At 44.9% G+C, this 72,089-nt stretch overlaps 1 protein-coding gene across 1 annotated transcript; it reads left to right on the top strand.

Moving 5' to 3' along the window:
- The first annotated feature begins 36,222 nt into the window (after nt 1–36,222).
- LOC306917396 (uncharacterized protein) lies at nt 36,223–44,859 on the top strand. Its single transcript, XM_079495615.1, has 2 exons — nt 36,223–36,281; nt 43,647–44,859. The coding sequence occupies exons 1-2, from the start codon at nt 36,245–36,247 to the stop codon at nt 44,831–44,833; spliced, it is 1,224 nt and encodes a 407-aa protein (XP_079351741.1). The 5' UTR covers nt 36,223–36,244; the 3' UTR covers nt 44,834–44,859.
- Nucleotides 44,860–72,089: the final 27,230 nt, after the last annotated feature.

Below are 72,089 nucleotides of genomic sequence, written 5' to 3'. Positions count from 1 at the left end.
TGAAATGACAGACGGGAAAGTGAATCAGAGATGGAGTTGAGGTGGCCGGGTATGTGTGCTGCACGGATGATGAAATTGTGGGTGACAGTGATCCATGTGAGACGCCTGAGGAGTGACATGATGGGGAGTGAGGAGGAGCGGCCTTTGTTTATTATGTCTACGGTGGCTTGGTTGTCTGAATGGATTAATATGGAGCGGCTGGTCCATTCGGATCCCCAAAGGGAAGCCGCGACCACGACGGGGTAGAGCTCGAACCTGGCCGAGGAGAGGCCGGAGTTGGATGGGGAGTCCAGCATCCAGAGACGCAGTTCCATCCTGCAGTTGGGAGATAGGTTGACCTGGTGGTGGAGTGCGGGGACGGAGGAGGCTAGTGCGAGGAGGTAGGAGATGAAGGACCGGCCCTGGGGGATGATGCGGGTGGCAAAGTTGAGGTGGCCTAGGAGTTGGAGGAGCTGTTGTTTGGTGCAGGAGTGGGTGTCGGCGAAGTTGGCTATGATTAGAGTGATTCTGTCTAACTTCTCTTGTGGGAGGGAGGCTTGGAAGGTGAGGGTGTCGAGTTTGATGCCTAAGAACTCGAGGGCTGTGGTGGGGCCTTCTGTCTTGTCCTCGGCGAGGGGGACGCCGAGGGTGGCGAAGGCAGTTTTTAGGCAGGTCAGGCTGTGGGCGGGGGGGGAGGAGGGGAAGTCGACTGTTAGAAAGTCGTCTAGCAGGTGGACTAGGAAGGGGATGCGGTAGTTGTTGAGCAGGATCCAGCATAGCAGTTCTGATAGGTTATCGAACAGCTTGGGGCTGCTTTTGCAGCCGAACGTGAGTCGGACTGCGAAATAGAAACGTTCTCTCCACTGGACCCCGAAGAGGTGCCAGGTGTCGGGATGGAGGGGGAGGACTTTGAAGGCTGATGTGATGTCGGCTTTGGCTAGCCAGGCGCCTCGACCGGCACGGTGGATGAGGGAGATGGCGTGGGATACGGTTGAGTAGTGGAGGGAAAAGTCGGAGCTGGGGATGAGGCTGTTTATGCTGGGGACTGAGGAGCCGTGGGGAGAGGAGAGGTCTATGATGAGTCTCTTTTTGCCGGAGTACTTGCGTGTGGCTATTCCTATGGGGCTGATGCGGTGTTGGGGGAAGGGGGGGAGGGGAAGGGGCCGATCATGAACTTCTGGAGGACTTCTTTGGCTATAAGGGCGTCAACGGTGTCGGGGTCGGTGAGGGCGGATTGGAGGTTGTTGCAGGAGTGGGATGCGTCTGGGAGCGTGAATAGGCCGGGGAGGAAACCGAAGTTGAGGCCGTCAATGAAGAACCGGACGAAGGAGGGGTCTGGGTGGGGGGCTAGCTCTGAGGCGAGGGCTGGGATGTTGATGGGTGTGGCCAGGTGGAATGCTAGTCAGCTGGATGACGGTTTGGTGGGGTTGTGGGGGCAGGTGGAGCGGGAGTGGGCTCCGGAACAGAACGTGCAAACGTGCAACATGGTGCACGTGGACGCGTTGCATCCCTGGTCGTTGAAGTTGTTGCAAACCATTTTGGATCCTACGAATACGAGCAGGCGGCCTCGACGGTCTCTGGTTTGGGAGGAGGCTGGGAAGTTGGTGGGGGCCTGGGTTCTGTTCTTGGTGGGGCGGGTGGCTGTGGACATTAGTGGTTGGGGGGCCGGGCGGGAGTAGGGGGCGGGGTGGCGGAAGGTGGTTTGCGGGGGGGCAGGGGGGCGGGGGGAGGGTGCAATGAGAGTGCACTCGGAGGTGGGGTGGGCGGGGCAGCCGCAGAGTGTGCAGGCGACGGCGGTCCTGCCGGCGAAGAGCCGGCAGTACAGCTCGACATCCAGCACTCCCCAGTATGTAGTGTGGTTCCACTGCTGGAGCCGAGCTGCCGCCGCCGCCGCGAACTGCCGGTGGTACTGGTAAAACAGTGCGCCACCAAAGCGGACGGCGAGGTCCATGACTATTTGGAGATAGTCGTTTAGCTCTTGCCTGCGGTGGGGGAAATGGGAGCAAATTACGTTTTGGTAAATGGCGAAGGCCAGGACGAATTCTGTTGGGGTGAGGGTGGAGGAGTGGGAGGCGGGGTGGAGGTCGCGGAGGGTGATGGACACGCCTCCGCAGTCGATGGTTCTAGCCTGGTGGGAGGAAGCGGATGGTTTGATTAAAACTGCTAGGTCGATGTCCGTACCGTGGAGGATCTGCTGGCGGATGGAGGCTGAAACGGGAAGGGGGTTAGCGGCGATGGCGGTGGACGGCGTGGGGGCGGGCGGAGCTGTGGAGAGAGTGTAGTTAGTCTGGGGCGCTGTGGAGAAAGAGTAATTAGTCTGGGGCGCTGGGGGGTGCTGGGGGGGCTGGTAGGTGGCGTAGGAGGGGTGTTGGAAGTGGGCAGGAGCTGCGTTTGCGCCTGGAATGGGCTGGAAGGGCGTGGGGGGAGCGTGGGGGGCGAAGTGGGCGGCCATGGTGGGTTGAAACGGCATGGTGGTGGGGAACGGCGTGGTGGAGGAAGTGGGGGGGGGGGCGAAGTGGGCGGCCGGAGTGAAGTGGGCGGCCGTGGTGGGTTGGAACGGCATGGTGGTGGGGAACGGCGTGGTGGAGGAAGTGGGGGGGGCGAAGTGGGCGGCCGGAGTGAAGTGGGCGGCCGTGGTGGGTTGGAACGGCATGGTGGTGGGGAACGGCGTGGTGGAGGAAGTGGAGGGGGCGAAGTGGGCGGCCGTGGTGGGTTGGTACGGCATGGTGGATTGGTACGGCATGGTGGGGTGGGGGGCGTGGGCGGCCGGGGTGTACTGGAAGGGCGTGGTGGAAGGGGGGGGAAGGGGGGCGAAGTGGACGGTGTGGGCGGCCGGAATGGATGGGAGGGGCATGGTGGGGTGGGGGGCGTGGACGGCCGAAGTATACTGGAAGGGTGTGGTGTAAGGGGGGGGAAGGGGGGCGAAGTGGGGGTCGTGGATGGCCGAAGTATACTGGGAGGGCGTGGTAGAGGGGGGGTCTTGCATGGCTGAGGTGTACTGGAAGGGCGTGGTGGGAGGGGGGGGAAGGGGGGCGAAGTGGGGGGCGTGGACGGCCGAAGTATACTGGGAGGGCGTGGTGGAGGGGGGGAGGGGAGGGTCGTAAATGGCCGAGGTGTACTGGAAGGGCGTGGTGGAAGGGGGGGGAAGGGGGGCAAAGTGGGGGGCGTGGGGGGCTGAAATGGACTGGGGGGACATGGTGGAGGGGGGAGGGAAGTGGGGGGCATGGATGGTTGAAGTGGACTGGAAAGGCATGGTGAATGGGGGGGGGAGGGGGCCGTGGGGGGGGGAAGGGGGGGCCGTGAATGGCCAGAGTGGGCTGGAAATGCTCGGAGGGGAGGGGGTGGTGGGATGGAGCTGGGGGGTTCTGGGGAGGGAGGACAGTCTGTGCATACATGCTGGCTAGGGCATTTAATGCTTGGGACATGGGGGAGGGGGCTGGAAGGGCGGGTGAGGGGACTGTGTAGGTGAAGATGGTTGTTGGTTGGGCAGTGGGTTGGCTGTGTGAAGACGTGGTGGGGGGAGGGGGAGGGAGGTGATGGCGAGACTGGACCGTAGCACGGGGAGGGGACCTTTTCTTTTGGGCTTTTCTGGGGGGCGGGTCGGTCGGCGGGACAGCCGAGCCTCCGGCTCTGACGTCACCGCCTTGCGACGTTCCCGCAGGGGAGGAGGAAACCAGCATGGCAGACGTAAACAGTTGGAACAATACTGGTTTGGTGGCGGCCCGGGAGAAAAGGACATTGCGGGAGCGGAGCGCTCTTTGGAGGCCGGCTACGGTCCAGTCTTGCATGGATAGGGTGGGGGACGTGACTGACCTGGGTGGTTGTGCTCGTGGTGTGCGTGCGCTGCGGGTAGGAGCCGCGCTGCGGGTAGGAGCCGCGCTGCGGGAGGCTCTGGAGCGGGAGTCGGGAGGTGGAGGACGGCGGGTGGACTGCGCCGTCCTTCTCGGACTGACATGGAGCTCGGCTGGTGTACACGCGAGCGAAGCCGGGAGGCGGCTGGACCTCGCTGCTATGAGAGTTTGCGGGTCGGGAGGAGGAGGTTGCGAGGACGGCGAAAAATCGTCGTCGTCGGAGGCCATCAGGGTGATGGTATCGTTGTCCGTGGACATGGTAGGTTTAAGTTTTCGTGAGTGTCACGTATGCTTTGTTTTCATGTGAAAAACTGTGCATGAATGCTGGAGCGCCCGGCTGGGTTTAAATACCGTGCTTGATTAACTAGAGAGGTGGAGATAAGGGAGGAGTTGTTATCAGGAGAATCAAGCAGGTGCGATTAGGAGTTGGCGTTGGTCGGATTGGTAGTGACGTGACGGAGGGAGATTGTTTTTGGTGTGGTCTCCCCTCCTGAACCTGCGTTGTTCCAACTTCATTTGTGGGAAACACTTCGCTCATTTGACCCACCTTAAAACACACCAGCGAATTCACACTGGAGAGAAAGCCTATGGATGTGAGCAGTGTGGACAACACCTCTCGAATTGCAAATCTTAAAAGCCACCAGAGAATTCACACTGGAGAGAAACCCTATGGATGTGATCAGTGTGGACAACACTTCTCTCAAATGTCAAGCCTTAAAAGACACCAGAGAATTCACACTGTAGAGAAACCCAAATAATTGTGATATGTGTGGAAAAGCTTTTACTAATACTATTAATTTAGAAGTTCACAGGGTGGTACACACTGGATTTATACTGTTGCCTTGTGGTCAGTGTAGGCATAATTTTACTAATTCAAGCCACCGAAAACGTGATAAACTTATGAACGATGGATCTGTTTACTCTGAACATTATGTCATTAGAGCGGGTGAGAAACATCAGCAAATCCAAATAACCAAGTGTAGCATGATGATCAAGATTAATATGATGGCAATGAAACTAATTGGTTGAGTAATTCTATATTAGACATTGTGGCACAAGTGAATATTGTGATGTATGATTAGTGTCACAGAAAATAAGGTATTTTCTGGAGAGAAACCCTATGGATGTGATCAGTGTGGACAACACTTCTCTCGAATGGACAGCCTCAAAACACACCAGAGCATCCACACTGGATAGAAACCCTATGGATGTGATCAGTGTGGCCACCACTTCTATGACAAGTCCACCCTTAGAAAACACCAGAAAACTCACACTGAAGAGAAACCCAAATTATTGTGATGTGTGTGGAAAAGCCTTTGGTATATTTTGTGACCATACAGCTGTATGTATAGATCGATTTTGTTTAACTTGGTAATGGATTTTCTTATTGGACAGCAATTAGACATGAGCACAAAATCACATTTTGTACATATTTTTAAATAAAACGTGTTACAAAATACATACTGTGTCTGTACATTCTTATATATTGTGTCTACAGCCATTTGTGAAGGGGCGCTTTGACAATATACTAATTTGTTGTCAGGCATTGACCAGTCCTGTACAGAAACCCCACCACTGTCTTCTAAAGTCGAAACAAATTGAACTTACATTGCAACTTAATAAAATAAACAAATGAAGGTACAGGGTGTGCGGTAGTATACCTGTAAAAGACAAGATGTGAAGGCTTGTGTACTATTTATGAAGAGTGTTTGCAATAATTTTAGGGGTGGGTGGCAGTTTGTGTTTTGGCAGACAAATGGTGTTTTGGAAAACTGTTTTTCTTGTTGTTTCTTCACACAGAGCTGGTTCTATGTTACTGAAAGAATGTGGAGCAATCCTATTAATGGCTCTGCTGCAGTAACAATTAATTAATTAATTAATATCAAGTAAGTACCTCAAATTAAATGTACTTAAGTACAAAAAGTACCCGGTGTAAAATGTACTTTATTATAAAAGTAAAAAGTACAACATGATTTTCAAAATGCCTACAAAGAAATTAAGTCCAAAAGTGGCTTTATTTCAACACTCGTCTCGAAACTGGCCATTCATTATAAATGGCATTTAATGTTTGTGTTGGGATAAACACTAGAAACTGGCCATTCATTATACATGGCATTTAATGTTTGTGTTGGGATAAACACTAGAAACTGGCCATTCATTATCAATGGCATTTAATGTTTGTGTTGGGATAAACACTAGAAAATGGCTATTCGTGTTTACGCAGCAAGCTCACACAAAAGTGGGGGCGATTCAGATTTTACGGGGGCCAGTTTCGAATTGCAGCCATCCGTAGGTGCCCTTTGAGAGCGGTTTTGAAGGAGTCATGGGATTCGCATGTCTTAATGACTTAGGGCGTTCCACATTTTGGTGGCATAGGAGCGAAAATAATTTAGTCCCTTGTTTGTGCCGAATCTGGGTTGTACATGGTTCGTTGCACTCCCTCTGGTGTTGTGGTTGTGGACTTCGTTAACATTAAGGAAGTATCTAGAAAGGTACATGGGTATCTTGGTGGACTATCGAATCTTGTGGACCAGACCCATTGCAAGATGCTGTACTCTGTCGTCGACCCTAAGCCATGTCTGTCAAAGGGGGGGGGGGGGGGGGGGGCGGTGGGGGGGATTCAGATTTTACGGGGGCCAGTTTCGAATTGCAGCCATCCGTAGGTGCCCTTTGAGAGCGGTTTTGAAGGAGTCATGGGATTCGCATGTCTTAATGACTTAGGGCGTTCCACATTTTGGTGGCATAGGAGCGAAAATAATTTAGTCCCTTGTTTGTGCCGAATCTGGGTTGTACATGGTTCGTTGCACTCCCTCTGGTGTTGTGGTTGTGGACTTCGTTAACATTAAGGAAGTATCTAGAAAGGTACATGGGTATCTTGGTGGACTATCGAATCTTGTGGACCAGACCCATTGCAAGATGCTGTACTCTGTCGTCGACCCTAAGCCATGTCTGTCAAAGTGGGCAGGGGTGAGGTGGGTTCGGGGGGTGAGGCCAAGTAGGAGCCTGACCAGTTTGTTTTGGGAAGTCTGGAGCCTAGTTTTAAGGGCCTTTGAGGTGCTGTGGTACCAGGAGGTGCATGCATAGTCAAAGAAGCCTTGTACGAGGGCTCCTGTTAAGGTCTTCAAGGTGTTTTTGTCGACCAGTGAGGAGATCCTGTAAAGGAATCTTGTTCTTTGGTTGACTTTTTTGATTACGTTGGTGGCCATTTTATCACCGGAAAGATTAGCCTCCAGGATGGAACCTAGGTAGGTAATTTCATCTTTACGTGTGATAACATTGTCACCCACTCTAACCAAGAAGCCATTTGCCTTGCTGAGATTACTATTAGATCCAAAGAGAATGGATTCAGTTTTTCCCAGGTGTAAAGATAGTTTGTTATCAGCGAGCCAGGTGCAGATTCTACCGAGTTCAGAGCTGAGGGCCTTTTCAACCTGCAGTTTGTTCCTGTCCGAGACTAGCAGTGCCGAGTCATCTGCGAACAGGAACAAGTTGCAGTCACAAGCTGAAGTCATGTCGTTAACATATATTAGGAACAGTAAAGGCCCTAGTATGCTCCCTTGTGGAACGCCACAGCTCTCTGGGAGGGGGGGGGACAGTGTTCCATTCACCTCCACCATCTGTTCTCTCCCCTCCAGGTAGGATTGCATCCAGCTCACTGATGTGCTATCGAAACCAATTGCCTTTAGCTTGTTAACCAGTATGGAGTGGTTCACGGTGTCAAAAGCCTTTTGGAGGTCCAGCATGACCATGCCGCAGTATTTGCCAGCATCCACCTCATGTTTGATGTGGTCGCTCAAATAGAGAAGGCATGTGTCAGTGGAGTGGGACGTTCTGAAGCCAGATTGGAACTCGTACATTCATTTATTAGTGGCAAGATACTTTTCAACCTGTTCATAGACTATTTTTTCCATCACTTTCGAGATGGAGCTAAGAATAGAAATAGGGCGGTAGTTGCCGGGGTCTAATTTACTCCCTTTCTTGTGCAAGGGGGTTACTTTGGCCAGTTTGAAATCTTGGGGGACCTGTCCCTGTTTGATGGAGAGGTTTACTATGTGGGTGATGATTGGAGCTATAGAGATGGCTGAGTCTCTGAGAAATTTGGAGGGAATATTGTCATGGCCTGTGGCCTTGTGGGGTTGGAGGGCACTCAGTTTCTTAATTACCTTATCAGTTGTTACCATAACTAGTTTAAAATCGTCTTTACAAACACCTAGGTTTCTGTAGAAGGTTGTAATGTGCTCTACACCAAAGAGCCCAGAGTGGGAGGGCAGTTTGTTAACCAGAGTTGTTGCTATGTTTGGTCCGAAAGCTGTGGGGCCTCACACCACTGCCGGTAGCGCGTATATAGAGACACACGGGGACTACAAATGTCACGCCCCCAAATGAGACAGCGGCCCCACTTCTGGTCCGTTTCAACTGTGTACTGCAGCTGCCAATGCAATCCCTATGAGAGGCATCATAAAATACCCTAATTTCACTGGTTCATTAGCCTACTGAGGCTATAGCGATTTTGTTTTGTGTTCTAATAAAGTGTCCCATCTGTTTGATTTGTCCTTTTCAATGTCACATACCTGCCATCTCAATATACATCCTACAATGTACTATAATATACTCCATCAGTTTGTGAAAAGTGCTAGCATTGTAAATCTCAAGTCAAAGTGGTCACACGGTAGGCCTATATACGTCACGGATGCATCCCTTGAGCAACAGCATCTTGCAAGACTATTATTAATACTCATCTGGAGAATTCACTAGGTAGTTGAAAATGTCAGGATGTTACTCCTCCATTTAGCTGGGTTATTATCCCATGCAACTATTCAGCAAAGTTAATTGTTGACAGTTGACAGCGGTAAAACACACCGTCGGAGCTCCGTGGTAGGTAGAACATATATAGTAAGCCCTGTGACATGTTCAAAATATAGACATGAATAACAGTCGGGATCGGGATGTATATTGAGAATTCCACTCTTCAAAGTCGGCGCTCGTAGCCTCGTAAAGGCAGTGACGTCCCGTAAAAGCGACAGGTTCTCTGTCTGCCGTCTCCCCTCTGCCCCGTTAACATTATGGGTAACTCATTCAAGTGGTAAATTAAATGTGAAATACATCCTCTATTGAGAAAACAACAATATATGTTGACAAAGACACTTCATACATTTGGAAACATATTTTTATTCAAATCAATATAGTCTTCAGTTCATTTCAACGCCCTCATCATCAGGTTAATTATTAGGAGCCGTGCGCAGCTGGCATGTAGCTGGCATTGTTTGTCTGTCTGTGCAGGGGTTGCATGCAAGAGCGTCTCGTGATTAAGGTACCGTACCTGCGCTTAGGTGTGCAATATTTATCGCTGCTTAGCGCCCTTTAAACTACTACTTTACATATACTATTACCCTAACTCTGCAGGTGCTCTCCGCAAACCCCCGCTTACCTGTTTGCCGTGCCGTGGGCACGTCTGCCCTATGTGTTTGTACTGTTTGACTGAGAGGTAAGGCAGTTGTACTGCTATATTATAGTTTTGATTTACGCTTGGCCAGTTAATAATTATTTTCTTTTTGCCGACGCATTCAGAGCTATGTGGTCCATGCCGGGTGTCATCTGCCTAACCTATATGCGTGTGTAACCTTCGATAGAGGTAAGGCAGTTGCACTGCTATATTAATGTGTTTGCTTTGAGTGTCAAGTTATTAATTATATAGTTTTGTCTTGTTAGGCGAAGCCCTGGTTTGCCTTGCTGCTGCTGTTTTTGTCCTCTTTATTTTGGTTATGATTTCGTTTTGTTTTGTTTTGTTCTCTTGTGCAAACCTAGCTTCTCATGGATTGATGCCATAAGGCTTGAACATAACGTTATATTGGGCTCTGCCTCAGTTTATAGTAGTGCCAGTAGCTAAGGGTGCTGTAGTTGTAGTCCCGACAGGTGGTGGGTCACGTGGTCCTGTAGGCTGTCTTGGGGTTTTAGCTATAGTGCATGATATTTGTTTAATGTGAAGCCAGTGATGTGTTTATAATTGTATTCTCTTTTCTTGCAGTGCTTGATGTGAAGTGTGCGCTCTTTTGGTGGCGGTGACCCTTCCCCTCACTCCCTCACTCCCTGCCTTCCTCCTGTCAGCAAGGACACCTTGGCACCCCCTGGCTACTGGTAGTTTTACAATTGTAGGCTATTGCCTTTTTAGCCCCTTTTGATATTGACCTGTGGTAATAAAGTCACTTTTAAATAGCCTTTTGTATTAAACATAATTAAATAAATACATTGTCTAAACCCTATCCTATACAGTCAATTCAAGTCCCTCATTTCAGTCTGCCATAACGTATCAATAAACCATATATATTACTTTAAACTGGAACTGCACGTCTCTGCTCCCATTCTTATATCTGCCCAGTGGGCTTGAAATCTGTATTGTGTATTATATTCTCTGGGTGAAATTCCCATTGTGGTGTAGTCTGGCTCTGTTTCCGGGCCTTAGTGCCCAGGTTACACTTTGTTGGAACGTTATGTCTCTGCGCCTGTACGCCGTACAGCCGAGATCCAAGCCAGTCTACGTATTTTTGTAAACTCGTCAATCTGGGTTCCTTGATGCTGTCTCCATGCTGGAAAGCTGAACATCTAATTCCGTTTTCTGGCTCATTTCCTCGACGCGACCTGCTGTGGCACTTATTTACTGAGCAAGTCTGCACCATTGTGAGGTCAGTTTAAAAAAAGAACGTATACAAGCACACGGATAGTCGCTCAATGTAAACAAACCAGACAAGCCAGCAAGTATGGTGGCCGCTACCATGTGACACATATGTTGACGCCCCCTCCAGGAGTTTTGGTACACCCTATAGGGCCCAATCCCAATTGCCTCCCTCAAGCCCTGAGCCCTGAACCCTCATTGACTTTAGTGACGTCAGCTGTAAGTGCTTGAGGGTAAGAGGCTGCAAGGGCGCCTCCAAATTGTTGTGAAAGAAATGGGACAGCATAAAAACTGTCCTTATTCACAGGCAGTGCCTATATACCTACATGCTTGGCCTATTTATACATGTCTATCGCGTGATTTCTTTCTACGAACGCTTTAAGACATAGACCCGCCCTTGGTGACGCCCCGCGCGTCTGATTGGCCAGAGCTCGTTATTGTCAATGTCAGAAACAGTCAGAGATGGCGGCACCCTGTGACAGATGATGACAGGCGATAGGCGTAGTATCAAGGGGCCAGTGAGGCTATTCAACGTTGAAGCTCTGGGCCCTAGTGGTGGGAGGAGGGACTACAGGCGGACCCGTGGATTCATGACCGGTAAACCCCGTGCAGCTGGGCTTTAACATTGAGCGCTCGGTTGCACTTCCGCATTTGACCACCAAAATTTGGTGATCAAATGCGGAAGTAGACGTTCTGAGACGGTACTTCCCCGGCAGTCTTCCGGGTACTTCAAAACGTCACTGAGCAACTTCCACTGACACGAATAGCTGGGGGGGGTGGAGCTTCGCGCCAGTTCAGTCTCTATCCTTTTATATACTCTATGCGTAGTATTCTAAAGGCACAGATGACGCTCCAGAATTAAAGGCAAACGAATTGCTTTGATTTAATGAATTGTGATTCAATCTGGGTGTTAATAAATAATAAAGTGTTTGTGGTGATTAGCGTGTGTCCGTATTTACTAATATTGTTTACGCGGTTTGCTTTGATTGAATTGTGATTTGATCACAATGTTGGGTGTTCTAATAAATACAGTGTGGCCGTATTCGGTCTAATACTACAAAGGATAAAGCTGAAGGGAATAGTATAACAAAGTCCCTTTTTACAGTACAATAATGTTTCATGTTTATGTTGACATCTCTAGCGTGCTTTCTTATGGATACTGTTATTGACTTTGTCATAAAGACTCATAACATAAGGGTACCGTCATGAATCATGTCATGATTATGATGATGTAGGGTTTTCTAATAAATAGGCTACAGTGTTTGTGTTGATTAGCGTGACGATGTAGGGTTTTCTAATAAATATTAGTATCGGGGACGGCGTCAGATAAATGTTGGCGTTTTAATATTATCGCTAAATCGCTAACGTTTTAATATTATTATCGCTGAGCTTCTCCCTGCGTCTCTCCCTACTTCCTCTACTCTTCTTCTGACAGCAGCAGCATAGCTAGCCAATAAGAGGGTTCGCGGCCAATCATCATGTTTCCCTTATTATTATTATTAAATATACTGTATAGTCTATCCTTCCATTCCGTCTCCCTTTGAGAACAGTGAGAAAGCACTATTGTGTTTGTTGACATTCTAACCGCGATACATAACTAATTTGCATACTTCAATGATTGACGTTCGGAGGATCCCCCTCATTCCCCTGGTAACGCTATGAACTTTGGGTAATTTCTTTGCCAAAGTCAGCCAAAGTCAGCATCGATGTTGACTTTGGCAAAGGGCACATAAAGGGGCGGGGCTGAGCCCTCACTGACTTACTGATTTCAAATGGGACATGCCTCAAGCCCTCTCAGACTTCACATGAACGCGCAGCTAAGTCAGTGAGGGCTCATTGAGTCCGAGCATAGACATGGTAACGCCCCACTTGCCTCTGATTGGCCTACCGACACTGCCAGCCTTACCAGAGTTTCCTCCGAGGTGGAAGATACAAGCTGCATAGGCCCAATCCCAATCCACTCCCTTGCTGACTCAATGAGCAGATCTGCAATAAGCTTACATCATTATAGAATTTAGCAGGGTTTTTTTTCTACCTTTTACTATAAACGTAGTACAAGGGCAATTTTTGTATTTTTCCAGTTTTTCATGTGTCTATGAGGTGACAGTACTTCATTAGACACCCTGGAGTCGTTTTATGTGCAATGGTGTATTAACTTTGTATTTAGGGTTTCTTCCTGGAGGCTGAACTCTTGACAGTCAAACGGGCCAATGAAATAAACAGTAATATAGTGACATCATGCTATCAGCCCCTCCCCTAATATCTCCCTTTATCATACAACTACAGCTGTGGGTGCGGCTTCAGTTCAGGTGGATCACCACCCATCAGGCAAACCAGGCAGGCCAGGGGCGCCTAACTTTGTTTCCAGGTGGGGGAGCACAGATTTGGACTCATGCGCGCGCGTAGCGCGCGCATGAGCACATGAGTGCATGTGCCTCGTGCACGCGCGTTTTCGCGCATTTTCACACGGAAAAGTGGCTTTTACTTTCCCTCTCCACACGCAAGTTCTATGAACAAACTGACAAAATGCATCATAAAAAGGCATAGGCCTATTTAGGCTACACATGACATTGGCAAGGCGCCGATATCAAAACAAAACATATAAATTATAGCCCTATTATACAACAGACGAGCTGACAGCGCAGCGCGCTTGGGCTCGGCGACCCCGGTGTTGTATCGTCATCATTCATCATAGATCCCTCCCCGTCAGAATCTAATATCTAACATTAAATTGCAGCAGCATTCAGCAGTTCAGTTGGCACGGCGGCCATAGTAATTAGTAAATACTATATTATTTCTCACTGCAATAGTGACTATTAGAGAAATAATATAGTTAAATTGTAAATGCTTTACCTTAAACCCCAAATGTGCTCTTGCTCTCCGGGGTGGTTAATTCCCTCATCATGGCATTTACTGTATATCCAACGTGAGTTACGTGTCCAGAATGTCATTATGTATTGTAGGCTATGGACACTGCTGCTTGTGCTGCTGCTGCTGTTGTTGTTTTTATTATTGTCCTCCTTCTCCGACGACAACGGACTCGGTGCTCATGAAGGCCAAGGGTTCATGATGAACTAGACTTGATTTGGGCTTGGACCCACCAAATAAATCACTCATTCTCTTCTGAGCCATGTTGACAACAACAACACACACATTCAGGCTGACCGGAGAAATTCAAATCCGTGCGCCCCGTGCGTAAAGGTAACCGGAAATAGCGTCAGCAGCAGAGCAGTAGCCTCGGAAACCCAGACGTTTTTATTTCCAGGGAGAAAAAGCAGAGCAGAAACGATGATAAAAAAAAAAAAAAAAAAAAAGTCACACAAATGTAGTTTAAGAATACTATTTATTTTATCCTTTTTTCCTTTTTTTTGGTAGGCTACTGCACATTCATGTCATGAATAATAATTTAAGAAATCATAGCAGATTATATGAGTTAAAAAAAAAGGATCTGTAGATGGCCACCAAAAAAAAGAAAAAGCTTATTCTGGTATTTCACACAGGTGTTACCAAATAACTAATTAACTTGCCAGTCAGATGCGGACATATCTAGGTCATATCAATTTAATCAGCAGAGCAGTGCTGCTTCTCTCTCTGAGTCTGCACACACTGACTGACCAGCTAAAATGTATGCCTACTTTAAAACATAATATGACAAACCTTGGATTAATTCTTCTGAAAACTAGCAGCAAGCACAAAGTAAGTGATTCACACAGGTGGGCAAGCCGGGCAGAATTGGATGCAATGCGCGAATTAGTAGCCTATTTATTTTTTAACACGCAGCATCCCTCTCTCTCTCCCTCTCTCTCTCTGCGCGTGCCGCGCTCACACACACATAGACAAACACCCTCTATCTCTCTCTCTCTCTCTCTCTCTCGCTGTCGCGCACCGTGCGCTTCGAGCGTGGCGGCGGCCGGGGGGGGGGGGGGGGGAAGTGGGGTCGCAATGCGACCCCACTTTTTAATGTGGTGTCGCAGCTGCTCCGTTTGCTCCATGGCTCAGGCGCGCCTGAGGCAGGCATAGGCCTACTTAATGAACTCTTGGGCGTGTCCACATAAAAGCATGATTTGAACAAATACTGCACTTTTTGGAAAATGTTCTTCCTCATATAATAATAATACCTGATGATCATGTTTTAGGGTGATACAAAATCGTGGCACTCCATCTTTAAATTAGCCTACTTTCTAAGAGCTGCATGGCTGTAGCCAGGCCTGTTGCTGCTTTTGTCCACTTGAGGGCAACACCGACCATATAGAATAAAGATACAGGCACTCTGACTCAGGGTGCCTTTATTTTTTTTATTGTGTTTGTTGACATTCTAACCGCGATACATAACTAATTTGCATACTTCAATGATTGACGTTCGGAGGATCCCCCTCATTCCCCTGGTAACGCTATGAACTTTGGGTAATTTCTTTGCCAAAGTCAGCCAAAGTCAGCATCGATGTTGACTTTGGCAAAGGGCACATAAAGGGGCGGGGCTGAGCCCTCACTGACTTACTGATTTCAAATGGGACATGCCTCAAGCCCTCTCAGACTTCACATGAACGCGCAGCTAAGTCAGTGAGGGCTCATTGAGTCCGAGCATAGACATGGTAACGCCCCACTTGCCTCTGATTGGCCTACCGACACTGCCAGCCTTACCAGAGTTTCCTCCGAGGTGGAAGATACAAGCTGCATAGGCCCAATCCCAATCCACTCCCTTGCTGACTCAATGAGCAGATCTGCAATAAGCTTACATCATTATAGAATTTAGCAGGGTTTTTTTTCTACCTTTTACTATAAACGTAGTACAAGGGCAATTTTTGTATTTTTCCAGTTTTTCATGTGTCTATGAGGTGACAGTACTTCATTAGACACCCTGGAGTCGTTTTATGTGCAATGGTGTATTAACTTTGTATTTAGGGTTTCTTCCTGGAGGCTGAACTCTTGACAGTCAAACGGGCCAATGAAATAAACAGTAATATAGTGACATCATGCTATCAGCCCCTCCCCTAATATCTCCCTTTATCATACAACTACAGCTGTGGGTGCGGCTTCAGTTCAGGTGGATCACCACCCATCAGGCAAACCAGGCAGGCCAGGGGCGCCTAACTTTGTTTCCAGGTGGGGGAGCACAGATTTGGACTCATGCGCGCGCGTAGCGCGCGCATGAGCACATGAGTGCATGTGCCTCGTGCACGCGCGTTTTCGCGCATTTTCACACGGAAAAGTGGCTTTTACTTTCCCTCTCCACACGCAAGTTCTATGAACAAACTGACAAAATGCATCATAAAAAGGCATAGGCCTATTTAGGCTACACATGACATTGGCAAGGCGCCGATATCAAAACAAAACATATAAATTATAGCCCTATTATACAACAGACGAGCTGACAGCGCAGCGCGCTTGGGCTCGGCGACCCCGGTGTTGTATCGTCATCATTCATCATAGATCCCTCCCCGTCAGAATCTAATATCTAACATTAAATTGCAGCAGCATTCAGCAGTTCAGTTGGCACGGCGGCCATAGTAATTAGTAAATACTATATTATTTCTCACTGCAATAGTGACTATTAGAGAAATAATATAGTTAAATTGTAAATGCTTTACCTTAAACCCCAAATGTGCTCTTGCTCTCCGGGGTGGTTAATTCCCTCATCATGGCATTTACTGTATATCCAACGTGAGTTACGTGTCCAGAATGTCATTATGTATTGTAGGCTATGGACACTGCTGCTTGTGCTGCTGCTGCTGTTGTTGTTTTTATTATTGTCCTCCTTCTCCGACGACAACGGACTCGGTGCTCATGAAGGCCAAGGGTTCATGATGAACTAGACTTGATTTGGGCTTGGACCCACCAAATAAATCACTCATTCTCTTCTGAGCCATGTTGACAACAACAACACACACATTCAGGCTGACCGGAGAAATTCAAATCCGTGCGCCCCGTGCGTAAAGGTAACCGGAAATAGCGTCAGCAGCAGAGCAGTAGCCTCGGAAACCCAGACGTTTTTATTTCCAGGGAGAAAAAGCAGAGCAGAAACGATGATAAAAAAAAATAAAAAAAAAAGTCACACAAATGTAGTTTAAGAATACTATTTATTTTATCCTTTTTTCCTTTTTTTTGGTAGGCTACTGCACATTCATGTCATGAATAATAATTTAAGAAATCATAGCAGATTATATGAGTTAAAAAAAAAGGATCTGTAGATGGCCACCAAAAAAAAGAAAAAGCTTATTCTGGTATTTCACACAGGTGTTACCAAATAACTAATTAACTTGCCAGTCAGATGCGGACATATCTAGGTCATATCAATTTAATCAGCAGAGCAGTGCTGCTTCTCTCTCTGAGTCTGCACACACTGACTGACCAGCTAAAATGTATGCCTACTTTAAAACATAATATGACAAACCTTGGATTAATTCTTCTGAAAACTAGCAGCAAGCACAAAGTAAGTGATTCACACAGGTGGGCAAGCCGGGCAGAATTGGATGCAATGCGCGAATTAGTAGCCTATTTATTTTTTAACACGCAGCATCCCTCTCTCTCTCCCTCTCTCTCTCTGCGCGTGCCGCGCTCACACACACATAGACAAACACCCTCTATCTCTCTCTCTCTCTCTCTCTCTCGCTGTCGCGCACCGTGCGCTTCGAGCGTGGCGGCGGCCGGGGGGGGGGGGGGGGGGGGGGAAGTGGGGTCGCAATGCGACCCCACTTTTTAATGTGGTGTCGCAGCTGCTCCGTTTGCTCCATGGCTCAGGCGCGCCTGAGGCAGGCATAGGCCTACTTAATGAACTCTTGGGCGTGTCCACATAAAAGCATGATTTGAACAAATACTGCACTTTTTGGAAAATGTTCTTCCTCATATAATAATAATACCTGATGATCATGTTTTAGGGTGATACAAAATCGTGGCACTCCATCTTTAAATTAGCCTACTTTCTAAGAGCTGCATGGCTGTAGCCAGGCCTGTTGCTGCTTTTGTCCACTTGAGGGCAACACCGACCATATAGAATAAAGATACAGGCACTCTGACTCAGGGTGCCTTTATTTTTATTACCAGCTGCAAGCTGGTCAATGAAAGCCTTCAAAATGTACGCGACATTGTCTTCAGCTAGCCTGCTGAATCCCTACTCCTAATAGCTATATCCACCTCGGAGGACTGTGGTCAAGACGGGCAGTGTCGGTAGGCCAATCAGAGGCAGGCGGGGCGTTACAATGCCTATGCTCGGACGCAAACGAGATTCACGCGTTCAAAATGGACCATTTAAAGATGGCGTCCACCACTATGCTGAAACAAATTAAATAAATATTGTACTAATATTACTAAAGGTACAAACTTGATTGAATTTCACTTTCACATGAATTCCTGTCCAGGATATCTGAAAACAGAGATTACACACAAAATAACCCAGGAAAAGTGTTTCTAGTGTCCTAAACATCATTCAAATAAGGTCAGGTGGTGTCAGGGGTGAAGTGGCCCTTTAATTCTAGTGCCTGTTTTTTTTTATTGCCTGTCATATAATTCAACATTCTGTTATTGTGTGTTCGTGTAATGGGATGATCAATTAATGAGCAATCCAAAAATATATGATGTAACAAATACAATTTTGTATTTGTTAACGGAAATTTTAATGACTGATATTGTCCTTCAAATACGTGAGGTGTCTGTGTTTTTTCGATTACTTTTTTCATTTATTTTTAATAATTATTTTTGAATTGTTTATGGATCCTTGTTCTCCCCATTTCCCCTCCAAACAAAATATATAAAAAAAGTAATCGAACTAACACGGGCACCTCACATATTAGAAAGACAACATGGATCCTGCAGTAACCACACTTCCAGCGACAGCAGTGGATTAAAGTTACCATGGAAACGATGATGTAATGATGATGAAACTTGCTCGTTAAGGTCAGCTGTAGTTGTGGAAAAGCAGTGGTTGTAAAGTAATTAAGTACATTTACTCAAGGACTGTACTTGAGTACAATTTTGAGGTATTTATCATTTGTTACTGGAATATTTTCATGTTTCTTTATGCCACTGCAATTATTAGACATTTTGAGGGTTGCTATATTCAGCTATTAGTGTAGATTTTCGTCTTACACAAACATTAAATTCCCAACAACAATAAGTGGAGAATTTACATCATATGTGGACGAGCAAATCGGCTATTTTTGTCCTACACAAATTCTCATTGACAATGAATGGATGATGTACGATGATAAGAGCGCCCCTGTTAAACAAAGCTAGCGTATCGCGTCAAACCAACAATAACTCAAAGCTAGCCGGAAACATGACGGAGGACAAACAAAGAAACTCAGAGAGACAGAAAGTTGCTTCTTAGACAATGGCTGAGAGAGCTTGTGTGTTTATTTTCACTTCCTTATATACACAGATCACATGATCACGTGATTGGTATCAGGTCACGTGCTCTCACTAAAGGTATAGATATAAATATACATACAGTGATATATATATACAGGCAATTAATGATCATACATTCCAACACCCCCACTTGATCGTGAATTGGTACACAAAGAAATAACAAAAAAAATAACCCTTGAAAGAGAAAAAAAAAAAAAAAACCTTGGACTGTATGTTATTCTCCAAACATGAAACCCTCAAAATTCCTCAATTGACACAGCCTGGCTGGTTTTGTCATAACATCGGCAACCATTTGTTCAGTTGGACAATACTCGAGAATCACTTTACCATCATTGACAGTTGATCTTACAAAGTGGTATCTTATGTCAATATGTTTTGACCTCTGTCTCTGTACAGGATTTTTAGCTAACGCTATTGTACCTTGATTGTCCTCGTAAATCTTTGGCTGCATGTAAAGAAATCCATCAATACATTGTAACAATTGAATCAAATACAAACACTCTTGTAGAGTTGCCGCTAAAGCCATGTACTCAGCTTCACAAGTTGAAAGTGCTACGGTGTATTGCTTTTTAGACCTCCATGAAATCAAAGGGCCCTCTGGGTTTAGGCTGACACAATAACCACTAGTGCTACGTCTGTCACTTGCATCTTCTGCCCAGTTTGCATCACTATATGCTATCAAGCCTAGTTCCTCACATTTCCTATAGCATAAGGATTTTTCCCTGGTTCCCTTCAGATATCTCAGCACATGTTTCACTGTGATCCACTGCTCTTCTGTTGGTTTAGAAAAATATTGTGAAAGTTTTCCCACTACAAAACTCAGATCTGGCCTGGTACAAGTAGTCAAGTATATTAGACTACCCACAACTTCCCTGTATTTTCTCACATCCCCCAATGACTCACTGCTGTCAGTGTAGTTCAGCTTTGCCTCACAGGGTGTTGTTCTTGGCTTGCAGTCCTGCATGTCAAATCTAGTCAATATTTTGTCAACATATTTCCTTTGTAACATAGTCACATAATGTTCACCTTGTTCAAAATCAATACCAATGAAATGTTTCAATTTGCCTAAGTCTTCCATTCTGAATTTTGCTGTAAGCATTTCTTTGACATCAATCATCACATTGTCATCACTTGCTTGTCATCATCGACCCAAAATAAAATGAATACCTTTTGATCCTTCATTTCCCTTGTGTAAACACAATAATCAACTGGGTTCTGAATAAATTGATTTTTAGTTAAAAAATCATGTAACATCTTGTTCCAATTTCTCCCTGATTGTTTTAAACCATACAAAGATTTATTTAGTTCACACACCAGCATGTCCCCATTCTCAGATGTAACTTCATATCCCTCTGGTTGTCTCATGTAAATCTCAAAATCTATTGGTGCATGCAAATAGGCCGTTTTGACGTCCATTTGGTGTAAGATCATATTCTCTTGTGCTGCCTTTTGCATCAATACCCTCACACTAGTCTGGTTTGCCGTTGGTGAAAAAGTCTCTTCATAATCCACACCTGCTTTTTGATTGAAACCTTTGGCTACATAACGTGCCTTGAATTGTTTAGATTCATCTGCATTTGTTTTTAAAGCATACACCCATCTACCCCCCACTATTTATTTTCCTTCTGGCAGTTTAGTCAGGGTAAACGTGTCATTTTCCTTTAGTGATTCAATTTCCTCATCCATAGCTCTTGCCCATAACTTAGTCAGGTGATGCCATTGCCTGCTTTACTGTGTGTGGCACATCACAAATGACTCTATAACAATAATCAAAGGTTATGTCATCTAGGTCATCAGATTTTACTTGACACTCATAATCCTTTAAATACTGAGGTGGTTTCACTTTTCTTCTGGGATATGTTGCACTCTGGCCACTGTCACCTGCCTGAGCACTGACCAAATCATCCATCTCCCCTGCTTCTTGTTCCTGTATCTCACTGGTTTGGCCATCTTCACCTGCCTGAACATTTGCCAAATCACTCATTTCAACCACAACCTCTTGTTCTTGTGTCTCGTTAGTTTCCCTATCTTCAGGGAGGTGGTTTACAGTCCTTCCCCCACTGCAATCATCATCCCAATCTGTTTGGGTCTGAATCTCAATGACATTCCTTTGAATGAACTTTACCAATCTGTGCTTAGTTACCTTCCCAGTGTCGGGATAAAAAACTAAATAGGCTGGGCTATTTTTATCATATCCTACAAATATCACTTTTTCACATCGTGAATCCAACTTTTTCTTATTTTGTTTATATGCATAGCATGGGGAACCAAAAGTTCTCATTCTTGAAAGGTTTGGCCTCTTTCCTGTCAGCATACAGGAAAGAGGCCAAACTATTTCCTGTATGCACTCAATCAGCATACATCTGGCCATCTCAAACAGCGTTCGCCAATTTCTTTCAGCTGTCCCATTCTGATGGGGTGAGTATGGAGCTGAGGTCTCATGTCTAATGGACTTTCCGCTTAACAATGCCTGAAAGTGACCAGAAGTATACTCAGTACCATTATCCGAACGAATACACTTAATTTTCCCATAGGGTGAAACATCGGCAATGTACTTCTCTGTAGCTTGGACTGTGTCACTCTTAGATTTCAAGAAATAAACAAAAGTAACTCCTGAATAGTCGTCAGTAAATGTTAAAGCATATTTGAATCCGTCTTTAGCCGTTGGATCAATTGGTCCAGATAAATCAGTGTGTACAAGTTCTAGTGCTGCTTTAGCTCTTTGGTCTGGTTCTCTATTTCGGCTCTGAGCAAATTTACCTTCTATACACACATCGCATGACAACTTGGAAATATCAACCTTGCCTTTAATTTCCATACCATCAGTTACATTCTGCAGTTTTAACACATCTTCGTAGTTGCAATGTCCCAGAATCTCATGCCACGTCTTGATGTCATAACACCCATGACATTCATCAACATCAATACTCTCATCAACGGTGTTTACATAAAACAACCTGTCATGTACCTTAATGTCGAATGTCGTACCGTCTCTCTGGATTAACTTGTTCTGTCCCTCTTTGAAGATGAATGTGGCTCCATTTGATGTTGCTGCGTTGACTGATAAAATGTCTTGGGGAAAGGATGGAACATACAGCGCCCCCTTCAGCATCGTTTCCACCTCTCGACCCTTGGTATCTCCCAGGTAAAACACTGCAGTACCTCTCTTCAGCGCTACACCAGAGGCCCTCACTCCATCAGCCATCTCCAGAACATTCCTCCGTGGCTCGAAATTCTCATCGAAGTTTCGGAACTTCTTCACGTCGGTCACAATATGTGACGTAGCCCCGGTGTCGACCATCAGCCCTCTGCTCAGAGTATTACTCCGACAAAGTCTCTGCTTCGGTCTCCCGGCGCCGTCCGAGTCGCGGTTCACCTGGCCCACCCCGAAGGCGAACGTGTGCTCCTCTTCATCCTGCGTCACCTTGACGTTGTCTTTTCGTCTTCTCCGTCTACAGTTGGTGTCGTTATGTGTTAGACTTCTGCAAAGACTGCACCACTGTCTCTGTTCTCTCTGACCAGCAGCATCTCCGCACTCAAACGATTTGTGCCCCCTCTGGCCGCAATTATAACAGGACAGTCTGTCTTTTCGTCTTCTCCGTCTACAGTTGGTGTCGTTATGTGTTGGACTTCTGCAAAGACTGCACCACTGTCTCTGTTCTCTCTGACCAGCAGCATCTCCGCACTCAAACGATTTGTGCCCCCTCTGGCCGCAATTATAACAGGACAGTCTCATGTCGTTGTCCTTGCTTCTTAGTCTCATCACGCTGTCATCCCCGGAACTGCTACTGAACCTTTCAGTGATCTCGTAACTCCTCAGTTTGGCCTTAAAGTCGGCAAAGGTGATCCTGTCGTCACTCTGTGCGATGTGGATGGAAAAATGGCTTACACGATTCTGGCAGCCCCTTCAGAACCATAGCTGTTAGCAAGCCATCACTCAAAGTCTCCTCCGCATTCCTCAGTGCCGTGATCAAAGTTCCTTTCATCTCCGTCAAAACGAATCCGGCTCCATTGGTTGTTGTTGTTCTTAACACTGGGCTCCATGACCTGTTAAACAAAGCTAGCGTATCGCGTCAAACCAACAATAACTCAAAGCTAGCCGGAAACATGACGGAGGACAAACAAAGAAACTCAGAGAGACAGATATACTGTTGCTTCTTAGACAATGGCTGAGAGAGCTTGTGTGTTTATTTTCACTTCCTTATATACACAGATCACATGATCACGTGACCGGTATCAGGTCATGTGCTCTCACTAAAGGTATAGATATAAATATACATACAGTGATATATATATACAGGCAATTAATGATCATACATTCCAACAGCCCCTCACTTCACACGGGTGTGATTTATTTTAGTTTTTTCCTATAAATAGATTTGGTCTCCACACGTCTCATATTTGCCACTGACAATGAAAGGAATAATCAGGTCATATGTTCCTCAAATATGACGTAAATTTGTGGCAACACAAACATTAAATGCCATTGACAATGACCGGAAAATGTATGTCATATGTAGACGAGCAAATCGGCTAATATATATTTATTGAGGGGCGCTAGCCCCTCCTATATATATATATATATATATATATATATATTGAGGGGCGCTAGCCCCTTCTATATACAGCTTTAATGTTTGTGTTTCAACGATGCTTGTTTAAGGAAACGCCTCATAGACAATAAAGAGAAATGTAATGTTTGTGTTGAGGACTAAAACAAACATTAGCACCCGTTGCTTAAACAAACATTATGTTGTAATTGATGTTGTAAGATGATAAGAGCGCCCCTCACTTTACACGGGTATGATTTTATATAATTATATATAGTTCTCTTTTACAATAATACTCACATTTATCACAGATTCTTCTCCGCATGATATGTATTTTTGAGCCCCTCGTATATGCAGCTTTTAGTGTCTGTCCACAAACTTGGTCTTAAACAAACATTAGATTCCTGTTGACAATGAATGGAGAATTTTACTCACAGTGTCTGAGCAAACAGGCATAGTGTCTATTTAATGTCATGATGATGTATGATGATAAGAGCACCCCTCACTTCACTTCAGGTGTGATTTTGTTTTGTTGTTTCATGGTGAAATGTTACAGAACAGTACCTCACATGGACCATGTGTTGTTTTGTACTTTAATATCTTTTGATTAGAAATATTGTTTATGGAATATAAAATTGTCAGGCATGCCCAAATATGGAGTCTATGCAGATGTTGTCAGAACAGGCCAGTTCCATATTTCTTAGATCTAGGGGGTGATCAGGTGTGGTCAATTGGCTAATTTGGGCCCTGTCCAGAGCCCGGCCGGGCAGAGGCTTTTGTGCTGGTTCTGGACAACCGGCTATCCGACGGACTCGACACCGGGCACTGCACTCCCTGTAGGGGTGTGGAACGCGTGTGTCAAATTTGAAGTTGTCACAGTCTGTATCCCTGTTGTATCTTTCGTGTATTCTTTGGTTTTTAGTTAAGAGTTTTACTTTTCACTTGTGTACCTTTATTTTGTAGTATTGTTTTGTGCCTTCCTGTGTTGCCCCTGTAGTTCTGTACCTGCCTTGTCTAACCTTGTGATTGGTCAGTGTTTCCACCTGTGTCCAGCCAATCACCTGTGTCCTCTTAGTCCCCCAGCCAATCCCCCAGCTGAATGATCTCCGGGGACGAGTAAAATATCAAAGAGATATTAGAAACTGTAACCTTCTATGTTTCGTGGAGACTTGGCTGACACCTGATGATCAAGATCACGCGATCAGGCCATCGGACGCGTTTAATGTGTATCGCCAGGACAGAACGGAGGAATCTGAGAGACAGACGGGAGGAGGTGTCTGTTGTATGATCAACAAGGACTGGTGTGACTCTAGAAGTGTTACAAAGCTGGCCAGCTCCTGCTCACCCGATCTGGAACAATTGTCATTAAAATGTAGACCCTTCTTTCTCCCACGGGAATTCTCATCGGTGATATTTACAGCTGTTTATATTCCACCGCACGCGAGAAAGGAGACTGCTTTATCGCTTCTCCACAACAGCTTAAGTGGGCTACAGACGAAGAACCCCGACTCCGTCTTTATCGTGGCGGGTGATTTTAATCACGTTAATTTAAAGTCAGTGTTGCCTAACTTTTATCAACACATTGACTTCGCCACACGAGGTAAAAATACCTTGGATCACTGCTATTCTCTCCTGAAGGGAGGGTATAAACCCCAAGTCCTTCCTGCTATTGGGGGGAGTGACCACGCTGCTATTATGCTGAGACCAGCGTATGTCAACAAACGCCGGGGGCGCGCACCGGTGACGCGGACGGTCTCTCGTTGGACAGACCAGTCAGAAGCTGCGCTGCAGGTTGCTCTGCATGACGCCGTCTGGAGTGAGTATAGTAGCTCAACCCCCATAAGTGACATTAATGCTTTCACTACGTCTGTACTAGACACTATTTGTAAGACAACAGAGGCTGTAATCCACAAGTCCACCATTAGGATATTTCCAAACCAGAAACCCTGGATAAATAGGAATATCCGTGAGGCTCTGAAAAAGAGAACAGCCACTCATACGTCAGGGCTGGTGACAGGCAATAAGGATGCCTATAGAGCAGCATGTTATGACGTGAGGAGAGCTGTGAAAGATGCCAAAAGGCAGTATGGAGAAAAGGTGGATCTACAGTTCCAACAGGGAGACTCTAGGAGTTTGTGGAAAGGGTTGAGGGAGATGACACCTCCCCCCTCCTTGGAAAATGCTGACATGTCTCTGGCAAATGAACTAAACACCTTTTATGCACGCTTTGAGACCCCTGGTAACAGGCAGGTCAGTGCAGATAGAGCAGAGACAGTCAGAGAGGCAGAGGATAGCCCTCTCACAGTATCTGAGCATTCGGTGAGGAGGATGTTCAGTAATCAGGAAGGCTGCAGGACCAGATGGCATTGCAGGACGAGTACTGAAAACATGTGCCGACCAACTTGCACCAGTATTCACAGCAGGGGCGCCTAACTTCGTTTTCAGGTGGTGGAGCACAGATTTGGACTCATGCGCATAGCGCGCGCAAAAATGCGCGTGCATGTGCCTCGTGCACGCGCGTTTTCGCGCATTTTCACACGGAAAAGTGGCTTTTACTTTCCCTCTCCACACGCAAGTTATATGAACAAACTGACAAAATGCATCATAAAAAGGCATAGGCCTATTTAGGCTACACATGACATTGGCAAGGCGCCGATATCAAAACAAAACATATAAATTATAGCCCTATTATACAACAGACGAGCTGACAGCGCAGCACGCTTGGGCTCGGCGACCCGGGTGTTGTATCGTCATCATTCATCATAGATCCCTCCCCGTCAGAATCTAATATCTAACATTAAATTGCAGCAGGCAGCAGCATTCAGCAGTTCAGTTGGCACGGCGGCCATAGTAATTAGTAAATACTATATTATTTCTCACTGCAATAGTGACTATTAGAGAAATAATATAGTTAAATTGTAAATGCTTTACCTTAAACCCCAAATGTGCTCTTGCGCTCCGGGGTGGTTAATTCCCTCATCATGGCATTTACTGTATATCCAACGTGAGTTACGTGTCCAGAATGACATTATGTAGGCTACGTGAGGGTAATAACCGACGGTAGTCGCCTGGCTCACGGCTGCGGGGGGCCTGGACACTGCTGCTGGTGCTGCTGCTGTTGTTGTTGTTTTTATTATTGTCCTCCTCCGGCGACGACAACGTCGTCCCCTGCTGAACACTGCTGCTGGTGCTCATTGCTCAAGGGTTCATGAACTAGACTTGATTTGGGCTTGGACCCACCAAATAAATCACTCATTCTCTTCTGAGCCATGTTGACAACAACAACACACACATTCAGGCTGACCGGAGAAATTCAAATCCGTGCGCCCCGTGCGTAAAGGTAACCGGAAATAGCGTCAGCAGCAGAGCAGTAGCCTCGGAAACCCAGACGTTTTTATTTCCAGGGAGAAAAAGCAGAGCAGAGACGATGATAAAACAAAAACCCCCAAAAAAGTCACACAAATGTAGTTTAAGAATACTATTTATTTTATCCTCCAACCAGTCCACTTTTTATTTATATAAATAATAACGTGACATTATATATTTTTTTGGTAGGCTACTGCACATTCATGTCATGAATAATAATTTAAGAAATCATAGCAGATTATATGAGTTAAAAAAAAAAGGATCTCAATTCCACAGCTGTGGAAAAAACTTCCAGCTGTAGTACAGTCATGGCCGGCCTGTAGATGGCCACCAAAAAAAAAGAAAAAGCTTATTCTGGTATTTCACACAGGTGTTGCCAAATAACTAATTATCTTGCCAGTCAGATGCCTGCGGATGCGCATATGACATATCTAGGTCATATCAATTTAATCAGCAGAGCAGTGCTGCTTCTCTCTCTGAGTCTGCACACACTGACTGACCAGCTAAAATGTATGCCTACTTTAAAACATAATATGACAAACCTTGGATTAATTCTTCTGAAAACTAGCAGCAAGCACAAAGTAAGTGATTCACACAGGTGGGCAAGCCGGGCATTATTGGATGCAATGCGCAAATTAGTAGCCTATTTATTTTTTAACACGCAGCATCCCTCTCTCTCTCCGCGCGTGCCGCGCTCACACACACATAGACAAACACCCTCTCCTCCTCTCTCTCTCTCTCTCTCTCTCTCTCTCTCGCGGCGGTGGGGGGGGGGGTGATATTAATCTGGTGTCGCAGCTGCGACGTTTGCTCCATGGCTCAGGCGCGCCTGATTCACAGCAATATTCAATCACTCTCTGGCCCAGTCTATTATTCCCACATGCTTCAAGGAGTCCATTATTATCCCGGTACCCAAGATCCCAAAACCTAGCTGTCTAAATGACTATTGCCCAGTAGCGCTAACATCAGTAGTGATGAAGTGCTTTGAAAAGCTGATAAAGGGCCACATTTCCTCCCTACTACCAGGGTCATTTGACAACCTACAGTTTGCCTATCGTCCCAATAGATCCACTGATGATGCCATTGAGCATATCCTTGAGACTGCTCTTGTCCACCTAGACGACAAGAAGAAGAAAGATACCTACGTGAGGCTATTATTTATTGATTATAGCTCCGCTTTCAATACCATCATTCCATCCAGGCTCATCAGTAAACTAAGGGACCTAGGAATCAGCAGCACACTGTGTCGATGGATTCATGACTTCCTGACAGGCAGACCACAGGCGGTGAAAGCCGGAAGACATATGTCATCAACCATGACCCTCAACACAGGAGCACCACAGGAGTACACATATGACTGTGTAGCCACCCAGGAATCCCATTCCATCGTGAAGTTTGCAGACGACACGGCTGTGATTGGCCTGATTTCCGAGGGAAATGAGTCCCACTACCTGGAGGAGGTGGAGAGACTGACTCACTGGTGTCAGGATAACAGCCTCCTCCTGAACACCAGCAAAACAAAGGAGATGATAGTGGACTTCAGGCTAAAGGGAAACAAGAACTACGCCCCCCTTAACATCAGTGGGACCACGGTGGAAAGGGTAACCTGTTTTAAATATCTAGGTGTACACCTGACTGAAGACCTGTCATGGTCAACCCAGACGACCGCTGTGGTGAAGAAGTCACGGCAGAGGCTGTACCATCTCAGACGCCTGAGATCTTTTGGAGTGTCTCCTCTTGCACTACACAACTTCTACACCTGCACCATAGAGAGCGTCCTGTCAGGTAACATCACAGCGTGGTATGGGAACTGTACGGTGCGAGACCAGCAAGCCCTGCAGAGGATGGCGGGGCGGATCACAGGAGGTAGCTTCCCGGCCCTCCAGGATATCTACACCAAGCGCTGCAGAACAAAGACCAAGCGGATCATGGAGGACAGTACCCACCCGGCTCACGGTCTGTTTGAGCTGCTGAAGTCCGGGAAGAGATACAGGATACACAAGGCTGTCCTGGAAAGACTGAGGAAAGGTTTTTCCCCCAGGCCATTAGGATCCTAAATGATGACATGGACCTTGAGAGACGACAGGGATCAGGTCATCACCCACACACTTGAGCGTGGAGAGGGGCAGTTGAGTACACGTGCACGTATGCACATACAACCCCCCCCCCCCCCTCCCTTCACAGGGACTTCACATGGACATGACACAAATGGACATTATTAGTATTGTAGTCTAACTTAATTATATTTAATTATGTATTATAGTCTTGCTAGTTTTTAGGAATGGAAGTGTTTTAAATGGTAGGATTTATTTTAGCTTTTAGTCCTCTTGTCCTGTTTTACTGCTCACTTCTGTGGGGCTGACCTACTAACATTTCACTGCATTTAAAGATACGTTTTTAAATATGTATGTGATAAATAAAGATTGATTGATTGATTGATTGATTGATTGATTGACCTGTGTCCTCTTAGTCCCTCAGCCAATCACCTGTGTCCTCTTAGTCCCCCAGTGCTGAGCCAATCCCAGTACTGATGTGTCAGTTGTTCACCTGTGTCTAGTTAGTCCGTTGTCTATAAATATGTCCTTGTGTTTTCAGTTCTTAGTTTGTTGGTAAATGTAGTCACAGTGTTGTTTAGCTCCTGGTGATTCCTTGTATATTTCCTAGTGTTATTTCTTGCTCCTAGTCATCCCTAGTTTCCTCATGTTCCCTCGTGTTTGTTCCTGTTCCTCTGGTTGTTGAGGCCGCTAGCCCCTCCTATATTCAGCTAGCCCCTCCTATATTCAGCTAGCCCTTCCTATATTCAGCTAGCCCCTCCTATATTCAGCTATAGTGTAGATTTCTGTCCTAACACAAACATTAAACGCCATTGACAATGAATGAAGAATGTTGGTCATATGTAGACGAGCAAATCGACATGTATAGGACTTATGAACAAGCAGGCCTGTCTCAGTTCTATAAGTATAGGACTTATGAACAAGCAGGCCCATCTCAGTTCTATAAGTATAGGACTTATGAACAAGCAGGCCCGTCTCAGTTCTATAAGTATAGGACTTATGAACAAGCAGGCCCCGTCTCAGTTCCGTGCATAAAGTGTGATGTGATGCCTCTTGGAACTATGACTGGTGGCCTTCTGTTGGCATTGTTTCTTTATTGTCTATGTCCTCCTGTCCACATGTCGAAGTGTCCTTGGGCAAGACACTGAACCCTACATTGCCTACAATGAGTTGGTCGGTGTGAGCTTGCCACCATTGGTGTCTGAATGTGGGAAGTGAGGACGCTGGCGTCGACTGTTCGCCGCTTCACCTCCCAATGTATGAATGAATGAACCATTGTAAAGCGCTTTGAGCACTTGGAAAAGCGCTATAAAAATGCAATTCATTATTATTATTATTATTATTATGTACTGTGTGATTGTTTGTTTGCATATGTTTTATGAATATCCTGATGACTGCTGTGCACAAAACAAATTTCTTGTGAATGGAATGGATGGCACGGGCCACATTAAACACTAAACGCCCATACTGAGTCTGTCCTTATTTACCACTGAAACATGGTGACATAAGTGGAATTTTTTAAGTGGAATTTTGTAGTATCATGTCAAAGGCGAAAATAGATACTGAAACGGAGGCGGCTGCCTCGTATATACAACACTCGCTACAAAGCATGGCTAACTTCCCAGCACCGGCTCCGATGAGCTTCAACGGAGAGTGGAGCAACAATTGGGATATATTCCGAGCAGAATATGAGGACTACGCTCTGGTTACGGGTCTATACGACAGGCCAAAGAACGTTCAAGCCGCAACGCTGAGAAGTATCATGGGCGGTGAATGTCGTCACATCTATCGGCATAATCTGAATCTCACCGAGAGGGAGCAAGAGGATTCCACATCAATTATGAAGGCCCTGGAGAAATACTTTAAAACAGCAAAAAACGTGATCTACGAAAGGTACGTCTTCGGGATGTGTAAACAAGAGGACGGGGAGTCTATAGACAATTTTGTTACCAGACTCAGAGAGAAAGCAGCGACATGTGACTATGGGGAGCTGAGAGATGAATTGATTCGTGACAAGATCGTACTTGGAGTTGCAAAGGAGGGCACTAGGCGCAGATTGTTAAGGGAGAGAGAACTAACCCTAATCTCTGCCATAGAAATGTGCCGTGCAGATGAACAAGCTGACATCCGTGCGAGAATGATGGATATGACAGCAGCGAGCGCGTCACTGTCGGCGGATGTTGTGCATGCTGTTGACAGCCAGCTGTTCAGACCAAACAAATGGGAGCAGAGCAATCCATCTAAAACCACAGATACGGAAAATATGTGCAGATATTGTGGCAACGCACATGCAAGAGGCAGAGAACACTGTCCAGCCTATGGAAAACAGTGCAAGTCATGTGGCACAAATAATCACTTTGCTAAAGTTTGTAGGAAAAAGAGATGCAATGAAAAAAAGCTGCATTGTGTGGATAACTCAGCTGAGTGTCACAGCATTGAAGACATTTACACATGCAGGTACAAGACAAATGGGCCAGAAAAAAATAGGAAGAAAAAATGGTTTGTTACATTACGCATGCATGGCAAGACACAGAGGTGTCAGTTGGACTCTGGTGCCACATGTGATGTGATGAGCTATAAAAACAAAATGAGGCTGGCACCAAAAGCACCACTACGCTCTAGCAATGCAAAACTGAGTCCATATTCGGGTGATTCATTGTGCTCCATGGGACTATTTGACACTGAATGTGCAGTCAATGGACGGAAGTACAAACTGTCATTTGAGATAGTGAAAACGAATCGTCATCCGCTCCTGTCAGGAGAAACCTCTGAACGCCTAGGGCTCATGCATTTCACCATAACTGAAGACATACGCCACGTGGAACACACACAGTGTGGAGCTCTAACCAGAGAGATATTGATCAACAAATATGAGGACGTGTTTAATGCACCGGTAGAGTCTGTGCCAGGTGTGGTTCATTTCGAGTTGGACCCTGAGGTTGCCCCAGTCCAGTGTGCACCTCGCAACGTCCCCATTGCTATTAAAGCGGAGGTCAAAGCTCAGCTGGACGAGTATCAGGCTGACGGCCATATGGCAGATGTTACAGAGCCGACAGAGTGGATAAGTAACATGGTCATTATTAAAAAGCCGGACAAGCTGAGGATCTGTTTGGACCCTAAATTCCTGAACAAAGCCTTGAAACGCTCCCATTATATCATGCCTACTCTGGAGGATGTCCTCTATAAACTGCCAAAGGCGAGAGTGTTCACGTTGGTGGATGCCAGGCAAGCGTTTTTACAGTGCAAGCTGGACGAGGAAAGCAGCTTTAAAACAACATTCTGGACCCCTTGGGGGAGGAAGCGTTGGCTTAAATTGCCTTTTGGTGTTTCAGTAGCACCAGAAGTATACCAACGCAAGCAACATGAGCTTCTGGCAGGCTTGACTGGTGTCGAACCGATAGCAGATGACATTCTGGTCGTGGGCTGTGGCAGACAGGGAGGCTGAAAGTGATCATGATGCCAAGCTCACAGCCCTGATGGAGCGATGCCAAGAGGTGAAACTGAGGCTAGGCCTGAAGAAATTACAGTTCAAGATGACTGAGGTCCGCTTTCATGGACATATTCTTACAGCCACAGGGTTGAAGCCTGACCCAGAGAAGGTGAAGGCCATTATCGACATGCCTAACCCGGTGGATGTGAAAGGGGTTCAACGTCTGATTGGCTTCGCAAATTATTTGGCAAAAGTTCATGCCACATTTATCCGCTGTCTGCGAGCCAATGCGACGGTTGATGGACAAGGACACCCCCTGGCACTGGCTGCCAAAGCATGAAGCAGCAGTACAGGAGCTGAAATCCTTAGCCTCATCCGCACCTGTGCTGTGCTACTATGATGTCACCAAGCCAATCACGGTGCAGAGTGATTCTAGTCAGAGTGGACTTGGTTGCTGCATTATGCAAGGAAGCCAGCCGGTGGTGTTTGCCTCGAGAGCTCTTACACCTACTGAACAAAACTATGCACAGATCGAGAAAGAGTGCCTCAGTATAGTATTTGCTTGCCAGAGGTTTCACTACTATTTATACGGCCGAGAACTGATTACAGCAGAAACAGACCACAAGCCATTGGTCTCTATCTTCAATAAGCCCCTCCTTAATGCACCTAAGAGGCTCCAGAGCATGCTGATGACTTTGCAGAGTTACAATCTACAGGTCGTTTACAAGCCAGGACCTGAAATGTTTATTAGTGACACGCTTAGCAGGGCGACAGCAGAATGCACTGGCAGTGGAACAGTGTACCAATGACACGCCATATGTTCTCTGCAGCAAGAACAGGAAGACGCTCAACACATCAACCAGGCAGACTATTTGAATGTGACGGGGCAGCGCTTGGCACAGATCAGACTGCAGACAGAGAGAGATGAATGTTTGCAGTCACTCAAGTCTATGGTGCTTACAGGCTGGCCAGACATGAAAGAAAATACACCTCACATTACAAGAGAGTACTGGTCATTTCGGGATGAGCTCAGTGTGCAAAATGGTATACTGTTTAGGGGGCAAAAAGTAATCATTCCCAAGGCACTGCGTACAGAGATGCTCGCCCACATACATTCAAGCCATGCTGGAGGAGATGCCTGTTATAGACAGGCTCGAGAGACGCTGTATTGGCCTAATATGCAAGCAGAAATAAGGGATTTTGTTAGCACATGTTCAACGTGCAACGAATACGCCCACAAGCAGCAAAAGGAGACCATGCTGTCACATGAACTGCCCAACAGGCCATGGCAGATTGTGAGTATGGACATCTTCAGTCACAGACAGAAAGACTATCTGCTGATAGTAGACCACTACTCAGACTTTTGGGAGATTGAGCTACTCCTTGATCTGTCCACGGACACGGTCATCAAGCGCTGCAAGGCTCAGTTTGCCAGGCATGGCCAGCTAGACTGGGTCATTACGGACAATGGACCGCAGTACACAGCTCAGTTCAAACGCTTCGCATCAGAATGGGAGTTTGAACATGTGACCTCTTCACCGAGGTATCCGAAATCAAATGGCAAGGCTGAATCCGCAGTTAAGATAGCAAAAAACATTTTGCGCAAAGCCATGCATGACGGAGATGATCCCTGGAGGGCGATACTGCATTGGAGGAACACCCCCACAGAAGAGATGGGCAGCAGCCCAGCTCAGCGCCTTATGTCTCGGCGGCTGAAAACATCACTTCCGGTGACAAACAAACTTTTAGAGCCATGTGTTGTCTTGGGAGTCACAGAGAAGCTGCGCTATCGTAGGCAGCTTGCCAAGTCTGTGTACGACAGGTCTGCTCGTGACCTACCAGAGCTGGAAGTAGGAGAGGCTGTTCGAATGAAACCAATGCCAGGGGATCGATCCAGACGATGGAAGGTGGGCACCTGCCTTCGCAAAGTGGCACCACGATCTTATCTGGTGGACATAGGCGGCTCACTATATCGTCATGAAAGGAGGCGGGACTATCCTTGGGTAGCTTCAGGATGCTCAGTGACATCCAAGAGGAGAATTAGCAAGAGAGGCCAACTTTGCTTACTTCCTGTATCTGCGGTGGGCGGTAACATTATTAGGAGACAGGAAGAATGTCTATTCATTTCCAATGGGAGAGTGAACGTGAACACAGCTTCTGAACCATTCCTTAACTCCATGGTCACTGAACTAAATACTGGACCAAATCATCACAAGGCACACAATATTTACAAGATATTCATAGTAAAATGGCTTCTTTTAGCGAGACAAACCAGGAGAAAATCTACTTTGTTAATGACATTTCTTTATCCCAGCAACAAACTCTCGCGAGATTTGAGATGAGTCCGGAAGCCTCTCTCTGTCCATCTGCAATTTCACGGACAACACATAGGGGGCTCTGAACCCATATTTAAGATGATAATATGTGAATATTATAATGTGAAATGAATGGACATATTTAAAACGATTAGAAATGATCCTTATGTGCCCAAATTAGAGCTGGCATACTTGGTCTGCATATTGAGACAGGCAGATATGTAGGCACGGTTGAGGAGGATAGATTATGTAGTCTGTGTGATCTAAAGGACATTTTTATTGTCCATTCTACAACTCTATTAGGGTGAGACTTTTTAATGAGATAGATCCAAATCATGAATTTATATGGTTGGAGGACTTCGAAAAACTAAAACGACTATTTAAAAAGTACACCTTGTCAGTTGTTTTCAATGTACTTTGTTAAATGACTTGTCAGTGTTGTTTTCTTCTTACAATTTACAATTTAGGCATTTAGCAGACGCTCTTAATCCAGAGCGACTTACATTAGGCAGGAACAAAAGTATGGGAATACATCACATATATAAAATGCATTTATCAAGCCTTCTATCGGGTTTCATGGCGGTCGGCAAACCTAAATGGTGCATTACCGCCACCTACTAGACTGAGTGTGGAAACAGTGTTGTTGTCAGGGGGGGAGGGTGGAGGTCAGGGAGAAGCAAACCACGCCTACTATATTTAGGAGACCATTTGTAGGCTTTGTGTACCATTTCGCCTCTAGTGGCTCCAATGAAGTTGGCCCATCTTCATACATAAACCATCTTTGGTGACATCATAGAAGATAGGTTTGTTTCCCCGCCCACATCCATGTTTTTTCTACAGGCAGGTGTTCAGGTGAATTTCACCAGGCTTTAGTGATAGAGTGATAGTGATAAATCCCACACTCCCACAATGGGCTTTCTGGTTTTATTGTTATTATTTTTTACATCATAGTGTCTGAGCAAACAGGCATAGAGTCTATTTTACGTCATGATGATCATGGCTGAGGGAATAGGGGGCTGGAGCACCCCCTCCCCCCAGGCACAGCCCCTCCCCCCACCCCCTCCTCCTCGGACAGGAGGGGGAAAATAATAATAATTTTAATCAAAACTGATTTCTGTTACTAGTCCTAATAAATATGCTGTATCACAGTAGGCCTATCCTGGTTAATTGCCTGTGTCAGTTTGCTCATGTGAGATCGAGGGAAAGGCCCCCCTAGAGGTCCGCGGACCCATAGATATATATATCTATGCGCGGACCTGCATGCCGTCGGACTCACAGGTGTTATTTTCTCTCTCTCTCTCTCTCTCTCTCTCTCTGCGCACGCACGCACGCACATACACACACACAAACACACCCACACACACACACGCACGCACGCAAAACTGTGACCTGTTGAAAGTAGTTACTTCTTCCCAGCATGCATTGCACTGTTTTAGACAGACAAAGAGCATAGATATATATCTATGGACAAAGAGCTGCGGACATTAGCTTAGCTCTGTTACAGAATAGGACTGCGGCAAGACCACAACATGTCAGCGAGTAAAGTCACATCCCAGACGGTAAAAGCGGACCTCAAACGTGAACCATCAGAGTGGACCGAAGGAGACAAACTATTTGGGGCTTTTTAAGACAGAGATGTCGGAGGAACAGATATACCAGGCAGCCATGCTGAAGCAGCCTGTGATTACGTTACACAGAATAAGTATGTGCATGTTTTCATGTCACTGTACACTTTGATTTCATCTTCAACAGAAAGCACATGTACACAAATGTTGTCGCCACTCGGTGGAGTAACGGAGTAATGCTTCCTCCTAGGAGTCCTAGCACTAAACTCAAACTGTAGTTAATTGTCTCCACCAGGCCGAAGGCATGGGGAGAGTGTTTTGTACTCTGTCCGTCCGTGTGTCCGTCTGTGAACAGCTAATCTCTGGCTTGATCGCAGCCAAACTCTGCACACACACTCCCTGGATGCCAGAGCTGAACCTCTGCCCTGAAGTTTTCACATGGCCCTGTTATAGCGCCACCAGTGTTTCATTCTTGCCTCTCGTACTTCAACGGACGATTAAAGCATTACTCAAGCTGCTTACACTTTATTCACAACGTAGCACGTTTAAAGTCTGGCTCTCTGTCACTCGAGCACGTTCAATCCGCTGCTCTGGTGTTACACTCTAACATGTCCGCGTGGAAACCCATAGCCAACTAACAATCATATTGTTACATCCTTTTTCTTTTGTTTTGAAGTGTAAACTCTATTCAAATAGAAAGACGCAATAACATCAACAACATCACTTAACCGAAAATAATGTCACCTCTGTAACAGACATTAGTAAAACACTATTCTGTTCATCAACAACTGAAAATAAATCATTCTCTGAGCAAGTTACTGTGAAAAATAACAATAGAAATGTTCCTCACCGAAATACTTCTCAAAGGCAAATATTACTCCAACCATATTTTCAGGTACCAATCACTTTTTTTTCAAATGCAATATCCATTCAACATGTCAATACATCTTTTCTTTTTTTTTAGTCCAAAGTCACAAAAGTCACATCATTGTCCCTCTGTCCTTTTTTTCCCTTTTTCTTTTTCCTTTTTGTAAGTCCAACCAAAGTCATTTGTTGTCACTCTGTACCGTCAAAGTCCTAGTCACATAACAGCGACCACACATCAGCGTATAGTCCTGCAAATACTTTGGCCTAACAACAGGTCGGCCAGACCTGGTAGTCACAGTCTGTTGTGTGTCACTCATTACTCTGTCAGGGGTCATAACAGTGTCCGGTTCTGTGTGAGTGTCAACAGTCACTGCACGGGCCGTCACACTAGGTACTGTGCCCTGGTCCCGCCTCAGATGACGCCGATTCCTCCGTAGAACACCTCCATTGTCCAGTCGTATCGAGTAGGACCTGTGGTCAACGGGCTCCACCACTGTAGCCCTCCTCCAGGTCGTGTGTGGTTCATATGGCTGAACTCTAACTCTGTCTGAGCATGTCCATATCCTTAGCCGTTCTGTAGTATTTCGCTTGCTTCTCCCGCCTGTCGACCTGCTCCTGTGTTGCATGTCTCACCTCAGGTTGTAGAAGACTGTCCCGAGTAGGTAGCAGTGTTCTGGTTCTCCTGCTCAGCACTGCAGTCTCTGAGCCGGGCTTGTAGTCAGGCCTTGAGTAGGTGTGTTGCGGTGATCCAACATAGCCTAGTACGGGTCCTGCCGTTTTCACAGCAGACTCTGCCTTCCCGTTGCTCTGTGGGTATCCAGGAGACGACGTCTTGTGCTCGAACTCCCACAGCTGACTGAAACGCCGGAACTTTTCGGACGAATACTGAGGGCCGTTATCCGAAAAAAGAAAATGCGGATTCCCCTGACGGGAAAAGTGAGCCTTCAGCTTTCTTATTACAGTACTTTACTTTGTATCAGGAAGGTAGTCAACCTCCCAAAAGTTGGAATAGTAATCCACTGTAATGAGGTAATTCTTATTGCCAAAAGCAAACAAATCTGTACCGACCTTGGCCCATGGCCTACCTGGTACTTCATGTGGATGTAGTGTCTCCTTTTGTTGTTTTGTGTCAACCAACGTGCAAATGTCACATTTCATTATGAATGTCTTTATCTGTTCATTCATTCCCAGCCAGTAGACACATTCTCTCGCACGCCTGAGGCATTCCTCCACCCCCAGGTGAGAGGAGTGAATCCGGTGGGTGATGTCCCTTTGCAGTGAGTACGGGATGACACCTCTCTCACCTGAAGATGATGCCATCCTGCACACTCAGTTCCTCCTGAAATGAGAAGTAGTGCATAATATCCATTGGTGTGTCTTTCTTATGCTTAGGCCATCCATTCTGAATGGTGTTGCTCAGTTTCTGTAGCGTTCCATCACTTTGTGTAGCAGAGCGGATTGTGCTCAGCCTCTCTTCAGAGATAGGCAAGTAGGCCACCATGTTGACTGTCTCAATCTCAGCTTCCACTGTGCTTGTAGATGAGCTCTCTGGTAAGTATGCTCTGCTCAGTGTATCTGCAAGCAACATGTCACGACCTGGGACATAAATTACATCAAAATCATATCTCTGAAGCCTGAGCAGCATACGTTGTAGTCTCTTTGGCGCACTCAACAGCGGCTTCTTGACAATGTTCTCCAATGGCTTATGGTCACTTTGTACTGTCACTCTCCGGCTATAAGTATATTGATGGAATTATTCCATGCCATAGACCAGTGTTTCCCAACCTTTTTTGTCCCGGGGCACACTTTTCATAGCCTAAAAATCTCGGGGCACACCTAGATATACGGGGGGTGTGCATGTGTGTGTGTGTGTATGTATATATATATATATATATATGTGTGTGCTGCTGTCGGGTTCTGGTGGTGTCTTTCTGGAGGTTGCCGCGAAATGTAGAGTCTTCTGGATGCATGTCTTTTTGACTGCTGGTTCCATCTTGTAGTAGCTGTACAATGTGAGTGAGTGCCAAGCTAGGCTGTGCCCCATTTATACAGTAAAGTTGCCAGGCGAGTACAGGTGATTAACATTCCTATGGCCGATGGTCGTTAGAGTCTATTGTTCCGTGGTTGTTGTTGTCGCACGTCTAATTAATTAGACGTGTGACAACAACGACGACGCAACAATAGGAATCCTGCAGCTCAATAGCTATTGCTTTCGGGGGAGGGATAGTGTTAGGGTTAGTGTTACATTTTCGGTCAAATGAGGCGGCACACCTGGACACATCAAACGGCACAGTACCGCGGGACACGGGTTGGGAAACACTGCCATAGACAATAGCTAAACATTCTTTTTCAATGTGGGCATAGCCCCTTTCCGTTGGTGTCAGTGCTCTGCTCCCGAATGCTACTGGTTTTCCTTTCTGAGTCAGTGCTGCTCCCAGCCCCGTTTCTGAAGCATCACACTGCAATGTCAGTTCCTCTGGTGGGTCATAGTACTTCAGTACTGGTGCTTTGGCTATATTTTCCTTCAGCCTGCTGAATGCTTCTTCATGCATTTCTATCCATTCCCACATATTCTCCTTGTGTGTGAGCTGTCTCAGTACCTCACAGTCATCTGACAGGTGTTTGTAGAATTTAGAAAGATAATTTACCATGCCCATCAGTATCTGTACACCCTTCACGTCAGTGGGTCTCGGCATGTCTTTCACCGCCCTGATTTTCTCGGGGTCCATTTTCAGTCCATCTGCTGTCAGCAGGTGTCCGATGTACGGCACTTCCTGCTGTCTCAACTTGAACTTTTCTGCATTCAGTTTGATATTCCTTTCTGCTGAGAAACTGTCTCAATTTTTCATCATGGTCCTTGTAGGCCATCTCTTGTGTGTCACCTTCTCCCGTGATCAACACATCATCCGCAATGAGGTAGATGCCTGGCAGACCCTCCAGCGCTTGTGTCAGCTTCCGCTGGAAAATCTCAGGTGCTGGGCTGATTCCCATAGGCATCTTGAGCCACCTAAATCTGCCAAACGGTGTAGCAAATGTAGTTAGATAGCTCGACGACTCCTCCAATTTCACGTGCCAAAATCCATGTTTGACATCACAGACCACTGAACAAGGCTTTAGCGCCTTGTTCAGTGGTCTAGGATCAATACATATTCGTGGCTTGCCATTAGGTTTCTGCACTGTGACAAGACTACTTATCCAGTCTGTGCTTTTCTCCACAGGTGTGATGATCTCTCTTCTTTGTAGATCCTGCAGCTCTAACTTAAGAGGAGTCATCATGGCAACCGGGACTCGTCGCTTGGGGAGTTTCACTGGCTCCACCCTCTCGTCGATCTCGATCCTGTACTCTCCTTCCAGGCAGCCATCACCTGTGAACACATCACTGTATTCCTTCTTTGTTTGTTGCATATTTAGACCAACCTGGGCTGATGTCTCTTCAGTCACAATACTGTCAATAGCCAGTATGTTCTCATACTGTACTTTAATGAGTTTCATGGCTTCGCTCGCCTTTTTTCCCAACAGTGGCTGTCTACAGTCCTCATTCACCACCTCAAACTCCAGGCGGTACTGCTTTTGGTTCCTTGGATTTCTCACCTTCACCTTGCATTTTCCAAGTGGAAGCAGTCTGGTCTTGTTGTACATTACTAGCACTGTCCTTGTGCTCTCCAGTTGAGTATCAGGACTCAATAGATTCACAGGGATGACATTACAGCTAGCTCCACAGTCTATCAGAAACTTGACCATCTCCTTGCCGATCAGCATCCCTGCGAAAAGCTGGCTGTTCTTCACTTTGTCAACTCTGGCCTCATTACCAGTCACTGTCATTATCCCTGCAGTGGTGATAGTCATGATGTCCTCATATTCTTCAGTATCCTGTTCAGTTACATGGTGCACTTGTTTTCCTTCGTCTCTGCCTTTATCCAAGGGGCCAGTGAGGCTATTCAACGTTGAAGTGCTGGGCCCTAGTGGTAGGAGGAGGGACTACAGGCGGACCTGTGTATTCATGACCGGGAAACCCCGTGCAGCTGGGCTTTAACATTGAGCGCTCGGTTGCACTTCCGCATTTGACCACCAAAATGTGGTGGTCAAATGCGGAAGTAGACGTTCGGAGACGGTACTTCCGGCAGTCTTCCGGGTGCTTCAAAACGCCACTGAGCAACTTCCACTGACATGAATAGCTGGGGGGGCGGAGCTTCGCGCCAGTTCAGTCTATATCCTTTTATATACTCTATGCCTTTATCCTGTCTGGTTTTACATTTGACAGCAAAGTGATTTTCTTTACCGCACTTTTTGCAGCGTTTTCCAAAGGCTGGACACTTGTTCTTGTCCCTTTCATGTGTGTTTCCACAGAATTTGCATGAAACTGTATTTGTGTTTTTATCCTGCCATGCTGTCTGTTTCATCATGTGCACTTCTTCAACTGTGTGTCCTGCCAGAGTCCTAATATTTTCACGTGACAGTTCAGTAGCTCTGCACAGCTGTAGGCACAAATTCAGGTTCTCCTCCCTGAGCAATCTCTCCCTCAGTCCAGAATGAATAATGCCACATACTATTCACGTATGAGTGAGTCTTTAATTACTCCAAAGTTGCATGTGCTGGACAACATTCTCAACTCAGTTATCAATGTTTTCATCCAGACCTTGATTTCTCATGAAAAAACGATATCTTTCCACTGTTTCATTTACCTTGGGGTTGCAATGTCCATCAAATCTCTCAATCATGTCCTTTACCGTCCTCCTGGCTGCAGTCACATCACTTATCAGAGTTTCACACAGTTCCCTACCAGTCTCTCCAATCGGGTAGTAAAACAGTTTCACTTTTGTTGTTTCTTCTGCCTGTGGCAAAGAAAGCTCCAAGTAAAGTGTAAACTCCTCTTTCCATGATTTCCATGACTTCGCAAGATTGCCAGTGTCCAAACACAATGTTGATGGGGGTTTCAAACCTTCCATTGCCGACCGACGTGACGAGCCTTTTCTCCAGTACTCTGCTTGTTGTTAGCTGTTTAGCTGCACAGAAAAAGTTCGTTTTTTTACTGTTCTCTTATTCCAAAGTTATTTCCGCTGCCACCATGTTTCATTCTTGCCTCTCGTACTTCAAGAACGGATGATTAAAGCATTACTCAAGCTGCTTACACTTTATTCACAACGTAGCACGTTTACAGTCTGGCTCTCTGTCACTCGAGCACGTTCAATCCGCTGCCCTGGTGTTGCACTCTAACATGTCCGTGCGGAAACCCGTAGCCAACTAACAATCATATTGTTAAAACCAGGATGCAGAGTTTTGCAAAACACATTTTTTTTAAATGACTCCTTCATATTGTATCAAAATGTCACGCTAATCGGTACACATGATCTCTGTAGTCATGTGATCAACAAGGATCTGTTTGATTTCTCATACTCCATCCTGATTGGCTAAGATTGGCTTCCAACGTGCTCCGTTTTGAGCAAAATGCTGCAAATCATGAACATTGTGTGATTTCCATGAAATTTTGCACGCACATTCCTGCTAGGCAGAGGAAGCAATGCAACTTGAAACTTCTCAAATGCAACTTGAAACTTCTCAAATCAGCCTCATGGTGGCGCTATAACTGGTCTATTTGTGTTTTTAACTATAACTGCACCGATCAGTGTAAAACTTTGTATGCACACTCCCTAGAGGCCAAGGAAAAACCTTTGCCCTGTATTTTTCACATCTGCTCTTTATAGCCCCACCAGAAGGCCAACTTATGTAAAACACATTACTCCTTTAGATGTTGATTACATGATTTCTGTAGTCATGTAATCAACAAGGATCTGTTTGATTTCTCATATTCCATCCTCATTGGCTAAGATTGTCTTTCAAAGTTTTCAGGAGTGGCCGCCCATTTTTTACAAAATGCCACAAATCATTAACTCAGCGTCCGATTGCGGTGAAACTGTGCACGCCGCATATTCCCACTATAGGCTGAGGAAGAAATGCCACTTGACTGAAAAAAAAAAAAATCCTAACCTGGTGGAGACCTGTGCCCGAGGGGCACTTTTTCTGGTTTAAATTACTCGTGTGTGTGTGTGTGTGTGTGTGTGTGTGTGTGTGTGTGTTGCTAATACAATTATTTCTATGGGTACGCGGTACTTAACATTTATTTTTCGCTTCCTACTTGGAACTAGGGATGGTTATCGTTAGGATTTGTATGAGTCCAATACCAGATCCGGTTCTGCTTATCGATTACTGTTCCTAACGGTTCCCTATTTCAGTTCCAAAATGGTAGAAAATAACGTAACACATTTGATCCCGTTGACAGGTGTACTCGTCCTGATTAATTAATTAATTTTGTGTAATGCTTGGGTCGCTTTTGACGAGTAGGCTCATCTTGAGGCGTTTGATATCGCTATAACATTGCCTTGCTATTTTACATTTTTGCTTTACCGGAGTTTGCTGTTAAATAAATAGCACTTGACTGCGCATTTGTCAGGAACCGATAGGCAGAACTGACATTGAATTATTTGTATGGGTACCCGGTACCAATCATGTGTTAATTCGGTTCCTACTTGGAACTGAATTTCGGTACCCAATAACCATCCCTAAATACCAACACAGCTTGCATGTTATTTTAAAACATTTTATTTAGCCTATGTTTCTCTCCTCATTCTCCCTCCCAGATGTCTTTCCTGCCCAACTCAAACATGTCTACAGCAGAAAGAGACATCTCAACCAACACCAGAGAACTCATAAAGAAGAGAAGGCCTACCACTGTGACCAGTGTGGGACTAGCTTCAGCCGCAGCAGTCATCTCAAACGTCACCAGATAATTCATACAGGAGAGAAGCCCTACCCCTGTGACCAGTGTGGGACTAGGTTCACCTGCAGCAGTCATCTAAAACGTCACCAGAGAATTCATACAGGAAAGAAGCCCTATGCCTGTGACCAGTGTGGGACTAGGTTCAGCATGAAAAGTACTCTCAAACGTCACCAGATAATTCATACAGGAGAGAAGCCCTACGCCTGTGACCAGTGTGAGACTAGGTTCCGCCTGGAAAGTACTCTCAAAGATCACCAGATAATTCATACAGGAGAGAAGCCCTATGCCTGTGACCAGTGTGGGACTAGGTTCAGCATGAAAAGTACTCTCAAACGTCACCAGAGAATTCATACAGGAAAGAAGCCCTATGCCTGTGACCAGTGTGGGACTAGGTTCAGCATGAAAAGTACTCTCAAAGATCACCAGAGAATTCATACAGGAGAGAAGCCCTACGCCTGTGACCAGTGTGAGACTAGGTTCCGCCTGGAAAGTACTCTCAAAGATCACCAGATAATTCATACAGGAGAGAAGCCCTATGCCTGTGACCAGTGTGGGACTAGGTTCAGCATGAAAAGTACTCTCAAACGTCACCAGAGAATTCATACAGGAAAGAAGCCCTATGCCTGTGACCAGTGTGGGACTAGGTTCAGCATGAAAAGTACTCTCAAAGATCACCAGAGAATTCATACAGGAGAGAAGCCCTACGCCTGTGACCAGTGTGAGACTAGGTTCCGCCTGGAAAGTACTCTCAAAGATCACCAGATAATTCATACAGGAGAGAAGCCCTATGCCTGTGACCAGTGTGGGACTAGGTTCAGCATGAAAAGTACTCTCAAACGTCACCAGATAATTCATATAGGACAGAAGCCCTACCACTGTGACGAGTGTGGGAAACGGTTTGGCAGAAACAGTGTGCTCAAAAGTCATGAGAGAATTCATAGTGGAGAGAAGCCCTACCACTGTCACCAGTGTGGTAAACGATTCAGCCAGGGCAATACTCTCAAACGTCATGAGAGAACTCATAGACAGAAGACCAGCTGCCACTGACACACAGCCATGCACATATGCACACGACACACACACACACACACACACACTCTCCCCTCAATACATCTTCCCCCTGAAGAACGAAGATCTCTTGGAATTCCTTGTAAATTCTAGGCTACCACCCAAAGTACTTGATTACCTTTTTTCTTTATTAAATCATCACTTCCAGCGACAGCAGTGGATTAAAGTTACCATGGAAACCATGATGTAATGATGATGAAACTTTGCTTGTTAAGGTCAGGTGTAGTTGTGGAAAAGCAGTGGTTGTAAAGTAAGTAAGTACATGTACTCAAGGACTCTACTTGAATACAATTTTGAGGTTGTTTTTATAATTTTTACTGGAATATTTTCACGTTTCAATATTTTTTTCTCCACTATATCTCAGAGACAATTATTGTACCTTTTATACCACTGCAATTATCTAGGGTCTAGGGTGCACTTGTTGATTTAGTGAGGAGTATGTCATTATTTGTAATTACCAATGGTAATTATACTGACACTTGTGGGTGCAATCTGCATAACCACTAGAGGGCGATGCAAGCCAATGCCTCTCAGTGATGTCACAGACCAGCAGTTGTAACCATAAAGCTATAAAAGATAGAGACCGAACCGGAGCGATATCCCTTCAGAGAGCATTTAAATAAATCATTCCCTTTGGTTTATGCAGCAGTGCCAGTGATTTGTCGTCATTTATTGTTTATTTCGGTTATATGTTAATGCTTCTGTATATGTTTATTCTATAATCTGAATTTTTGTGTTTTTATGCTTTATTTTGTTATATAGTTTGACGTTGTGGGATTATTTGTGTGAGAGCCAATAAATCCACCAGTGAGAAAGAACAACCTTGCCTCGTTCTTAGCTGAAGGAGAGACAGTAAATACAGCTCTGGTTTCGGGTCTATAGAGCGTCACAGTCCCGACGACAAGCGGCCCAGAAGATAATCTCCCATTCATTTTCCCCCATTGACGTGAGTATTTATTTAAAGACCTGTAAGCCTCAGACAAAGACGACTCGGATGGTGACAAATCATGACAATAAACACACTTCTTTTGGGGCCGAACAAATAATTAGAAGAAAAACAACTTTTTTCTTCTTTCTAATTATTTATTCGGACCCAACTTTTTTTTAATTGTCTTTATTTGTCAGAATTATCACCACGAGTTGTCTTTGTCCGAGGCTTACAGGTCTTTAACGTCAACGGGAAAAATGTATATGAAATTCTCTATTGGGTCAGTCACTCCCACAGTGGGCTTTCTTGTGTTTTTGTTATTATTTTTACATCATAGTGTCTATTTCAAGTCATGATGATGTACGATGATAAGAGCGCCCCTCACCTCACACGGGTGTGATTTTTTTTTAAATAATACCAAATGTTCAATATTTTGTGAAGGTAGCGCGGCGATGTTGCACAGAGAACTGCGACCCAGAAAGCACATGTACACAAATGTTGTCGCCACTCGGTGGAGTAACGGAGTAATGCTTCCTCCTAGGAGTCCTAGCGCTAAACTCAAACTGTAGTTAATTGTCTCCACCAGGCCGAAGGCATGGGGAGAGTGTGTGTGTGTGTGTGTGTGTGTGTGTGTGTGTGTGTGTGTGTGTGTGTGTGTGTGTGTGTGTGTGTGTGTGTGAGACAGCTAACCTCTGGCCAGGACCTTAGTGTCATGATGCGTTCAGCAAAAACGCCAAAAGATTTGGCCATTTTAATGTCGATTTGGCCTTTTTTAACATCGATTTACAGGAATACAGACATTCCAGACATTTGTGTTTTTAACTATAACTGCACCGATCAGTGTAAAACTTTGTATGCACACTCCCTAGTGGCCAAGGAAAAACCTAGCTTTGCCCTGTATTTTTCACATCTGCTCTTATAGCCCCACCAGGAGGCCAACTTATGTAAAACACATTACTCCTTTAGATGTTGATTACATGATTTCTGTAGTCATGTAATCAACAAGGATCTGTTTGATTTCTCATATTCCATCCTCATTGGCTAAGATTGTCTTTCAAAGTTTTGAGGAGTGGCCCATTTTGTATAAAATGCCGCAAATCATTAACGCAGCGTCCGATTGCAGTTTAACTGTGCATGCATATTCCCACTATAGTCCAGTAATAATGTAATTTGACCTCTAACTAATTGCAAAAAAAACAAACTCAACTGATTTTGCATCTTCAATATATCCTGAATAACAGAAAGAAAGTTGCCTGGAATTGTCTGAGGGGAACGTGTTGAAAATGGCCTGTACAGTATGGCCACCATTGACATCCTATTATAAGGCAATATCTTCTAAATTTCCTTATGCTTTAAGTAGCATGTGACATATCAAACTAGGTTGTTGTCATGATGCTGAAGCCATTCCAAGCATTAGTTTTGCATAAAAACACTCATTGGGCTAAATTTGGCCATAGCAACTTGCCAAAATGTAATGAGGTCAGCACATATTACCTTATAATAGGATGTCAATGGTGGCCACACTGTACAGGCTATTTTCAACACTTTCCCCTCAGACAATTCCAGGCAACTTTTTTTCTGTTATTCAGGATATATTGAAGATGCAAAATCAGCTGAGTTCGGTTTTTTTGCAATTAGTTAGAGGTTGATCCTGTATTTTCCATAGATTTCCTGTACTACTATAGGCTGAGGAAGAAATGCCACTTGACTGAAAAAACAAAAAATCCTAACCTGGTGGAGACCTGTGCCCGAGGGGCACTTTTTCTGGTTTAAATTAAACTGCGTGTGTGTGTGTGTGTGTGTGTGTGTGTGTGTGTGTGTGTGTGTGTGTGTGTGTGTGTGTGTGTGTGTGTGTGTGTGTGTGACAGCTGACCTCTGGCCAGGGCTGCCAGGTTTCAGCAAATGGCAAGAGTGAGACCTTAGTGTCATGATGCGTTCAGCAAAAACGCCAAAAGATTTGGCCATTTTAATGTCGATTTGGCCTTTTTAACATCGATTTAGAGGAATACAGACATTCCAACCTAGAAAATAAATCCTACAATATATGAACATGTATGTATGATTATATGAGCTTTATATGACAAATGCTTTTATAAATCCACATACTGTATATGCACATATTATTAACCCGGATATGGCATAGCCTATATGCAGGATATATTCTGCATAGGCTATATTCGTATATTGGCATGTATATGTTCATATATATTTCCTTTCCATGTGGGGAAACACCCCTGTTTTAAATGCATTAGACGTGGTTCTCAAACCTTTACCATAATTTGCTTTAAACTGCAAGAGAAATTCTGATGCTGAATGATAGACCTGCAATAGATTTGCACCATGCAGGTCAATAAGAGATGTGACTATACAGTTCACACAAAAGGCAAATTAATTCCTAATCATTATATTAATAACCCCTAATATTATAATACATATACAAATATAAAGAATATGTATGTATAGTTTGTATACAGCCAAAGGCATGCTGTACAAATTGGTAGGCCTCTTCTTCACGTTCTCACATGACAGAGTGCGGAGACAGACAGACAGACAGACAGACAGACTGACAGAGACACACACATGAGCTTGCTAGCGCAATTGTTATATGCGCGATTGAGCGGACGAGTTTGACTTTGCAATGCGCGATGCGATCCACAGCTGTAATTAATCGCGGACTGAATCCGTTTGCATTTAGAAATCAACGCTTTGGTTGTATGTTGTTTGAAATGATCTTGATACCACGACCACACTGGTCAACTCAGAAGCCGTTGGGAGTTGATTTTACCCCGCTGCGTGTTAATTATATCCGTAGAGTTATGGTTATGTCCGCATCATATAGCGAGCAATGCATAGCCTACTGGTGTGCCATTTGAACGGTATCTATCGTATCATTCCACTCCCCGTCAGACTCTCACTACCCACGGCCACCCGTGTCCCCGCGTCTGAGCGCTCCACACCACCCCATTCGACCCGTATCTCTGTATTGAATCGGCAAAATCATCCGTTATCAGCACCTTCGGTTGGAAATGACACGTTCAGCAGGGGGAGTCCTTGACCAGGCTATGTTCAGCCAAGGGTGAGTATGCCAGTATGGCCATACTGGCCCTATTCAAAGGATGATTTCGCCGATTCAATGCAGAGAGAACGGTCGATCACTGTCAGGTAAGGCTGTCCCCAAACATTCAAGGTTCGAATGTTCGCTCGTTAGGGTTGGCACTCGAATCTTAATTAATGGGCTTGAACCATTCGGGTTTTTTTTTACATGTAATCCGTTACTTCCGAACCCTGTCTACAAGCTATTACTTGACATGTTTTTTTTGCATGCAAAGGTATTGCTTTCCTGCATCATTGCATTCGACTTTAATCTAAACCTTGACTGAGTCTGTCATGTTAGTGTAAATATTGTAACTGCCATTTGAACGGTATCTATCGTATCATTCCACTCCCCGTCAGACAGTGCACCACCCCAACTATGAATGTCCTCCCTAGTGAGAATATCTATATAAATTCTATGCCTATCTATGAGATGAGAGTGAATGATCCAGCCTAGTTTGCTAATTAAATAAATTAAATGGTGCTGCTGCTTAAAACTTAAAACTCACACAAAACTACCCCCCCCCCCCCACACACACACACACACACACACACACACACACACACACACACACACACACACACACACACACACACACCACAAATCAGACTGCACACAGACAGTCACAGACACTACAGCGAGTCATCATAAGAGAGAGATCAGATTATAGACTGCAGTAGCACCACGCACAACAACTGGACCAACAGTCACTGCAACAAGTCTACATGTTTATTTACCAGGTTGCAGTGTAGTTCACACTGACGCATTTTCTTTTTCTTGTATCCAGAAATAAACTCTTCATGACTGATTATTTGAAAACTTTCATTTAATAGTTATTATTACGGCTGTTTAGCTGTTTAGAAGCCCTACCACTGTGACCAGTGTGGAACCAGGTTCAGCCTGAAAAGTGCTCTCGAACGTCATCAGAGAATTCATACAGGAGAGAAGCCCTACCACTGTGACCAGTGTGGAACTAGGTTCAGCCGCAGCAGTCATCTCAAAGATCACAAGAAAATTCATACTGGAACGAAGCCATACGCCTGTGACCAGTGTGAGACTAGGTTCAGCACGAGCAGTAATCTCAAAGTTCACCAGATAATTCATGGAGGAGAGAAGCCCTACCACTGTGACCAATGTGGGAAACGGTTCAGCGTGGACAGTAGTCTTACCAAACACCAGAGAATGAATACAGGAGAGAAGCCCTACGCCTGTGACCAATGTGGGAAACGGTTCAGCCAGGACAGTAGTCTCAACAAACACCAGATAATTCATACAGGAGAGAAGCCCTACGCCTGTGACCAATGTGGGAAACGGTTCAGCGAGGACAGTAGTCTCACCAAACACCAGAGAATGCATACAGGAGAGAAGCCCTACACCTGTGACCAATGTGGGACTAGAGCAGTCATCTCAAACGTCACCAGAGAATTCATACAGGAGAGAAGCCCTACCACTGTGAATAGTGTGGGAAACGGTTCAGCACCAACAGTAATCTCAAACGTCATGAGAGAACTCATAGAGAGAAGACCAGCTACAACTGACAGTTGGAGACTTTGAGTAAAACTCTTCTCTGTAAAGTCTCACCTCAAACAACATCCCATCCTCTGTAAAGTCTTGTGTTAGTTTACCCTTTGGTTGGTTTGTAAACCTTTTATATCAATAAACACAAGACGTGTGTAACAGCATAAGTTTGTTTATTCCGCCATCTTGGATCTCATCCTAGCATGAACTCCCATCCCGAAGTCTCGCGGGACTATACCAGTGTGCAACAGGTAACAGGTAGTCTGTGCTACAGTGCCATCGTGTGGTGGTAAATACATGCAGTATGTTACATCTCCCTTCTTAAATAAAAGACAGTTGTTCCATATATTTGAGGTAGCATGGCTTGTAAGGCAAAGTTCAAAAGGCACAATCATTGGCTGAAAAATATATGTGCTCAAAATAGCAAAGTGAAATAGCAAAATAGGCACATGGCATAAATCACTTGAACAGTGCATTATACGTACTTAAACCTGGGCAAAGTGCAAAATGTCCTGTGCAAAATGTTGTATATGTAAACAGGTGTAGGCATGAGGATAGCTGGTTAAAGTAAGTTCAATACTTATTATTCAATACCTTAGTGCAACTTCAATAAATGCAAATTCACATGTATAATAACCACAGGTAAGTTATATATGCATCAAAAATAATCAGTGTAAATTTCTTCAAAATGCAATAGGCCTACCCTTCCTCCTTTTTTTTCTTTTTAGGAAGGCACAGGCAAAATCAGAGAAAATACAACGTACAATCAATGGGCTTTTTTTTTTTTTTGTATTAGGGCAGCGCTTGGCTTGCACCCTTTACAGTGATTCACAAGTCAAGAACTTGTCTCGGCTTGACAGCACGGCCTGATCGTGTGATGTATTCTTGCCGAGGGTTATCCGGCTGACAGTCCAGGTCTGGAGGTACCACAGGATCACGGTGACGGACCTGTGTGTTGCTGGTGCTGGGCTCCAGCTGTTGGATGACCTCTGCTGTCGCACCGCCTCCGTTGTCGTGTCTCTCTCGGCTCTCTCGGAGGTGTCGGCGGTTGCGTCGATAGGTCTGACCTCCGCTGGCGGTGATGTGGTAGCTCCTGTCTGTGTGTGCAGGTCGTGTCACTGTTGCAGGTTTCCAGGAACCGTCCTGCTGGAGAAAACGGACAGGCGTACCAGCAGCTAGCTGGGGTAGAGGTCTGGCAGATCTGTTGAAATACAACTGCTGCCGCTGCTGACAGATCTCTCTCCTCTCACGTACTGACTGCTGACAGACGACTTGAGGTTGCAGGTGTTTGGCTGTTGCAGGAAGAATCGAGCGTAGTCTCCGACTCATGAGAAGCTGTGCTGGTGATTTCAGGTTGTCTACAGGCGTGTTGCGATACTCTAGTAGACTGAGGTAGGGGTCTTTGTTTTCAGCTTTGGCCTTGTCCAGTATGCGCTTGGCTATCTGGACATACTTCTCTGCGAGGCCATTGCTCTGTGGGTAGTGGGGGCTAGTGGTGGTGTGTGTGAAACCCCATGACTCTGCAAAGCGTTGAAACTCACTCGAGCTGTAACAAGGTCCATTATCACTGACCCAGACCTCTGCGATGCCTTGCCTGGACATGATGGACTTGAGTTTGGAGATAACAGCTGCTGAAGTACAGCTGTATAGTCTTTCCAGCTCAAAGAATCTGCTGTAGTAATCTACAACGATGAGATAGTCTCTTGAGTTCCAGGTGAATAGGTCGGTGTCTATCACCTGCCACGGCCTTTCTGGGATGGCATGTGACAGCAGGGGCTCTCTGGGGTTTGCGCTGCGTCGCTCTTGACATATGCTGCAGGCTCCCACTGCTGCCTCGATCTCTTTTCCCATGCCGGGCCAGAATAGAAGGTCTCTAGCTCTGTTTTTGCTCTTTTCCACACCCATGTGGCTGGAGTGTATGCGCTCTATCATGGTCTCCCTGAGCTTACGGGGAATGATGATATTTTCACTCTTGAACATGATACCGTTGATTTCTGAGATTTCATCTCTGTGGTTCCAAAACTCTTGAATGCTAAGCGGGCAGTGTGACCTTGTGTCAGGCCAGCCATCCAGTGTAGCTTTTCTCAGTGTAGCGAGCTGTGAATCTTGGCTCGTAGCCTCTCTTATTTCTGACAGTCTCTTGTCACTCACAGGAACGCTGCTGCTAACTGTGTGCACCTGGGCCTCCATTCCTTCATGCAGGGTTCTGTCATGGTACTCTATGGACTTCCGTGACAGCGTGTCAGCCACAGGTATGTCTTTTCCAGGCCTGTGAATGATTGTGATGTCGTACCTCTGGAGTTGCAGTATCATCCTCTGCAGTCTTGGTGGCGCTGCTGCCAGTGGCTTCTTGAGTATAGCCTCCAAAGGCTTGTGGTCCGACTCCACAACTACCTTGCGGCCATACATGTACTCGTGGAAACGTTTGCAGCCGAACAGCACAGCATACAGTTCCTTTTCTATCTGTGCATAATTCTCTTCGGTGCTGTTGAGAGATTTTGATGCGTAGGCAACTGGCTTGCTGTCTTGAAGCATGACTGCACCAAGGCCACTTTTAGAAGCGTCCACTTGGAGCCGTAGCTCTTTCTCAGGGTCAAAGTACGACAGTACTGGGCCTGGCTGCTGAGTTATCAGTTCTTTCATCTGTTTGAATGCTTTGTCGTGGTTGGCATCCCACACAAACTCACTGTCGTGTTTTAGTAGTTGTCGCAGTGGCGAGTTGATCTCTGACAGATGTGGAGCGAATCTGGCCAGATAGTTTATCATCCCTAGGACTGTCTCCAATTCTGCCTTGTTCCATGGTGGCTGCATCTCCTTCACAGCGTTCACCTTCTGTGGATCAGGCTTTATGCCTTCGTGTGACAGTGTGTGGCCAAAATAACTGACCTCTGACACACAGATGTGGCATTTGTCAGGGTTCAGTCTCACACCTCTCTCTCTGGTGCGCTGCAGCATGGCTCTGAGGTGTCGGTCGTGTTCCAGCTTGGTTTTACCGAACACCAGTACATCATCGACGATGGCTGCCACGCCGCTGAGGCCCTCGTATGTCTCGTCTACACGCCGCTGGAACTCGTCCTGTGCTGAGATGATCCCGAATGGCAGTCTGAGGAAGCGATACCTGCCAAACACTGTGTTAAACGTGGTTAACATTGAAGACTCATTGCTCAGCTTTATGGCCCAATAGCCTGACCTAGCGTCTAGAACGCTGAAGTATTTTGCTCCGGCAAGCTTTGTGATGACGTCCTCCAAAGAAGGTACGGGGTAGTGAGGCCTCAGTATGGCCTTGTTGAGGGGCCTGGGGTCTAGGCACACCCTCAACTTTCCTGTCTTTGGCTTCTCCACGACGACGAGTGCGTTCACCCAGTCTGTGGGTTCTGTGACCTTACAGATAATGTTGTTGTTTTCCATACTGTCAAGCTCATCTTTAAGGCGGTTTCGTAGAGCTATAGGGATCCTGCGTGGTGGGCAGACTACTGGTGTGATGTCAGGGTCAACACGAAAGTTGCATTCACCTGGGAATTCACCTATGCCCTGGAATACATCGGCGTACTCCTCCAATATGCTCTGACAGTCAGTGTCCATTTTTCCTTTGTCTTCAGACACGGCCATCACTATCTTGACTAGGTTTAGGTTACGGCATGCTTTCATAGCAAGAACAGGTGGGGCGCTAGTGTCAACAATGTGGAAGTCTAGCAGCAGTATACAGTTTTTGTGTCTGCACTTCAACTTAAATTTTCCATCCACAGTCAGTGCATGTCCTCCATAGTCTGTGAGCTTGCACCTCACTGGTTTCAGTGGAACGTCCTGGAAGAGCGTCTGGAAGATGTTGACTGGAATGGTGTTGGCCTGTGCACCGGTGTCCACCTTGAATCTGACCTTTTGTGGGGGAGAGCCAAGCTCAACATCTGCGTAAGCTTGCTCACTGCTTTTCCCTTCATTCTCAATAGTGATGCTGTCGATGTAGAGCCCTGACTCCTCTTCATCAATGTCCTCTTCGTATGCATCTGTGTTCTCTCTGACAGTATGCACTGTCTTGCGGTGAAAACCTGACTGTGCTGGGGCCTTTGATTTACATGCTCTGGCGAAATGATTAAACTTTTTGCATTTCATGCATTGTTTTCCTTTTGCTGGACAAACATCCTTGCTGCTGTGTTGCCCTGCACAGTAGCCACAGGTTCTCTGAGTTGAATCATGTTCCCTTGGTCTTGCAGCTTTCTGCGGTCTCTCCTGCCTGTATGGCTTTCTGCTTACAGCATGCACAGTATCGTGATCTCTGGCATTACCCATTGTCTTCAGCTGCTGCTTTGCTAGCTCATGGGACCTTGTAATGTCAATGGCTTTCTCCAATGTGAGCTCTGCTCCCTGGCTGAGTAGTTTCTCACGTACATGTGGTGAATTTGTTGCAAAAACAATGCGGTCTCTGACCATTTCATCACTATCTCGGTAGCCACAGTCTTTTACAAGCAGTTTTAGCTCAGTCACAAACTTTTCAATTGATTCATGCTCACCCTGCATCCTTTCTTGAAACTTGTATCTAGCATAGATGGGGTTGGCTTTGGGAGTGATGTAGGCCGTATACTTATCATAATAAGTTTGTAACTTCTTGGCGTCGTCTGCTGTGAGCGTCCAAGTGTTGAAAACATCACGACCTTTATCCCCGATCCATAGAAGGAGATAGCTGCATTTGTCCGCCTCTTCCTTCTCTCTGAGCGGGCCGGTGAACATCAGCTGGGCATGTTGCTGGAAGCGTCTCCATGCTTCAGGCAGGTTTGTGGAATCCCAGTCCATCCGTGGAGCAGGAACACCGTAGGAATCCATTTTTTCAGCGATGGGTTAGCAGATTATCCGCTACTCTGACACCATGTATTAGTTTACCCTTTGGTTGGTTTGTAAACCTTTTATATCAATAAACACAAGACGTGTGTAACAGCATAGGTTTGTTTATTCCGCCATCTTGGATCTCATCCTAGCATGAACTCCCATCCCGAAGTCTCGCGGGACTATACCAGTGTGCAACAGGTAACAGGTAGTCTGTGCTACAGTGCCATCGTGTGGTGGTAAATACATGCAGTATGTTACAAGTCTCACCTCAAACAACATCCCATCCTCTGTAAAGTCTCACCTCAAACAACATCCCATCCTCTGTAAAGTCTCACCTCAAACAACATCCCATCGTAAGATACAGTATATATAATTATAACTGTGTATTTTTGCCTCCCTAAAATCTCATAGCCCTGTCACTGACCAACAGGTTACCATATATGGGCATAGCCCTTTATTTCGGTTATGTTAATGCTTCTGTATATGTTTATTCTACAATATGAATGTTTGTGTTTTTATGCTTTATTTTGTTATATAGTTTGACGTTGTGGGATTATTTGTGAGAGCCAATAAATCCACCAGTGAGAAAGAGCTCTGGTTTCCTTCTTAGCTGAATAGAGACAGTAAATACAGCTCTGGTTTCATTCTTAGCTGAATAGAGACAGTAAATACAGCTCTGGTTTCATTCTTAGCTGAATAGAGACAGTAAATACAGCTCTGGTTTCATTCTTAGCTGAAGAGAGACAGTAAATACAGCTCTGGTTTCATTCTTAGCTGAAGAGAGACAGTAAATACAGCTCTGGTTTCATTCTTAGCTGAATAGAGACAGTAAATACAGCTCTGGTTTCATTCTTAGCTGAAGAGAGACAGTAAATACAGCTCCTTGGGTAGCTTCAGGATGCTCAGTGACATCATAGAAGGTAGTTTTGTTGCCCCGCCCACATCCATGTTGTTTCTACAGGCAGGTGTTCAGGTGAATTTCACCAGGCTTTAGTGATAGAGTGATAGTGATAAATCCCACACTCCCACAATGGGCTTTCTGGTTTTATTGTTATTATTTTTTATATCATAGTGTCTGAGCAAACAGGCATAGAGTCTATTTTACGTCATGATGATCATGGCACAGCCCCCCCCCCCCTCCTCGGACAGGAGGGGAAAAATAATATTAATCAAAAAAGATTTCTGTTACTAGTCCTAATAAATATGCTGTATCACAGTATCGGTGCCTTATCCTGGCTAGTAGCATGTGTCAGTTTGCTCATGTGTGTGAAAGTAAAAGCCACTTTTCCACGTGAAAATGTGCAGAAGTGCGTGTGCTGTACAGTGGCGTGCAGACATTTAGAGGGGCAGGTGCTCAAGTGAAAAAAAGGGCACCTTGTGCAGCGCGTGGAACCGGCCGGTTGCCTTAATAGTGTGAGATTTATAGATTTTTGGGCCTAAATAATATATTAGAAGCTTTTTTATCAAGAATTGATTTCTTTTTTTTTTTTCAAAAGGGCACATTGCCAAAAGGGTCACTAGGGGGTGCTCTAGCACCCCCTAGTGTCTATCTGTGCACGCCACTGGTGCTGTAAACTCCTACTGTAAATATCGTCCCGTGGCCATGATGATGATGTATGATGATAAGAGCGCCTCTCACTTCACACGGGTGTGATTTAAAAAATAATAATAATACCCACATTTTCCAGTTCGGTCTCTATCCTTTATAGCTCTGGATATACGCCAATGTTAATATATTTCTCATGCCAATACAGCGCCTTAGAATTGAATCACTTGCGTCGCCTTGCAACTACAAGCGTCACAATGTGCTGACCTGCGACGGGACATATCACACCAGTGCGACAACGTTAACCCATTTAGACCCGAGGACGATTTTTAAGAAAGGCTTCTGAATTCTAACAGTTTTCTGAAAAACCCATGTTTCTATGTCAGTGGTTCTCAACCTTTCCATATCAAGGACACCTGGAATTATCTGTATTTGGCCACAGACACCAATCTGAAAATATGTTGTTCCAGGGACCTCCCAGAAGCAAAGATTTGAGTTAAAAACGCTCTGAAAGAATATATATTCAAAGATTTGCACCCACATTTTCACGATTTAAAAGATATAGCAGATCTACAAGCTCGTAGTGCAGCACTCGGTGCTGCGCTATGAGCTTGTAGATCTGCTATTTTTCAATAGCTAAAGCATAATGCTTAAAACACCAAAAGGGGTTCCCGTTCAGAATGGGCTTGGCCAATAAGATGGCGAATGTTCGATGCTAATAGGTAGCTAGTAGGGCTGTCCCCGACTAAGGATTTGTATAGTCGAAATTAATATGAATAAATTTGCTGTTAGTCGACTGATAGTCGACTGAACACCCCCCCCCCCCCCCTGCCTGTTTTTGCAGCGCCGTTCGCTACGCGTTGAGAGCTTGTAGATCCGTCTATTTTTGCAGCGCAGCTGCGTAGCTGCGCAGCCAGGGTAACAAAATAAAAAATAAGTTACAGGTGGAGATGAAGTGAAGTTGGAACGGACAAGCAGCTGCAAGCCCAGCTAACATCACAACCACTGGCTGGTGACAGTGTTGTTAGCCGCAGCAACATGTAGCCTGCCCTGGTAACTTCTCCTCCTCCCCGGAGAACTCTTGCCTCCCCGCACCGTCGGGGAGGCTGATCCACAAGCTCTCAAGGCATCGCGTCCTGCCTGTTTTTGCAGCGCCGTTCTTATTTTCCCCCCCGACTTCACGGGTGGCGCATTGGGATTGTGATGAGAGACGAGACAGCAGTGTGCATTCTGTTGTGACTGTATATTATTAAACTGCATGGGTCTGGACTCCGGAGCATAAACAACATGTAGGCTACAGTACAGTAGCCTCCCTCGGCTCGGTCCCTCCCAGCCTTTACTCTGGCTGCCAGAGTGTTCCCCGATGCTGCGGTGCAGGGACTGGGAGCATACCATTATAACGGAGGGGGGGTTTTCCACCCGGCCCAAAAGAAAAAAATCGTCCCGACTGTTTGTTTTTGTTTTTTGGTGAACATCGACTGAGAGGTTGTCAGTCGACTGAGACCCGTTCCGATCGATTAGTCGACTATTAGACTAAACGAGGTCAGCCCTAGTAGCTAGTAGCCAAAAACCTCTGTTTCCATATCATGGAGGAATAACTTCAGGAGGCGCCTCCTAGCGGACAGGGGTTTTCCCAAATCACTCAAATCACTGAATATAGCTTTAAATAATGACGATGATAGTTAAATAGAATCGTAACTGTGATGCATATGTGGCTTTGTTATGGTCCAAAGGTACATTATAAGATGTAACTGATCTACACAAACCCAGCAGCGTGTGAGCACAAGCTTATCAATGAACATAATTATTGCATGAATGCTAATGCATGACTTGTTAAATACTGACAAATGTGGACACACCGATGCTCATATTGTACTACCAATACAAGATAAAATAAAAAATTCCATCATGTTGAATAGAAAATAACATCCATACACAAGATAAAAATTAAACTCCACAAGAAACTATTAATGGGTATTTTATTGTCATGTTGATAGTGTCAGATTACACATAATTCCTCTGCTTTTGCATAAATCATCCTGGATTAGACTGACTGATCATTATGTCTTAAACTAAAGGCTTTTAGCCTGTATGAGTCTTCATGTGTGTTTTTAGATGAACCGCCTGAGTAAAGCATGTACCACAAACTGTACAAGAGAATGGCCTTTCGCCTGTATGAATCCTCATGTGTGTTTTTAGATTACTAGTGTTACTACAGCCTTTACCACATACTGTACAAGAAAATGGATTTTCGCCTGTATGAGTCATCATGTGTGTTTTTAGTTGACCCGTCCGAGTAAAGCCTCTACCACAAACTGTACAAGAGAATGGCTTTTCGCCTGTATGAATCCTCATGTGTTTTTTTAGATTACTAGTGTTACTACAGCCTTTACCACATACTGTACAAGAGAATGGCTTTTCACCTGTATGAATCATCATGTGTGTTTTTAGACTACTCGCCTGAGTAAAGCCTGTACCACAAACTGTACAAAAGAATGGCCTTTCGCCTGTATGAATCCTCATGTGTGTTTTTAGATTACTTATGTCCACACAGCCTTTACCACATAATATACAAGAGAATGGCTTTTCACCTGTATGAATCCTCATGTGTGTTTTTAGATTACTCACCTGAGTAAAGCCTGTACCACAAACTGTACAAGATTATGGCTTTTTGCCTGTATGAATCCTCATGTGTTGTTTTAGATTACTAGTGTTACTACAGCCTTTACCACATACTGTACAAGAAAATGGCTTTTCACCTGTATGAATCATCATGTGTGTTTTTAGATTACCCGCCAGAGTAAAGCATGTACCACATACTGTACAAGAAAATGGCTTTTCACCTGTATGAATCATCATGTGTGTTTTTAGATTACCCGCCTGAGTAAAGCCTGTACCACAAACTGTACAAGAGAATGGCCTTTCGCCTGTATGAATCCTCATGTGTGTTTTTAGATTACTTATGTCCACACAGCCTTTACCACATACTATACAAGAGAATGGCTTTTCACCTGTATGAATCCTCATGTGTGTTTTTAGATTACTCACCTGAGTAAAGCCTGTACCACAAACTGTACAAGAGAATGGCTTTTCGCCTGTATGAATCCTCATGTGTTGTTTTAGATTACTAGTGTTACTACAGCCTTTACCACATACTGTACAAGAAAATGGCTTTTCACCTGTATGAATCATCATGTGTGTTTTTAGATGAACCGCCTGAGCAAAGCCTGTACCACATACTGTACAAGAAAATGGCCTTTCGCCTGTATGAGTCATCATGTGTGATTTTAGATTACCCACCAGAGTAAAGCCTGTACCACATTCTGTACAAGAGAATGGCTTTTCACCTGTATGAATCATCATGTGTGTTTTTAGATTACTTGTGTTAACACAGCCTTTACCACATACTGTACAAGAGAATGGCTTTTCACCTGTATGAATCATCATGTGTGTTTTTAGATTACTAGTGTTACTACAGCCTTTACCACATACTGTACAAGATAATGGCTTTTCGCCTGTATGAGTCATCATGTGTGTTTTTAGATTAACCGCCTGAGCAAAGCCTGTACCACATACTGTACAAGAAAATGGCCTTTCGCCTGTATGAGTCATCATGTGTGATTTTAGATGACCCACCCGAGTAAAGCCTGTACCACATTCTGTACAAGTGAATGGCTTTTCACCTGTATGAATCATCATGTGTGTTTTTAGATTAACCGCCTTAGTAAAGCATGTACCACATTCTGTACAAGAGAATGGCTTTTCACCTGTATGAATCTTCATGTGTGTTTTTAGATTTCCCTTGAGATTAAACATTTTGCCACACTCTGTACAGCTAAAAGGTTTCTTCCCTGTGTGACTCCTCATGGAGTCCGTTTGTTTCGATGATTTCAGGTCCTTGGACAGCTTGCGCTGTCCTCCCACATTTTGTGTGTTTTGTGATTTCAGTGTGTTTAAAGCTGACTGATCTCCCCTAGTCTCCTCCCACTCATCAATGTCTTCAGTGTCACAATCAGAACAGTGTGAAGAGAGGAGCTGGTTGTCAATGGTTGATTGTGATGTTCCACAGTCCTCTACATGAGCTTGTGTTTTCATGTGTACAGTTGAGGTGCCGGCTACAGGCTCTGTCTCTCTGTTTTCATCATCTTCTGCACTTTTCACTGCTAGTAATGTCAACGCTGCTCCACCAGCCTCTTCTGGTCTTTGGAGTAAGTCCTCTTGTTCCTCTTTCATCTCTGGAGCTTGTGGTTCCTCCTGGACCAGACTGGAGCTCCTCTCCTCTTCAGGTGGAACCTCCTCTTTACACACAGGAACGTGCATTAAGTCTACAAAAAAACAAATACAATGTGTTATGACCCTTGTGGTCTAGGAGCAAAGGCCCTGCAAAATATTCAAAAAGAAGGACAGCTTGTAGAGTGGCTATTTTCGGTGTGGGACCCCGTGATATGACAAAGGATATATTTGGCTTTACACTTCAGGCTTATTTTGTCTTATGGCAGCGTTGCTCGCTGAAAGTATCTGACCTACAAGCAAGCTCACAGTGCATTGTGATGAGACATGCTGTGGACTTCGGCAGAGTGACACTGAACTTCTTTGGTACCGTCATGACGAGGTAAGGCAACAAAGGTGTAAGAACGAGACGCCATATTATTGATTGTAGCATATTTGTCATTTACACTTAAATGCCTCATTTTGAATGATGTTGATATGGCGATGCACTAGTATAGCCTTTGTGTTATTGACATGTTTGAGGTCTGGCGGCTGGGGTTTTGTGAGGCGTGTTACCTTGCATGACTTGGATGTTTCCACAAACACTGCTTGCAAATTATGACTCATTAATTCACACCTGATTGCGTTCCTTTAAGTAGCCTACCACACCCGGGGTGAGCATGTTTTTTAGGGGCTTGCGTTCTTGTATTCTTGCGTTCTTGTTATCGGACACTACAAACTCTCCTGCGTGCTCAGATCAGCGGGAAGTACATTCACTATTAACGCCGGGACAACTCACAAAATGTTACAATATAGCCTGCTATAGGCTACAGCTAAACTGTAGTGGGAGTTTAAAGATGAGAATACTACACTCCCTTAACACTAGCACGTCGGAGCGGTCTGGCTGACCGATTTTGAAATTTTGAAGTGGATTTTCTTGGCCCATGAAGTCCTGAGAAAGTTCCCCTTGCATGACTTTTTCTAAATGTTCGATTCAAACCATCCGTTTTTTTTTCCATCTGAAACGTTTTGGAAATATGATTTTAGACATAATTATACTACTGAGTCTGCTCTTTTTCGGTCCGTGGGACCGCTCTTAGACTCCTCACCCTTTCTCCCCCGCAAGCAGTGCTGTTCACACCTCCCTCCTGGCTGGAGACGGGCATTGTTCAAGCTAATGTGTCATTTGCATTCCAACTGCCACATGTAGGCAAACTTACATTATGAATGTACTCACAGCATAGACTAAATGTTGTTTAATAATAAAGTTTATAGCATGGTCTGTTTGACCCGACCGACATTTCCTTTCCTTGGAGCGAGAATGCTTGCCGATGCGCGATTCCAAATAAAAATGACAGTGTTTGAAATCAGTCCAACCCGATAGACGTCCCGAACCTCTAAATGTTTTGTCAGTGAAAAGATAAAAGTTCTGTCCGTCCTTCTTTGTCTGTAAACTTTTCTGCACGCGAGCAGTGGAACTGATTTTCATGCATCACGTCTCTCTTTTTTTTCTCTCTCCCCGCAGAGAGAGGGAGAGAATATGTTCATGGATCCAAGCAACTGCCGGTGAGGTATGCGGAAGTGCATTTTAGATAACGCTGTAGCACTATTTGTGGCGGTGATGCGTCACATGACTTGATCTATCCTATGGTGTATATATAAACCGTGCTGCTATAAACCTTCTGCTACGGACCTCTCTGCTGGCACAATCAATTAAAGATATATAAATTACATCGATCATAGGCAGCGGGTCTGTAAGGCTAGGCTTCTTACCCAAGACCCATGTTTGACCATGTCTACTGACCACTGACCACACCTCCGATGTATTCTCTGCTCTGTCATTGTGTAAGAGAGAGAAATGTAAAGGGCTCAGGAGGCGTGCATCCGTGCAAGTTTCCCTGGGCTGGTACAGACCACTCCTTGTAATAAATGTGACATTGTTTCAGTCCACTCTACCTCGAATATTTCTCAAAGACTATATGAGTTATTAATAATCCACAACAAAATGCAGCAACTCACTGTATATATTTATATATTATATTTTTTGTACTTGATTGGGTTTCGACTATAGTGCAATTAGAAAAGCCTCCTGTAGATAGGTGCTGAAAAATAGCACTCGTGCAATATACACTTTAAGCAATAATAATAATAATCTGGTTCGTCTAATGTGATTGTGATGTCCATGTCAAATTAACGAACAGAACATAACAGCAATTCCTACATTGCAGCTAATTGCAATGTGTTGTGAGCTTGTGGATTGACTATTTCAGGCAACTGTTCCCCCCACAATATACTGTAGGTATACTAGGGTTCAAATGGTTAAACCTCAAATGAAGAAGCTGATTAAAAGATAGTCAGAGATCTGTCATCTTACACAGTTCAGACTCACAGAGCCATTTCTAGACACCTCGTCTCCTACAGAGACACACCATGAAAATCTGTTTGAGACCTACTTACTGTAAAGAAAATCACATGGAGAACTTATATTGTCAAGTTTACTTTCTCATTGCATTTGTGCAAAATATGATGTTGCCTTTGTTTATGGTAATAAGAAAATAATCTTTCTAAATGAAATTTGAGAGATATTTTTCATATTGGCATATTATCAGTGTCCTGATATGTTTTGCCATTGTTATTGTAGTGAAAATAACTTTAAATAAGACATTGTGGCAGCCCGACAGAACAGAAAATAGGAGGAGAAAAAGGAAGAGCAAATTAAACTTACTGAGGTGTTGGTGGTCTTCAGGTTCCTGTTTAATAGAAATGTCTTCAGGTTCCTGTTTAATAGAAATGTCTTCAGGTTCCTGTTTAATAGAAACGTCTTCAGGTTCCTGTTTAATAGAAACGTCCGTGGCTGAGTCTGGAGAGTTCATCTTCACCTGCAGTCTGGACTCCACACACTGGTCTGAAATGCAGCAAGTGAATAAGGACTTTAATAACTGGAGACCTAATAATAATAATTCTTGTTTTTAGTATTCTCCACTAGGTCTCCAGTAACCTCGCCTCACCAGGCTTTCCACCACCTCGGAGGAAAGCCTGGTCTCTGTTTCAAAGATCTGTATGATCCGGTCGGGAGCGGATGATATTGTTACGTCATGTAAAGTCAGGAACAATCTAACGGAACTTTTATTGAGAAAAATCGGTTTGAGGGAAAAGGAAGTTGCCACCCCGTTGTTCCTGCCTGTCGACTACAAAAGAATACTACAACATGACGTAACAATATCATCCGCTCCCAACAGGATCATATATACTAAATGAAATGGTGCACAGGCTAGGTCTCCAGTGAGAATAAAACTGGCCTGCCATCCACTCCCATGTTAGAGAAATTTCTAGAACAATCATATTGGAACACCCCTTTCCTGTATCGTTCCACTTCACCCGAGACCACCATTCAATTTTCAATGGACTTTAACTATTGAACTGATCGGTGGATTTACAAGCAGTTTCGGTTGCAGCAGCAGCTGTTGTTATGTGACAATGAACAACACCTTGAAGCTGGAAAAGAGAGAGACTTACTGAGGTCTGGCTGCTCTTCAGGTTCCTCCTGTTTCACTGAAACAGGTCTGGCTGGGTCTGGAGAATTCATCTGAGCCTGCTGTCTGGACTCCTCCGAGTCTGGAAAGAAACCATTGAAATCCCAGAGGAGTTTAGGATTAACTATGACCAGAAACTCCTCTGAACTTGAATAATACATAATTTATTTTTGTCGTGGATGCACGTAATGTATATTTATAAATCTGATAACGCTGAACGCTGATGTTCACTTCCGGTTCATTTCCGCAGGGGCGTAACTAGCAAGCAGGCCCAGAAGCAAGGGGGGCGACACACGGCCGCCCAACCGTGCTGTCGGTAAAATAAAATTATAAATACAGACAGCGATGCAATAACAGTTGAGTTGACCAACGTTTGGCAGAGCCTGGTGGTGGCTGCTGCTAGCACACAGCCACACACCATAGGCACAAGTAAGACGCGCAAACGCGGGAAGCGAACGCAGCTCGTAAATTGCAATAACTACAATTAGAATAAATGACGTACTTTGTAAGGTTTTTTTTAAGTTAAGTTTTTTTAAATTAAATGTTTTTTCAATTTTTTTTAGTGTGTGTATGTGTGCGTGCGTGCGTGTTTCTTTTTTAGGTTTTTTTTTTAAAAGTTTTTTGTTTAAGTTTTTTTTAAGTTAAGTTTTTTTTTAAGTTAAGTTTTTTGTGTGTGCGTTTTTCCTTTTTACGTTTTTTTTTTAAGTTAAGTTTTTTTTAAGTTAAGTTTTTTTTAAGTTAAGTTTTGTGTGTGTGCGTTTTTCCTTTTTAAGTTTTTTTTTTAAGTTAAGTTTTTTTTTAAGTTAAGTTTTTTGTGTGTGTGTGCGTGCGTGCGTGCGTGCGTGTGTGTGCGTGCGTGCATGTGTGTGTGTGTGTGTTTTTGTGTGTGATACAGCTGCGCCCTCTGGTGGTGGGCGGGTGGTGTTACAGCGTGACACACACACACACAGACAGACACACAGACGTGATCTGCTGGGTCTCATAGTAAATGCTCACTGCGTTCGCAACTAGGGATGTTGAAAAAAGTTGAAAATCGACTCGATTTTCGACTCATGCCTTCCGCGACTCAAAAACGTATGAGTTTTTTTTTTGTAATGGCTTATTATAAAACGTTATAAACTTTACTGTTTCAAATGTTTTCCAAATAGGAGAGGTACGTGTTTGTCTGTGTGACACTGCTGTGCTGCGCCTGTCAGCGCCGCTCCTCACATGCATGCCCTGGCTGCAGTTAGAGCCTGCGGCTAGACCCCATCGTCCAAGGGTGTGGGGTGAAGGGGGAGGGTATCTTAGCAACACTGAATGCTCTGTCCCATTGGTCGTGTGCTCGTATCATGAGCCAATGGCTGCAGCTCTGAGCCTCCCAGACCCCAGGTTCGCATCTCATTGCTCACGCTCAAAGACAGTGTTGTGAGCTGTGAGCGCTCTTCTCTTCTTGTGAAGAAAGCAGGACAGCCTTGTCAAATAAATCCCGCCGTCATTCATACTGTATTTATTCCCCGACCCGACATTAAAATACGGAACAACGTGCAGGGACTTGTGACAGGCTGCTGCATACACTTGAGAGTTGGGACTAGCTGATAGCATAGCAGCCGATAGCGCCGCTGCTCCTTCAGTGTCGTTTACAAAATAAAGTTTATTTTTTATTATTGGGCTTTGATCATTGATGCAAATTCTAAACATATGGATGCAGCTGCAGAAGTTGTTGCTTAAAGGAATGCATAGTTGCGTTCTCCTCAACTGCTGCGCAGCAACAACAAAAATAAAAAAATAAAAAAGAATGGAAAAAAAAAATAGGAAATAAATCGATCGACACGTCGATTTTCGGCCTCGACACGTCGATTGGCCAAATATGAGTCGTTTGGCATCCCTAATAGGCACACACGTGCCTCACCTCCCAACAGCTCTGGTGGAGAATAACGTGAAGGAAGTCAGAAGTTACGAGTGTGCAGTGGGCTATCCCGAGACCAGACTGGATTCTGCGGCTCTGTTCACAAATCCCAACTACTGTACAGTGCCCCGCTGTTTATAAACCAAAATGCAGACCACGCGAGGGGGGTGGTGTCTGGCGCTGACCAGCCTGCGTAGGGGCCTACTGACGTCTAGTTACGCTGCTGCATTTCCGGTTGTATCTGTCGCTTAGTAACCTAAAGCCATTAATACGTTAGCGAAGAGCGCCATCTATGGTAAACCACTGAAAAGAACATTGAATGTAAAGCACCGTCTTTGGCAGTTAAGAGTTGGAAACGCGTTGGAAATGCTTAACTGCATAAATAAATATAAATAGCCGTTGTTGGCAGTCAATGTTTGTGCAGCCACCCAGATGTAAAATAGACATGGGCCGTGAGAGATTTCGGCAGATTGTCGATATGGAAGCGATTAAATGTACAATAGCTCATGGCTCACATGTTTAACTAGCTATAAATAAAACAGTACATACCCATCCTGTACAACTTTACTACAGGTTGCAGCTTTGCATGAAACAGTCCCTGGTCCACTGACCTGGTGCTGAATATCTTTTGGAGGTCATCTCTCCTGATGGCGTGAGATCTCCTTCTGTGGTGCTCTGTGGAAATCACCAACAGAAAATAATGTTTTAGTTATCATTCAGCTTCATCTTATAGCTGTTTTAACATTTCGAGTTCAATTTAAACCAAAATGAATTCAATATATTTTAACATTTCCTATCAAATTCATCTGCACTACAAAAATGAGAAAGACAATACTAAATAAATAATGCCACACATTCACTCAGCAAACTAAAGGCTCACTTCTGCCTCAATTAAAATGGCTGCTTAGGGACAATTTGATATTTTACATATTACATGTGAGCTTGTAGATCGGCTATTTTAGGTTTGGGAGTCCATATATTAGGTTTGGTGGTCCAAGTATAAAGGGTTAGTGGTTAAACTGAAGTGACATTGATACATTCCAAAAATTAAAGTATTCTGCAGCACCACTGGACTTGTGTCTCCCTTATGATGAATTCCTGTTCTGTTCTTTGACTATATAGAAGTGTCTATTTGTACGTCTCTAAATGTTTTGATGAATTGAACAAGGTGGACACTAGGGCTGACCCAAAAAAATTCGATTAATCGACGATCGATCGATATGCACGGGAATCGATCTTGAAATAAAAAATCGAATAGTCATTAAAAAAAAAGCGGCCGCTTTTGGTCCGCGAGCCGGCCCCATTTGGTCCGCGAGCCATACTGCATGCTGGCGCCTCGCAGACCTCGCAACGCCTCCTCCCCTCTCCCCCCTCACTCGTGGTAACAACAAGGAAGTCAATCCATCCCTGATTCCCTGCCACTACAACCCCTTCGGATTCGGAACGCATCTTCTCCAAAGCGGGATTTATTGTCTCTTTTCTGCACTATTATAAGTACGTTAACTAACTATAATATTGCACTCTCAGAGACAGACGCTTTTTAGGTTGTGCGAACGCACAGGGCCTCACGGAGTCGCGCCTGCGAGTTGAAATGGAACGGCTTTACGTGTCTCTCTCTCAAAGCAATTCTCTCTCTCTCTCTCAAAGCAATTCTCTCTCTCTCTCTCTCTCTCTCTCTCTCTCTCTCTCTCTCTCTCTCAAAGCAATTCTCTCTCTCTCTCTCTCATATTTCCATTTTGCATCAATATTATACTGCCATGTCTTAATACAGTGTTGCTTTTTACAAATAAAATAAGCAAATTAAGATCACAAAGTTAGTGTGCTACTTTGATGGGAATGTGACGCGATTAAGAACAGCTGCCTGGGTGCTGTGCGAACAGTGAATCATTATATAGTTTCTTACCTTGTGGCTCGTGCTGTTTTGAAGAAAGAAGAATTATAGGCATAATCCAATTATAATCCAAGGTTTGTTTGTCTGGAGGATGGAGATCCAACACTATGTCATATTATTAAAGTAGGCTAAGTAAACTTTAAGAAGAGCTGGTCAGTGAGAGGCTGCTCCGCTCTGCTAATTGATCTGACCTATATTTGCGCAACTGACTGGCATTTGGTAGCCTAGTAATTATACTTATTTGGCAGCACCTGGAATTCAGTAACCTACAGGCCTTTTTGTATAGTTTTGGATATTAATGAATTAATTATTAAAGCACAGGGCCTCGCATTTCTCCCAGGCAGCTCTGATTGCGTGCGCCTCGCAGCAAGCACTCGTCATAAAGGCTCGATTAAATGACGCTTTATTTCAGTTAATTTTACGGCAAGATAATGCAAATGCCTTTTCTTTACATGCCGTTCGTGCTGCTGTGCTGCTTTGGATTATATCTTTTTTATTTGAGAGGTAATGCCTGTGTCAGGTAGTTTTATTTAATGTTGACTTGTTACGGTCGGATGTTTTATTGTAAGCCTAATTATTTGTGCGTCACTGCTTTCATGAAGGCTGCTACAATTGGGCGGATTGGGTGAAAGCAACAATTGTTGCTTATTGTTAAATAAAATAATTGAGACCAATCCAAGCATGCGTTTCTCTCTGCTATATCGTTGTTTTATTTATTTTAAGCCTAAAACACCGGGGCTCCACCGGGCGCGTCAGCGTCGCGTCTCCGTCACCGTCAGGGAATGTTCTTTTTTAATCAGCTGCCACTGCCCGCGTTGCGTGACATTAGCGTGCATTAAAATTGAACCGGTGCGTTTTTTGACGCACGCGACGGAGACGCAACGCGTCCGGTGGAGCCCTTGTGTAATTCATTGTGCGTCACTGCTCGCCTCGCACCCCCCCGTCCCCGTCCCCGTCGGATGACGAAGCGTCGACGATCGATCGAGATTCGTTTCGAAGCGTCGATCATCAAAAGCGTGATCGAAGGTCAGCCCTAGTGGACACTCTTGTAAACTTAAAAAAAAAGCTTAATTGGGTCGTCCACTCACAGTTAACAGTCTTTGTATTGAGTTTGTGCTTGAAATGTACTGTAATTCTGCAAACTGTTAATACATATTTCAATTCAATCAAATCACTCAATGTCACGGCACCACACTGGACTAGTCACTGTAGGTTCATAATTCATATTTTTCATTCAATACGTACACATATGTTTCATTAAATAAAATAACCAATTGACCAGCCTCTAAGCTGCATGTGCGACATGATGTCGTTAAAACATTTGCTCCGCTAGTTAAAAAAATCACACCCATGTGAAGTAAGTGGTGCAACTCCGTGTGGGGGTCCCCGGAACATCCAGACCCCCAGGAACGTGGCCAGGGTGCCGGCCCAATTCCGGCGAGCCGCCCGCGTCCGAAATGGTTGAGAAATGACCGTGTAGGGATCCCTCTACTCTACTATACTGTAGCCTACTGTAACACCCCAAATCATCATATTAAAGAGAGTGTGTGTGTGCGTGTTAGCCAGCCAGGGACAGACCCAGGGACCCAGATAGCTGTCTATAGGAGTGGTTGCACCACTCAAAAATCCACAGCACACACACCACTGTTTGCACTTTTGAACCTTTATAGCAAATATGCAAAGCCATGTTGACGTCATCACGTGCAATTCACGGGCATGTCCATTACGTGGCGCGACCCTCCCATAGACATGCAAATGCAACGCCTTTGTGTTCAAGGAGAGGCATAGCTCCTTTCGGAACCCTACGTTAAAGTTTCTGACATTTTGATGACTTTACGTAGGGTTCCTTATCATCGACTTCAAGCGACATGGGATGCAATCTGACTTACCCTTCTCCGACGGATCTCTGCGCTGTGGATATGACGCTGACATATTCCAAAAGAAGCATATAATAGCTATAGGAGACAACGAACCCTCTGACCCCCCCCCCGCGAACGGCGGAGAAGCCGTTAAGTATTTTTAATGTTTGTTAGACCGTTTTGGCAGCTCTCTTCCTTCCTTCCTTGACTTCCTTATTGACATCCTATTGTACCGCCTCCATCACCGTGGCTGGCTACCTGCGACAGAGGCAGGAACGCGCAGATAGCCAGTTCCGGCGCTCTGTCGCAGGTAGCCAGCCACGGTGATGGAGGCGGTACAATAGGATGTCAATAAGGAAGTCAAGGAAGGAAGGAAGAGAGCTGCCAAAACGGTCTAACAAACATTAAAAAATACTTAACGGCTTCTCCGCCGTTCGCGGGGGGGGGGTCAGAGGGTTCGTTGTCTCCTATAGCTATTATATGCTTATTTTAGAATATGTCAGCGTCATATCCACAGCGCAGAGATCCGTCTGAGAAGGGTAAGTCAGATTGCATCCCATGTCGCTTGAAGTCGATGATACCGGACCCTACGGGTTAGGGGTCCAAAGGAGCTCAACCCGGGGGGTCCGGAGACGGGCTAGGAGAGCCAGGGGGTGGGGTTCAGTGGGAGAAGGTGAAGGTATTTAATTTGATGCATGATCAGCCGTTTCGCCAGTGAGTGTACATTACTTCTTAAGGGCACTAATTACACTGCCAATGACCGCATGTACTGTTGAACGTCTGTTTTCTATTGTACAAAGAGTAAAAAGTGCACGCAGAACTACAATGACAATATCTCGCATAGTCTGTGTCAGAGTAATCTAGTAAGAGAGTGGTGACACGCTTTGATCTCGCCGCAAAGCAGGTACCTATGGGCGATAGTTCCAAACATTGCTCCAATGGCTGGAACTATTCCATTGAGATAGAATGAGCACTTCCGCATTACATTGTTACAATGACAGTCAACGGTGGGTAGCGTTTGAGAGAAATGTAACAATGTAATAATATAGGCTAATTAAGTATCCTATAATCTAAGTAACTAGTTAACCAAGATTGTGACAAAAACAGAGGGAGAAAGGAGAAGAAAATACCTTGTTTTTTACTGGGGTAACTACTGGTTGTTTATGAGCACATTTACAAGCAAGCAGAGAAATACGATTGATGTTCCATCTAGTGATGGGCATCTGATACTGAAGCTCCGACACAAGCTTCAAACCCCGCCTTCATTTGCATATGAACCAGTGCTTCGAAGCTTGCTTCAGTAGGGAAAAAGTCACGTGCCCAATGACGTCCGAAGCAAAAGTCACGTGACCAATGACGTCCGAAGCAGTAACTGGTTCATTTCCTCGAACTGGTCTAGGAACTGGTTCAATACTTTGAGTTGCCACGGATCGGCTTGCGCAACCATGATAAAACCTACAGGAAAACCCTATCAGTTAATTACTGCTGTGGCTTGTCTGTTGCGTGCTGGACTCGTAAGCGGAGGGTCGTCAGTTCAAACCTTGGCTGGGGTACTGCAAATATTTTGATGCAATACAGTAGACGAAAGTGGCACATCTATATTTGTAACTAAGCGTTATTTAATCAATACGTTTAATCAACATTGCGATGTGCATCTGTGCAATACAACGTATTAAATTAAATCTGACATGAATGTATTAATTGGCCATTAGCAATACATTAGATGTGTCAAATATTTCCCCATCCTACAAACATATCACACTGCTCCATACAAAACACTATTGTGTGTTTATGTTTGTTTATTTTCTTTTATTTCAATGTTTAATTACAGTTTAGGCATTTAGACACACTCAATCCAGGTCCATGAATTAGAGGATAAAGCTCACATGTTGCCCAAATAGTTGAATACACAAATGAATCAATCAACTTCAAGTCTTTATTTGTAGAG

Source organism: Electrona antarctica (assembly GCF_951216825.1).
Source record: "Electrona antarctica genome assembly, chromosome: 24".
Lineage (NCBI taxonomy): Eukaryota > Metazoa > Chordata > Actinopteri > Myctophiformes > Myctophidae > Electrona > Electrona antarctica.
Note: the sequence above shows the minus strand (reverse complement) of the source record. Positions and strands in the feature narration are given on the sequence as shown.

Coding starts and splice junctions, on each gene's coding strand:
- LOC306917396 (XM_079495615.1), top strand. CDS start 36,245: ATGCTGAAGCAGCCTGTGATTACGTTACACAGAATAA. Junction 36,282..43,646: donor GATTACGTTACACAGAATAA/GTATGTGCATGT, acceptor TCTCCCTCCCAG/ATGTCTTTCCTGCCCAACTC.